The sequence below is a fragment of the Pristiophorus japonicus genome, chromosome 12 (genome assembly GCF_044704955.1).
Source record: "Pristiophorus japonicus isolate sPriJap1 chromosome 12, sPriJap1.hap1, whole genome shotgun sequence".
NCBI lineage: Eukaryota > Metazoa > Chordata > Chondrichthyes > Pristiophoridae > Pristiophorus > Pristiophorus japonicus.
Window position 1 is genome coordinate 18,431,225 of NC_091988.1, and position 72,089 is coordinate 18,503,313.

Below are 72,089 nucleotides of genomic sequence, written 5' to 3' on the forward strand. Positions count from 1 at the left end.
TTTCTGTGTCTTCCACTGTGAAGACCGAAGCAAAATAATTGTTTAAGGTATCAGCCATTTCCACATTTCCCATTATTAAATCCCCCTTCTCATCTTCTAAAGGACCAACATTTACTTTAGTCACTCTTTTCCATTTTATATATCTGTAAAAGCTTTTACGATCCGTTTTTATGTTTTGCGCAAGTTTCCCTTCGTATTCTATCTTTCCATTCTTTATTGCTTTCTTAGTCATTCTTTGTTGTCGTTTAAAATTTTCCCAATCGTCTATTTTCCCACTAACCTTGGCCACCTTATACGCATTGGTTTTTAATTTGATACTCTCCTTTATTTCCTTGGTTATTCACGGCTGGTTATCCCTTCTCTTATCGCCCTTCTTTTTCACTGGAATATATTTTTGTTGAGCACTGTGAAAGAGCTCCTTAAAAGTCCTCCACTGTTCCTCAATTGTACCACCGTTTAGTCTGTGTTTCCAGTCTACTTTAGTCAACTCTGCCCTCATCCCACTGTAGTCCCCTTTGTTTAAGCAGAGTACGCTCATTTGAGACACTACTTCCTTACCCTCAATCTGTATTACAAATTCAACCATACTGTGATCACTCATTCCGAGAGGATCTTTTACTCGGAGATCGTTTATTATTCCTGTCACATTACACAGGACCAGATCTAAGATAGCTTGCTCCCTTGTAGGTTCTGTAACATACTGTTCTAAGAAACAATCCCGTATGCATTCTATGAATTCCTCCTTCAGGCTACCCCGTGCAATTTGATTTGACCAATCGATATGTAGGTTAAAATCCCCCATGATTACTGCCATTCCTTTTTCACATGCCTCCATTATTCCCTTGATTATTGCCCGCCTCACCGTGAAGTTATTATTTGGGGGCCTATAAACTACGCCCATCAGTAACATTTTCCCCTTACTATCTCTAATCTCCACCCACAATGATTCAACATTTTGTTCAATAGAGCCAATGTCGTCTCTCACAACTGCCCTGTTATCATCCTTTATTAACAGAGCTACCCCACCTCCTTTCCCTTCTTGTCTGTCTTTCCAAATCGTCAGATACCCCTGTATGTTTAATTCCCAGTCTTGGCCACCCTGCAACCAAGTTTCTGTAATGCCCACCAAATCATACCCATTTGTAATGATTTGTGCCGTCAACTCATTTACTTTATTTCGAATGCTGCGTGCGTTCAGGTAGAGTGTTTTAATACTAGTTTTTAAACCATGATTTTTAGTTTTGACCCCTCCTGCAGCCCCTTTACATTCAGTGGCCCTTTTTGTTCTTTGCCTTGGGTTTCTCTGCCCTCCACTTTTCCTCATCTCCTTTCTGTCTTTTGCTTTTGTCTCCTTTTTGTTTCCCTCTGTCTCCCTGCATTGGTTCCCATCCCCCTGCCATATTAGTTTAACTCCTCCCCAACAGCACGAGCAAACACTCCCCCTAGGACATTGGTTCCGGTCCTGCCTAGGTGCAGACCGTCCGGTTTGTACTGGCCCCACCTCCCCCAGAACCGGTTCCAATGCCCCAGGAATTTGAATCCCTCCCTGCTGCACCAGTGCTCAAGCCACGTATTCATCTGTGCTATCCTGCGATTTCTACTCTGACTAGCACGTGGCACTGGTAGCAATCCCGAGATTACTACTTTTGAGGTCCTACGTTTTAATTTAGCTCCTAGCTCCTTAAATTCGTCTCGTAGGACCTCATCCCTTTTTTACCTATATCGTTGGTACCAATGTGCACCACGACAACTGGCTGTTCACCCTCCCTTTTCAGAATGTCCTGCACCCGCTCCGAGACATCCTTGACCCTTGCACTAGGGAGGCAACATACCATCCCGGAGTCTCGGTTGCGGCCACAGAAATGCCTATCTATTCCCCTTACAATCGAATCCCCAATCACAATCGCTCTCCCACTCTTTTTCCTGCCCTCCTGTGCAGCAGAGCCAGCCACGGTGCCATGAACTTGTCTGCTGCTGCCCTTCCCTGATGAGTGATCCCCCTCAACAGTACTCAAAACGGTGTATCTGTTTTGCAGGGGGATGACCGCAGGGGACCCCTGCACTACCTTCCTTGCACTGCTCTTCCTGCTGGTCTTCCATTCCCTAGCTGGCTGTGGACCCTTCACCTGCGGTAAGACCAACTCACTAAACGTGCTATTCACGTCATTCTCAGCATCGTGGATGCTCCAGAGTGAATCCACCCTCAGCTCCAATTCCGCAACGCGGTCTGTCAGGAGCTGGAGGCGGATACACTTCCCGCACACGTAGTCGTCAGGGACACCGGAAGTGTCCCTGAGTTCCCACATGGTACAGGAGGAGCATATCACATGACCGAGCTCTCCTGCCATGACTTAACCATTAGTTACACTTAAATTGGCAACAACAATGCTCAAGTTTACTCACTGTTTTCGAAGAGAAAAAAGAAAAACTACTCACCAATCACCAGCCAATCACTTACCCCCTTGGCTGTGACGTCACCTTTCTGTTTCTTTCTACTTCTTTTTTGCCTTTTCCCTGTAGCTGCACAAGCACTCCTCTCGCCGACCCCGGACTCGCGCTGCTCCGAGCTCCCACCTCCTCGAACTGCCTGACTCCCACTGGCCTTTATAGGCCTCTCGCCGACCCCGGACTCGCGCTACTCCGAGCTCCCGCTTCCTCGACTGACTGCTCGAACTGCCTGACTCCCGTTGGCCTTAATAGGCCTCTCACCGACCCCGGACTCGTGCTGCTCCGAGCTCCCACCTCCTCGAACTGCCTGACTCCCGCTGGCCTTTATAGGCCTCTCGCCGACCCCGGACTCGCGCTGCTCCGAGCTCCCACCTCCTCGAACTGCCTGACTCCCGCTGGCCTTTATAGGCCCCTCGCCGACCCCGGACTTGCGCTGCTCCGAGCTCCCGCTTCCTCGACTGACTGCTCGAACTGCCTGACTCCCGTTGGCCTTTATAGGCCTCTCACCGACCCCGGACTCGCGCTGCTCCGAGCTCCCGCTTCCTCGACTGACTGCTCATGATCATGTCTGATCATGACCACCAAATCATACCCATTTGTAATGATTTGTGCCATCAACTCATTTACTTTATTTCGAATGGTGCATGCATTTCGGTAGAGTGTTTTAATACTAGTTTTTAAACCATGATTTTTAGTTTTGACCCCTTCTGCAGCCCCTTTATATTCATACATATTGTCCCTTCCTATCACCTTGTAGTTTCGACTAACCCCAGTGCTACTCTGCTTTGTTGCCTCCTACCTTTTGCATTCTTTCTTGGGGTCCTGTTCATCTGAGCTCTCACCAACTCTAACTAGCTCAGTGCCCTCTCCTGGGTTCCGAATACTCCTCGCATTGAGGCACAGAGCTTTCATGCTTGCCTTTTTATTACACTTTGACCCTTTAGAATTTTGCCGTACAGTGGCCCTTTTTGTTTTTTGCCTTGGGTTTTTCTGCCCTCCACTTTTACTCATCTCCTTTCTGTCTTTTGCTTCTGTCTCCATTTTGTTTCCCTCTGTCTCCCTACATTGGTTCCCATCCCCCTGCCATATTAGTTTAACTCCTCCCCAACAGCACTAGCAAATACTCCCCCTAGGACATTGGTTCCGGTCCTGCCCAGGTGCAGACCGTCCGGTTTGTACTGATCCTACCGGTTCCAATGCCCCAGGAATTTGAATCCCTCCCTGCTGCACCAATGCTCAAGCCACGTATTCATTTGAGCTATCCTGTGATTCCTACTCTGACTAGCACGTGGCACTGGTAGCAATCCCGAGGTTACTACTTTTGAGATCCTACATTTTAATTTAGCTCCTAGCTCCTTAAATTCGTCTCGTAGGACCTCATCCCTTTTTTTACCTATATCGTTGGTACCAATGTGCACCACGACAACTGGCTGTTCACCCTCCCTTTTCAGAATGTCTTGCACCCGCTCCGAGACATCCTTGATCCTTGCACCAGGGAGGCAACATACCATCCTGGAGTCTCGGTTGCGGCCGCAGAAACGCCTATCTATTCCCCTTACAATAGAATCCCCTATCACTATAGCTCTACCACTCTTTTTCCTGCCCTCCTGTGCAGCAGAGCCAGCCACGGTGCCATGAACTTGGCTGCTGCTGCCCTCCCCTGATGAGTCATACCCCTCAACAGTACTCAAAGCGGTGTATCTGTTTTGCAGGGGGATGACTGCATGGGACCCCTGCACTACCTTCCCTGCACTGCTCTTCCTGCTGGTCTTCCATTCCCTATCTGGCTGTGGACCCTTCACCTGTGGTAAGACCAACTCACTACACGTGCTACTCACGTTATTCTCAGCATCGTGGATGCTCCAGAGTGAATCCACCCTCAGCTCCAATTCCGCAACGTGGACCGTCAGGAGCTGGAGGTGGATATACTTCCCCCACACTTGCAGATACATCTCTCCCTCTTTCCAACTCTTCCAGCAAGACCTCTATTGCAGTGTCTGAAAACCTTGGTGCTTGCTCTCTTGCATGTTTAGCCATTGCTCAAAGTATCAGAGCACAGAACCAATTTTCAAATGACTCCCACCACTTCTTGTAGCCACAATGCATCTCTCCTTTAAGAAGTGCAGGCTGCCTTTAAGTCATGCTCGTCACTTGCGATATCGAGCACCATGCTAATGTGTGCAGCCAATGAACAGTGCTGGTTGCATGCAACTATCATGTAAAACAGCAGGCAGTGCAAATTTACCGTGCTGCCAACAACTCAATGAACGGTTGCGAATTAATGGCATACTGCGATCCTGTCGCCCGTTTTCAGGGGTTAGCCAATTTCTCCCCCAATATATTTCATTAAACAATGATCCCTCATATTCACATCTGAGTTCATTTTCTAGTTTTTCTGCCTTACTTCACTAAAACATGGGAGAATGTATGCATCATTAATCATCAGAACACCTCCAATGGGAGTAACAATTACTGTAAAACCCTACTTATACATGGAGTCAAAAATCAGATTAATTCAATCTACTTCACATGCTGCATGGAGCCACCTAAGGGGAGGTTTGTAGGTCAAGCTGATGTCATCACCCTGGGTTGTCATGTAAATAGAGTATATTAAATTTCCTTTTCAATTGCTTCAGTTTAATCTGAGTGAAATCACCTCAGGTCATTTCTCATCCTACTACCAAATCAACTCTAGCTATATTTTCCAATCCATATTCAACTATGGTCACTTTTTTCAAATAAATGGCACAAGTTCTAATTCAGGTAGAATAAATATAAGATTCTCTAAAATCTGCTATTTGTTATTTGAGAAATAGCAAATGATAAGAATGACTAATCAATCGTTTTCATAAAATATATCGAAGTCCTCTGGAATATGAAGTTTATTCCATTATTAAGAAAACATAACCTTTGACTTTAGGATTAAAGTCACATATGGGTTATGGAAGGTGTTCCCTATCAATGAAATAAACACTGTGCGGTATGTGGAAGTTTGTGGACAGCGAGACTGTCCCGAGTGAACACGTCTGCAGGAGATGTGTGGAAATGTATTTTTATCTAAGCTGCATCACACTGTATTTTGTACCCTTTTTGATATAAAAACACAAAATGGAGTCCTGGTCCTTCCAGAAATTTCTGCAACAGGCAGTCTGTTTGCATTAACAGCTAAGCCTGGCTTGAAACGGCTGATAGCTGATTACTAGCCACCAGATAGCGTTGAGACTGTCCTGCTGAGACAAGTACCACCCATCATGGGCCCAAATAACTGACCAGGAAACTGGACCATCCTGACACAATATAGGGCCGGCAATAGCACATTATCACATACTAATCGAGAAATGGCTGACTGGCCCACTAATAACCCTGACAAAGGAGACATTTGGAAACGATGTCAAGACAAGGATGTGGTAATTAACTCTATCTGTATTCACTCACTGCAAAGGCATACACAGGATGGGACCATAGCTTGTTTCTTTACTGTATAAATACTTTGTGAAACTGTATCATTTGGGAGGTCTTCACTTAGCCTTTGACTGAGTGAGACTCTTCCCTTACTGCAAGTAAAAATTTTAAAAACATCTGCCGGAGCTGAAGGTGTCAGAGTCGTATATTGTGAGTCGAGATTTCGACAGATGTCTCCAGCTCGAATCTCTCCGGCTCAGAGTCATTGAGCTGGAGTGCGAGTTGGAGACACTCTGACACATATGGGAGGGGGAGGAATTTCTAGACAGTTTTACCCAGAATACAGTCACACCCCAGAGGAAAGCACAGCTTCAGGAAAGGGAGGGTGCAACTGTTAGGGAGCCGGGTAGCGGGGCTTTAAGAGAGGTTGAGCAGGAGGTCCCGCAAACATTGATCCTGTCCAACAGATACGATATACTCGATCCTGTGAGGACAAGGAGAAAGACTGCAGAGAGGACAGCCACAATGCACACCAAGGCACCGTGGCTCAGAAGGCTGTACAAGGCGGGGAGGAGTAAAATAGAAATGTGTTAGTGATAGGGGTCTCTATAATTAGAGTGTTAGATAGCGTCCTCTGAAGGGAAGAATGAATATTTCAAAGGGTGTGTTGCCTACCTGGTGTCAGGGTAAGGGATATCCCACAGTAGCTGGAGAGGAACTTGGAAAGGGAAGGGGGTAATCCAGTTGTCGTGGTCCATGTTGGAACAAATGGCATAGGTAGGAACAGGGAGGAGGTCCTGCTGAAAGAATCTCAGTAATTAGGCTCTAAATTACAAAGCAAGACCTCGAGCATTATTGCCCGAGTCACGTGCAAATTGGCATAAAAGCAGACAGATCAGGAGAATTAACACGTGGCTAAAGGGATGGTGTGGGAAAGAGGGGTTCCATTCCTGGCACCAGTTCTGGGAATGGAAGGAGCTGCACCGATGGGACGGGCTGCACCTGAACTGGGATGGTACCTGTGTCCTAGCAGAAAGGGTAAATAGGGAGATGGCAAAGGCTTTAAACTAGTAAGCTGGGGGGAGGGTTTCTACAAGAAATGTAACTAGCCTAAATATAAACAAAACAGGAAAAGAGAGCATAGGAAAGAATACAGTAATAAAGGGAATAAATAAGTTAAAGAACAAGGGGCCGATTTTGATCAAGGCCCCCGCCCGCCCAAGTGCCGCCCAAGGTGCCGCCGATGGCCACCGAGGTACCAGACGGTACTTTGGGCGGGATATTCATCGCCGAGGTCCCTCAAAGGTCGGCAGGCAGCAAATAGACGACGTACGCCACCAATCTGGGCAACAGCGGGCGGGAGGTCTCATTCTCGGCTGCAGAGGAGCTTGCTGCCCAAGTGCCGCTGAGGATGGAGTCGGGCCCACGGAGGGTCGAAGACCTGAAAAAAAAAAATCATCAGTAAAAAATAAAAAAAGCTATCGGAAGACCTTCAGGGGGTCCCATCCAGGTAAGTCGCTGTGGGAAAAAAAACCATAAAATGTTCACTAACCTTTGTTTCAGGTTCTTCGTACTTACCGTCGGGGACAGACCAGCCTCCTCGCAGCAGTCCACCACCGTTCTGCCGCCGACTCCCGCCCGCATCAATATGGGAACTCGGCGGGCGAGGGGTCTGTTGCGCCACTCAGCCGTCTGCTGACGTCCCGGCGGCTCACCCTCCCACCCGCTCCAGGCCACATCGAAAATGCACAGGGCGGATCTTCACGAGGAATTTCGGCGGCAGTGGGCGATGAGTTGATGAATTTCGGCCCCCAAATGTCTAAAAAGATGGTTAAACATAAAGCGAGAGGAAATCCTATTAAAAATGAGTTAAACTGTCTGTACGCAATGCACACAGTGTCTGTAATAAAACTGGGGAGCTGGAGGCAATCATGCATTGCGAGGAACCAGACACAGTAGGGACTACGGAGACATGGCTACAGAAAAATCAGTACTGTGAATTAAACTTTGCAGGGTATAACATATTTAGAAAAAATAGAGAGGGAAAAGGGGAGTTGGAGTAGCTGTACTTATTAGAGATAAAATAATGACTGTAGAAAAAAGTGACGCAGTTATCAGCAAGACAAAAATAGAATCCATATGGATATAGATAAAAGATAATAAAGGATCAATCGCATGAATGGGTATAGTCTATAGGCCACCTAATAGTGGAAGAAATATGCAGAGAAATTAGGGAAATGAGTAAAAAACATAGAATAATAATCATGGGGGATTTCAACTACCCCGATATTAATTGGACAGAAGAGGTAGGTAATGGGGAATGGAGTTCCTACAATGTATACAGGACTCCTTTCTAACCCAATACATAAAAAGCTCAACAAGGCGGGAATCACTATTGGATATAGTAATGGGGAATGAACCAGAGCACATAAGAGAAGTAACATAAGGGAACATCTAGGCAATAGTGACCATAATATAACACACTTTAAGATGATAATTCAAGAGGACATAAGTATAACGAAAACCAGGGTAATAGATTGGAGAAAAGATGATTTTGAAGGACTAAGAATAGAACTTGGGAATATAAAATGGGCAACAATATTGACAAACAATGATGTAGAACACCAATGGAAAACATTTAACAGAGTGCAGTAACAATATAGTCCACTAAAAGTAAAGAACAAGCTTAACACTAATGTGACTCCAGGGATAAATAATGCCATAAGGGAACAATTGAGGGGAAGGAAAGAAGCATACATTAAGTACATAGAAGCAGGGGAGTGCATGATAAGGGAGACTACAAAGAGATTAGGAGAGAAATTAAAAAAAACAATTAGGAAGGCAAAGAGGAACTATGAAATTAAATGATCAAGGAGCATAAAACAAAATAGTAAAATATTTTATAGGCACATCAATGAAAAGAGGATGGATGGGGTGGGATAATACCACAGGTAACGATAGAGAGATGGCAGAAATATTAAATCATTATTTTGCTTCAGTTTTTACCATGAAAATAGAACAGGTGAACATGACATTGGATGATGAGCAGTACATTTAAAATACATAGAGGGGATATATGAACTAATCAAACTCAAATAGGATAAAATCCCTGGTCTGGAAGGATTGAATTAACACAGTTTAAATGAATCTAGGGAAGAGATAGCAGAGGCATTAGTACACATATTTAATAATTTGTTAGAAAAAGATATAGTGCCAGAGGATTGGCAGATAGCTAATGTAATAGCTATATTTAAGAAGGGGGGCAGAACATGTCCAGGGAATTATAGACCAGTCAGCTTAACATCAGTGGTAGGAAACATAATGGAATCCCTACTAAAGAAGAAAATGGAAGAACATCTAGAAGCCAAAAATATAGCAATGAATAGTCAGCATGGATTTCAAAAGGGAAAGTCACTTAACCTGCCTCATTGAATTTTTTGAAGAGGTAACAGAGAGAGTAGACAATGGTAATGCAGTAGATGTAATTATCTAGATTTTCAAAAGATCTTCGATAAGGTATCCATAATAGACTGATGAACACAGTTAGAGAATACGGAGTCAGGGGACAAGTAGCAGAATGGATAGCTAGCTGGCGTCAAGACAGAAAGCAGAGAGCAAGGGTAAAGGGAGCTATTCACAGTGGCAGAAGGTGGGCAGTGGTGTTCCACAAGGCTTAATGCTGGGACCACTGTTGTTCACAATTTATATAACAGATTTGGCCAGGAGGTGCTAACGGGGCACAATTGTCTTTTCCTCCGGGGGCGGGTGACGGTTGCGCCTGGGCCAAAATTGCCCCCGAGATTTTGGGGGTGATTTGATGTTAGCGCCTTAGCCCGCGATTTGTGCCCCGAGCCAGCGCGCACCCAGTGATGACGTCATCGCCGTGCCCACCAACACCTCACCGCCCCGTGTCAACCCCCTTTGCGCCTTGCTGGAGAAATTGCCCCGTGGATACGAGACTGGCGTGGGCCGTTGGCCGCGTCACGGGGCACTAACATCCACCCAGAGCGCTCCTTAAAGGGGAGGCTGTGTGCGCCCTGGGCCACTATTTTTTTCTTGCCGGACAACTCTTCCGTTGGCCTGGCAACAGCGGCCTCTGGATCGGTTGAGATTGTCCCTGGTGGCCCAGTGGTGGGCACCAAAGGGTCTGCAGAGTCTGCAGCGGCCCTCCGCTTTAACTGAAGGGGAGTGGTGTTGTGGCACGTCAGCGCTACACAGACCTTCTGCGTAGCACTGACCTTTTCAATGGGGCGCTGCACTCAGAACCTCGCTGACACCTCGACAATGCCCCTCCAACGAGGTGGAACACCTGAGACAGTGCTCTACCTCATTTGAGGGGCACAAAGGCCGATTCCATGTCAGGGGCGGGACTTCTGGCCTGGGCGATAAGTGACCCGGGTCCGGGAGGTTACCGCCGTTGGACGGGGCGTGGGGCAATTTCGGCCCTACAATTTCTAAATTTGTGGATGACACCAAATTGGGGGCACAGTCATAACTGAGGAGGCCTTATAGGGCGGTCACTTGCTATTTGGAGGGTGCGGGTCCGAAATTGCCCCCTCCATTACTGCCTCTAAGAGGCGGGAATGGAGCGGAGAGGCCTTACCAACCAGGGGCAGACGGATAGGCCTACCCGTCCGAAATTGTCCCCGGGCTGGGAGTGGCAAGAATGGGTTTCCGCTCTGCCCATGTTCCCGCCACGTCGGGCATGCGCCAACCCTTTACCGGGAAGCTGTTTGTGGTTGGGCGGCACATCCGTCCTTAAAGGGGAGGTCGCATTGCTGGCGACTCCATCTTATCTTTTATTGTCGGCCGACTGCCAGTTCATGCCGACAATTATGCCCACGGGTTCGACCGGCAGGCAGCCTGGCACCAGCCGAAAACCCTCCCTGGTGGGCTGGTGTTTGCCACTAACGTGGCTGCAGAGATTGCAGCAGCCCTCCCCTTTAACTGCTATTGTGACGCGTTAGCGACGTGCTGAAGTCATCAGCGCAGCACTGATGACTTGGAGCGACAGCCGTTCCGACCCACCCCCACTTCCGCCCCGCTGGCGATGGCCACTCCAACCCGTCCGCACTTCTGCCCCTCTCCCGACACCAACACTGCTCCAGCCAGAAACAAGGAACAAAGTGCTGAAAATCGCCGGAGTGGCCGCCCCATGCATTGGGGCAGACGGAACACTTAAAAGTCGGTAGGTGTACCCCGTTTCGGGCGGAGGGCAATTTCAGCCCCTTCATATCTAGGGGTATAGGAACAGAGGGATCTCGGAGCACAAATAGACAAATCACGAAAAGTCGCGACACAGGTTAGCAAGGCCATAAAAAAGCAAACCTAGCTCCAGGGTTTAGTTCTAGAGGTATAGAATTGAAAAGTAGTGAAGTTATGCTAAACCTGTATCGAACTTTGGTTAGACTAGACTTAGAGTACAGTATACAGTTTTGGTCACCATATTATAAAAAGGATAAAGAGGCACTGGAGAGGGTGCAGAGAAGATTTACAAGGATGATACCAGCGATGCGAAGGTATAAATATCAGGAAAGGGTGAACAGGCTGAGTCTCTTTTCTCTTGACAAAAAATGGCTGAGGTGTGACCAAATAGAGGTCTTTAAAATAATGAACGGTTTTGATAGAGTGGATACAGAGAGGGGCCAAAATTGCCCCCCGTGCGAAATGGGGTGCACGCACCCTGTTTCAATGGTTTTTACCGCAACTGTGGTTGAGATCACCTGAACAAACTTCCACTCTTTGTTGTGTTTTTTTTATTCGGATCTGGAAGTTGCTCTTAACGAGGGCGGTGACTGCACGAGAGGGGCGGATATGGGGCGGTGACTACACGAGAGGGGCGGATATGGGGCGGTAACTACACGAGAGGGGCGGATACAAGGCGATGGCAACACCTAAGGGGCGGAAGTTGAGTGTGGTGCAGATTGACCACACTTAAAGGGGAGAGCCTTCGCCATTTTAAAACTTTGGCCCACTGGGCCACCAGGGAGGGTTCGAGCCGGACCAAGAGGGGGTGCCAGGCTGCCTGTTGGCGGCCTGGCCAAACCCGGGAAGCCATACCACCGCTACAGAAGGCCACAGCCTCACTGGACCACTGGGAAAAAGCTTGTTTTGGCACCGCCGGGCGGACCGAAGATTTTCAGAGGGAAATGTTGCCGTCAGGGAGGTAGATTGGCGGTGCGCACGGTGATGATGTGCTTATCACGGATTGGCAGCAGCGGAGCGGTCCGGGGGGGGTGGGGGGGGGGTGGGATCGGGGCACCACTGGGAAACCTCAGGAGGGCAATTGGGCTATCAGCGGCCATGCCACGAAAAGTCAGCGGCCACTCCACTCCGCAGCATGGCCTCCAATTTGCGGTGGTTACAGGCCTTAAGGAGAGGGGCAATTTCAGCCTCAGAATGTTTCCACTTGTGGGGAAGAACATAGCTAGAGGCCATCAATATAAGATAGTCACCAAGAAATTCAATAGGGGTTTCAGAAGAAACTTCTTTACCCAAAGAGTGGTGAGAATGTGGAACATCAGCACAAAGCTGGAGTGATGCGTGCGAGACCCTAGGTGCCCCTTCTCTGGCTTGCTGAGCCATGTGTGCTAGTGCTGAAGCACTTTTGCCTGTTTTGTAGGTGCGGAAGGGAGTTCAGCTTTCAGAGCTGAAGACTCCCATTTTGGAATTATTTTTAACGTTTTTTTTCAGAAGGCAGTTGAGCAGTCAGGGCTAAAAACTCCCCATTTTTACATGATTTTAATTTTTTTCATTTCAGAAAGCAGTTCCCCTTTAAGAGACTGCACTGCTTTGTTAAATGACAGCCTCACTTTCAGAGAAGGCTATTCTTGCTGCAGTGATGCTACAGCCACACTACACTGGGGCCTCCTGCTGGGTCAAATGCCACCAGTACGGCATTGCACAGTGAGTTTAGCGCTGGGCTGATGTTAATTAGACCCCAGCGCCAATTTATCAGTCCTGCCAGCACTACCATTTTCACCACCCGCAGTGGCACCAGCAGCTTTTGTGGTGTTCACGAATTTCTCGGCCAATATCCTGCTGCCAATCAGTATTTGGTTCATACCAAAGATAAAAGTGTACATTCATAAATTAGTACAGTATTACATTTATTACATTTGTTTCAGGCATGCCTGGTCTTACTCATGGCATACTTTGCTGTACTCTTTGGACCAGAGTTGGTCATCTGGCTTGATGGTAATGGTGGAGCGAGGTATATGCTGGGCCATGAGGTTACAGATTGTGATGACCCATGGTGCCTCAGGATGCCCAGTTTTGAGCTGCTAGAACTGTTCTGAATCTATTCCATTTAGCACAGATTCTGTTCCCCAGGGGTCGGTAGTGGGACCACTGCTTTTCTTGATATATAGTAATCACTTGGACTTGGGTGTACAGAGAGCACAGTTTCGAAATTTGCAGATGACACAAAACTTGGAAGTATAGTGAAGAGCGAGGAGGATCGTGATAGACTTCGAGGACATAGACAGGCTCGTGGAATGGGCGGACATGACAGATGAAATTTAGCGCAGAAAAGTGCGAAATGATACATTTTGGTAGGAAGAACGAGGAGACACAATATAAACTAATGGGTACAATTCTAAAGGGGTGCAGGAACAGAGAGACCTGGGGGTATATGTGCATAAATCATTGAAGGTGGCAGGGCAGGTTAAGAAAGTGATTAAAAATAGCATACGGGATACTGGGCTTTATAAATAGAGGCATGCAGTACGAAAACAAGGAAGTTATGATGAACCTTTATGAAACACTGGTCCGGCTTCAACTGGAGTATTGTGTCCAGTTCTGGGCACCGCACTTTAGGAAGGATGTGAAGGCCTTAGAGAGGGTGCAGAAAGGATTTATCAGAATGGTTCCAGGGATGAGGGACTTCCAGTTATGTGGATAGACTGGAGAAGCTGGGGTTGTTCTCCTCAGAGCAGAGAAGGTTGAGAGGAGATTTGATAGAGGTGTTCAAAATCATGAGGGATCTAGACAGAGTAGACAGAGAGAAACTGTTCCCATTTGGCAGAAGGGTTGAGAACCAGAGGACACAGACTGAAGGTGATTGGCAGAAGAACCAAAGGCGACATAAGAAAAAACTTTTGACGCAGTGAGTGGTTAGGATCTGGAATGCACTGCCTGAAAGGGTGGTGGAGGCAGATTCAATCATGGCTTTCAAAAGGTAATTGAATAATTACCTGAAAGAAAAATGTTTCAGGGCTACAGGGAAAGGGCAGGGGAGTGGGACTAGCTGAAATGCTCTTGTAGAGAGCCAGCATGGGCTCGATGGGTCGAATGGCCTCCTTCTGTATTGTAACCATTCTACAATTGTCGTGCCATGCAACAAGATAGATGGTGTCCTCAGTGTGAAGATGGGATCTTGTCTGCACAAGGACTGTGCTGTGGTTGCTCGTACCAATAGTGTCATGGAGAGTTGCATCTGCAACAGGGAGATTTGTGAGTGCGAGTTGGTTCTCTCACCATCTGTCTCAAGCGCAGTCTGGCAGCTGTGTCCTTCAGGACTCAGCCAGCTCGGTCAGTATTGGTGCTACCAAGCCACTCTTGGTGATGGACATTGAAGTCCCCCATCCAGAGTACATTCTGTGCCCTTGCTGCCTTCAGTGCTTCTTCCGAGTGCTGTTCAACATGGCTGACTACTGATTCATCAGCTTTGGAAGGGAGATGGCAGGTGGTAATCATCAGGAGATTTCTTTGCCCATGTTTGATGCCATGAAACTTCATGGGGTCCAGAGTCAATGTTGAAGATTCCCAGGGCCACTCTCACCTGCCTGTGTATCACTGTGTCCCCACCTCTGGTCAGGACATAGCCAGGGTTGGTGATTGATATGATTCTGTGAGTATGATTATGTCGGGTTGTTGCTTAACTTGTAGGACAGCTCTCCCAAATTCGGCACAAGTCCAGAGATTTTAGTGAGGAGGACTTTTCAGGGTTGACTGTGCCGGGTGTGCCTTTCGCATGTCGTAATCCGATGCCTAGATCCGTCCAGTTTTCCGTCCAGTTTTATTCTTATTGTACTTTTCTGTAGCTGTTTGATGCATCTGAGTAGCTCACTAGGCTACTTCAGAGGCACTTAAGAATCAACCACATTGCTGTGGTTCTGGAGTCACATATAGGCCGGACCGGGTAAGGGTGGCAGATTTCCTTCTCTAAAGGACATTAATGAACCAATTCGGTTTTTACGACAATCTCCATAGCTTTTTATTCCAGATTTTTTAATTTCATTAACTGAATTCAAATTCACAATCTACCATGGTGGGATTTGAACTCCGGATTTTTAATCCAGGCCTTTGGGTTGCAAGTCTAGTAACTTAACCCACAATGCTACTCTACCCGTAATTCCTTTTTATTGCAGCTCACACAAGGACAATGCATTGCAACGAATGAATGATGCACAGCTAGAAACTGCACAGTGCTAAGCATGGGGCCAGCTGTTAAGATACAAGGTAGTCGGATGACCTTGTACCTTGTAACACCAACACGTCACGCCAAACAGTGAAAGAGAGATGTGATGTGGGTTAGGACCCACAGTCCCCACACTGAGCTCCTGATATGAACCATCTCCCTGTGGGGATGCACTGAGCAGAGGCCACGCCCTATCCCATTGAGTGTCTTTACACAATTATAACTGGGATTTGACTCCAGTTTAGACTAATGGGTCATAATATTTCTCTTTCTGTTGTTTCCAAAGGTCCTTTGTGAAATAAGTTTTGGAGTATCTCTGTTGAGTTCTCAAATGGAACATGTTCACAATTCAGGTCTAATGGGCACTACTAAATTGACAGCTAAGCCACAGTGCCGAAAAAGTGGGAAAAATCTGGTATGCTCTTGGAGTGCTGCACTGTTGGGGCAGCATACAGGTAGTACTGCTGTTAAAGAGGATCAGACAATAATCAAATTAAATATATACACCTAAGATTAGGGGCAAGATGGAATTTCTTTGAGTAGAGAGCTAATAATTCAGTTCATAATTGTGCATTGTTATAATCCACAAAAGAAAAGGATTTCAATGGAATTATTCAATAATGAGGAGAGCATTGAATAAAGGATGAGCAGGTAAGGAGAATGATAGTGGGATTATTTCCAATGAGGCAGCTGTGTCTTATAAAGGACTACTTTTTGATGTGACATATTCAGAAAGTATTAGGAGTGTCAGCTTTTAGTTCTCCCAACTTTCCCTCTTACCAAACCAACTATAATTCCAGTTCAGCATGTGTAGAGAATGTAAAAAACGGAATCTACCTTGCATCTAATTCCCAGCGATGGAGTCTGGTTTCCTACTGTTGGTATGATCAAACTTACTCTATTAAATGAATATTCCTTGCATGCATGTAACAGCTGTTCCAAAGGATCGCAACCATGTTTACACTTAATTCATCTGGAGCACAAGTGACTGAGGATTGTAGCTAATGAGTTTACAGATAACAGGGAGGCCTTAACATGCTGGATTTTTAACAGTATTACTGGGCATCACAGCTCTGCCACTTGACCATCTGCTGTTGAGAACCACCAGATTGCCACTAATTCTCCCTGGAGACTCCCCGAAGCCAACTACTGCAACTGGCATTCTTTTTCTTCACAGATTTCACTCAAACCGTTCCCCAAGACTACATCTCACCAGTTTGTTCAGTTTACATTAGAGATTTGGGATCCAGGACAAATATTGCAACATCCTTTGGGACATTGCTAATTCTCTCTGGCAAGCCATGTTGCCCCCCTGACAATGTTATCTCTCAGTTTGGCATGCTAGGAGCAGTCAGAGAAACAGACCTCCCAAGAGACTTCTCTTCTGAATCTTTTCAGTAGCTGACACCTCCGACGGGATAAGCCAGAGCAACTTCTGCCATTATTTTGTTCTAGATTAATCATTAAACGCCCATCCCCTCTCTTTAGCTTAAGCTCCTTTGAATTACTAAGTGCCAAAACAGCTTTGATTTGGAGCTCCACCATATCTTTATTAACAGCTTAAAAGTTATTTATCGTGGTAATTCAGGTCATATGGGCTCGATACTTGGAGATGAGAAGTGAGAAGTTGGCTTACTCCATCATAGACTGCTTCAATGGGGAATTGTGCTAACCCACTGACGTTACCTACAGGCTGGTGAAATTGACTTGAGAAGCTTTTACACTTTTGTAAGTTTTGCTCCCCTCTCCTGAAAGTGCTCACTCACTCTGGAATATGATACCGTAGGGGCAGGCCATCCTTCAGTACCTCAGGAAGCAAAGAGTGGGAATAAACGGGTCCTTTTCAGAATGGCAGGCAGTGACCAGTGGGGTACCGCAGGGTTCAGTGCTGGGACCCCAGCTATTTACAATATACATTAATGATTTAGACGAAGGAATTGAATGTAATATCTCCAAGTTTGCAGATGACACTAAGCCAGGTGGTGGTGTGAGCTGTGAGGAGGATGCTAAGAGGCTGCAGGGTGACTTGGACAGGTTAGGTGAGTGGGCAAATGCATGGCAGATGCAGTATAATGTGAATAAGTGTGAGGTTATTCACTTTGGTGGCAAAAATAGGAAGGCAGAATATTATCTGAATGGTGACAGATTAGGAAAAGGGGAGGTGCAATGAGACCTGGGTGTCATGGTACATCAGTCATTGAAAGTTGGCATGCAGGTACAGCAGGCGGTGAAGAAGGCAAATGGCATGCTGGCCTTCATAGCGAGAAGAATTGAGTATAGGAGCTGAAAAGTCTTACTGCAGTTGTACAGGGTCTTGGTGAGGCCACACCTTGAATATTGTGTACAGTTTCTTTCTCCTAATCTGAAGAAGGACATTCTTGCTATTGAGTGAGTGCAGCGAAGGTTCACCAGACTGATTCCCAGGATGGCAGGACTGACATATGAAGAAAGACTGGTTCAACTAGGCTTATATTCACTGGAATTTAGAAGAATGAGAGGGGATCTCATAGAAACATATAAAATTCTGACAGGATTGGACAGGTTAGATGCAGGAAGAATGTTCCCAATGTTGGGGAAGTCCAGAACCAGGGGTCATAGTCTAAGGATAAGGGGTAAGCCATTTAGGACCAGGATGAGGAGAAACTGTGAATGAGAGAATTGTGAACCTGTGAAATTCTCTACCACAGAAAGTTGTTGAGGCCAGTTCGTTAGATATATTCAAAAGGGAGTTAGATGTGGTCCTTACGGCTAAAGGGATCAAGGGGTATGGAGAGAAAGCAGAAATGGGGTACTGAAGTTGCATGATCAGCCATGATCATATTGAATGGTGATGCAGGCTTGATGGGCCGAATGGCCTACTCCTGCAGCTATTTCCTATGTTTCTATCCATGTGGCAATGCTTTACATGTGAGCGTAAAAACTGGGGGCTTGAATTTCCTGGCTATTCCACCAGATTCCTGCTATAACTCTGGTGACAGTTCAGTGAAACGGTTTGGAAAAAAGGCTAGGATTCAGATACGCCAGTTCCTGATTGGACAAGGACAGATCCCACTGTAAGGGGTGGAGCTTCTTCCCATCCCTTACAAGGCCAGCTAAGTCCTGGGTGTGTGGCCGGGGGCAGGGACTCTCTATGCTGAGAATTGACATTTCCAACAACAACAACAACTTGTATTTATATAGCGCCTTTAACATAGTAAAACCTCCCAAGGCGCTTCACAGGAGTATTATAAGACAAAAAATTTGTCACCGAGAAATTAGGGCAGATGACCAAAAGCTTGGTCAAAGTGGTAGGTTTTAAGGAGCGTCTTAAAGGAGGAAAGTGAGGTAGAGAGGTGTAGAGGTTTAGGGAGGGAGTTCCAGAGCTTAGGGACGAGGCAACAGAAGGCACAGCCACCAATGGTTGAGCAATTATAATCTGGGATGCCCAAGAGGGCAGATTGAGAGGAGCGTAAATTTCTCAGGGGGGTTGTGGGGCTGGAGGAGATTACAGAGATTGGGAGGAGCGAGGCCATGGTGGGATTTGAAAACAAGGATGAGAATTTTGAAATTGAGACATTGCTTAGCCGGGAGCCAATGTAGGTCAGCGAGCACAAGGGTGATGGATCAATAGGATTTGGTACGAGTTAGGACATGGGCAGACGGGTTTTGGATGATCTCAAGTTTACGTAGGGTGGAATGTGGAAGCCAGCCAGGAGTGTGTTGGAATAGTCAAGTCTAGAGGTAATAAAGACATGGATGACTATTTCAACGGCTGCTGAGCTGAGACAAACATGGAGATAGGTGATGTTACAGTTATGGAAATAGGCGGTCTTAGTTATGCTATGGATATATGGTTGGAAGCTCATTTCAGGGTGACAAATATGACATAAAGGTTGCGAATAGCGTGGTTTGGCCTCAGACAGATGTTAGGGAGGGGGGTGGAGTCAGTGGCTAGGGAACGGAGATTGTGACGGGGGCCAAAAACAATGGCCTCAGTCTTCCCAATTTTCAATTGGAGAACATTTCTGCTCACCCAGAACTGGATGTCAGACAAGCAGTCTGAAAATTTAGAGACCATGGAGGAATCGAGAGGAGTGGTGGTAAAGTAGAGCTGGGTGTCATCAGCGTGCATGTGGAAACTGACGCTGTGTTTTTATGGATGACGTCGCCAAGGGACAACATATAGATGAGAAATAGGAGGATCCTTGGGGCACACCAGAGGCAACGATGTGGGAGCAGGAAGAGAGATCGTTGCAGAAGATTCTCTGGCTACGAATAGCGAGATAAGAATGGAACTAGGTGGGTGCAGTCCTACCCAGCTGGACGATGGAGGAGGATGGAGTGGTCAACCGTGTCAAAGACTACAGACGAGTCAAGAAGGACGAGGAGCGATAGTTTACCTTTGTCACAGTCACATTTGTGACTTTGATGAAAGCCATTTCGGTACTGTGGCAGAGGCGGAAACCTGATTGGAGGGATTCAAACATAGAGTTGCGGGAAAGATGGGCACGGATTTGGGAGGCGTAAACACATTCAAGAACTTTGGAGAGGAAAAGGAGGTTTGAGACGGGGTGGTAGTTTTTAAGGACAGAGGGGGGGTCACGTGTTGTTTTTTTGAGGTGAGGAGTGATGACGGCAGATTTGATGGAGAGGGCGACAGAATCTGAGGAAGGAGAACTGTTAACAATGTCGGCTAACATGGGAGCCAGAAAAGGAAGTTGGGTGGTCAGCAGTTTGGTGGGAATAAGGTCAAGGGCGCAGGAAGTGGGTCTCGTGGACAGGATGAGCGCAGAGAGGTTATGAGGGGAGATTGGAGAGAAACTGGGGAAAGATATGAGGATAGAGCTAGGGCAGGTAGGAACCTTAGAAGAAGTTTGGCCCAGTGGGCTAGGGGAAGGAAGGGAAGTGGTAGAGGCAGCTGAACGGATGCTCTGAATTTTAGAGACAAAGAAGTCCATGAGCTCCCCACACTTGTTGGAGGTGAGGGTGAAGAAGACATCTTGGAGAAGAGGGTGGATTTAAGAAGACGGTTAGCAGTCGAGAATAGAAGCTGGGGTTTTCTTTGCATTCCACAATGATTCTGGAATTGTCAGCAATGTTGGCAGATGAGAACAGGGCCCGATAATGCTTTATGTGGTCTAGCCAGATCGGGCAGTGAATGGCTAATCCCGTTGTGTGCCATATCTGTTCAAGTCTGCATCCCTTGGGCTTAAGGGAGCGAAGATCAGGGCCGTAACAAGGGGGAATGGCCAGGGTAAGAGAGAGTATTTGTTTTAATAGGGATTGGGGCATCAAATGTGGTGGTGAGGGTGTGGTTGAGAAGATCGGTTGCTCCAGAAATGTCATGGTGAATGGAGGGCCAAAGGCTGGACAGTTGGGAGTTCATAATACAGTTGTAAGAGAGTTGGGAAAGAGTTTTTTCCAGGGGCCGACACAGAAGGAGGTAGGGCTTGGCGGAGGGGAGAGGGTGGGGGATGTTGGAAAGGGGATGTGGGTGGAGAGCGACACGAGGAAATGATCAGAGATGGCCTTACCTGCGATTGACACGATGGGAGTAGCGAGGCCACGAGAGATGGCAAGGTCGAGCGGGTGGTTGTGAATATGGGTTGGGGAGTTTACATGGAGGGAGAGATTAAGGGAGGATAGGAGGCTAGTGAACTCAGAGGGGAGAGACCATGATAAATTGAGATCGAGCTGAAATCACCTCTATGAGGATGAGAAGTCGCTCGGCGGAGAGGCTGAGGGAGGAAAGCAGTGAAGATATCTCGGTAATAACATTTTTATGATACTTAGGTGGACGATAAAGAACAAGAATTTTAAGCGAGAGGTGAGGAGGTGGAATAAGGTGAGATGCTCAAAGGAGGAGAAAGTGCCGGAAGAGTTGGGAGACAGACCAAGGTATGATTTGGTGATGAGAGTCACACCGCCACCACGGCAGTCTGGGCGGAGCAAGTGGTGGAAGATACAGCCAGGCTGGGAGGCTTTATTTAAGAGTAAGGTGCCATCACCCTTCAGCTAAGCTTCCGTCAGGACTATGATGTCGATGGAATCATCCATGATAAGCTCAGGGATGTCAAGGGCCTAGTTCACAATTTCCCTGCCCCATAAGAGAACCAGTTTACTCTTGGAGTCTGGCACACTAAGTCAGTTGTCGTGTACTGGCCTCCAGAAGGGCACCAGTGGGTTGGGGTCGTTGCCTGGATCCCCAAAGAAGGCCATTTTATTTTCAAAAGAAACTTACTCAGGGGACTGATTGGGGCAGAAAGCTGGGTCTCCGTGAGGGTCTGGGCACCCCTTCGCCGGATACCAACATAAGCAAGTGGCACCCCTGATATGCCCATAGTGGAGTAGGTGCCAGCTGACCCCATGCAACTGAGGGCCCTTCCCACTGATTCTACGCACTGCCATGGAAGGCAGTAGGTGCAAACCTGTCAGATTTACAGCTCCTGAATGTCCACAAGCTGTTTGATCATGGAAGCATCGATGCTGTTCGTATTAGATGCCCTCACATGGGTACTTTCCAATTGAGTCACTGGACAGTGAAAACCTTGGGTGATTTTTTTTTTTTCCTTTTCTGCGTTTCAGGACATTGAGGCCAATAGTTTTATCCTGTCTGCTCCCTCGACTAAGATCACCTAACTCAGTACAACGCTGCAATTGAACCTACGGCCTTCTTTATCTATGTGAGTTAACAAACAGTGCCGTTGCTGAATGTGCTCTTGTTTTTGGGCTTGAAATTACCTCTACGATATTAATGCATTAATGTATGCACATGATGTTCCTCTCTCCTCTAGTTTAATGAAGACAGTGAGCTGTTTATTTTAAGTGCCGGTTTGGCTCACTGATAGCATTCTCACCTCAGAGTCAGAATATAACAGGTAATTCAGTACAGTACTGTGGGAATGCAGTCTATTGGATGCGATGTTAAAACGAGGCCCCGTCTGCCTGTTCAAATGGACATAAAAGATCCCTTGATACTTTTCGGAGAAGAGCATAGCTTTCTCTCAATATCCTAGCAAACATTAATATTACACTGCATAATTTCAAGGCCTATGTATTTTTTCCTGGCTCACCCTTACAGAGCTTCAGAGCTGAAGTTCTCACTATGATTCATCCAGTGATTCGAATTATAGTTCCTCATGATCACACTTTATGGCCAGATTTCCCTTGCAACAATCCAATTACATTAATAAATGTATATTGGCACCATTTGTGTTGCTTATAGTGTATAGATCACTTCCTTAGAGAGCCAAAGATCAACTCCCATCAATATTTGGTCCTGCTTTTTAGGAGACTGTCATAATATACTAAGTCTGACATGGATATCTTCTATTACAGGGGTTCTCAACCCCCTAGCTCTGCAGCCCCCTAGACATCTACAAGAAGGTTTCAAGGGGTCTGACAAATCCCTGAACTCCAGAGCAAAACGCATCTGACCTGAGCGTCCCAGAGGTGCCGACTGGTGAACTGAATGTCAATCACCCAAGGCAAGGTTGACTGGTGCACCGGGAGATCTCCACGGCTTTAACAGGTCCACCTCAATCGGTTTCTGGGACTGCCACCCGGCTTCGCCTTGGCCGACGGGGTTAGTTCTGGTATCATTGGGTGCCCCTTCACTCTGGCTAGCCCAAATGATGCATCCAAGACGGTGGGCCCATGGGATTTGTCAGCCGGAAAGCGGTCATCCGCTTTACTGCTGTCACTCCATCCGGCAAAGCCACACAGGCTCGACGCTGCCCTCCCCAGCTCAGCTGGCACCCTTCACCTGCCGTTGACATGAAGGAGATGTGATGTTCCGACCCGAAGTTATTACCGGAACACCTGGTCGCCACACCTGGCCCAACAGTGGAGTTGCCGGTTCATCCCCAATCAGGCCCGGTACAGCCAAACAGCACACGACAGCACCAGCGCTTTCCAATGAGCCACTCCCGGAGGAAATTGGACTTGGAACTCCAGAGCAAAACACATCCGACCGCAAGCCTACGAATCAGGGAAAATGCACAATGGGAAATTATTAACCCAGGTAATTCCAGGACCCTACCCACAGAGGGCAGCACACTTTTTAAGGCAGGCACTTAGCTAATCATTTCCTACTTTGGACTTTGGGAGCTAAATTTGATAGCACCCAAAACGGGTGCAGGGATCACGATGCACGATTAACCTGCACCCATTGCACCCGAATGCAATCTTCGCACTGCCTGATAATTTGAATGATTGGAGCATTCAGCCAGCTCTAAAAGCACGGTTGAGTAGCTGAGTGCCTCACCAGGTGGCTCAAGTTCGTGCGAGGCGAGCATCACTTCAAGCTAGCTTGCATCAATAAAGCCAGGCTGCACCTCTTAAAGGGGGGGGTGCGTTCTGGCTGGAGCCAGTGCTGGAGCTCTTTGTGGAAGAGAACCTGTGCAGGAAGACTGAATAATAAGCACAACAGGGCAGAGAGCAGCTCCAAGGTTCTCTGACGTTGCACCGCAGGCCTTGGTGGAGGAGGTGGAGAGGAGGAGAGAAGCCTTCTCTCCACAGAGGGCCAGGAGGCCCTTCAGACAAACCCTGCAAAGGTAATGAGAGCAGATAGCCGTAGTGGTCAATACTGGAGTCAGGCCTCCGAAGCCAGGCCTTCTAGGCCGTGAGCTGCTCGAGGTCGCCCTCCAAGGCCATCGGCAGCCTTCCACCAGCCATTCTGCAGCCACTGGGGTAGCACTTTGTCAGAGAAATAGGACAGGCAATGCACACGGAAAACAGGCACTAAGGGAATCCACAAGGGTTGACGTTTGTATGCAATGTAGCATGATTTGATTTATAAATTTAGTTTCAAAATTTTTTTAAATGTTGGCTTTTATTGTAGTATTGCGGGCAAGAGGATGCTGTGATGATCAGTAACAGAGGAAAGGTAAGGTGTGGGACTGTTGGTGAATGGGGAATTGGGGTTGTGTTTACTGGTATCGGTCACGGACAGCCTGGCCAGAGAGGGAGTGTGTAGGTTGCCTCCTCCTTTTCTCTTCCTCCTCATCCTCCTCCTCATGCTCATCAGCTGATCGCTAGTGGCAGCAACTCTGCCCTCATGAAGGCAAGTTGTGCAGCATGCAGCAGACCGCTGCGAATCTTGTCACCCAAACTATTGAGTGCAGCAGGGCTCCTCTTGAGCGGTCTAGACAGCGGGAGCATTGCTTCAGCATGCCAATGGTCTGCTCGATGTTATTTTGTTTTCGTTGTATGCATGGGTTGTGCACTGGAGTCACGAGCCATGTTGCTAACAGATAGCTCTTGTCATCCAGTAGCCACCCTCTGGATTGTCGTGGTGGCTCGAATGCTGATGCCACAGCGGACTGCCGCAGAGTGAAGGCATCATAACTACTGCCAGGATACCGGGCATTCACCTGCATGATTCACTGAGTATGGTCGCACACCAGCTAGACATTGAGGGAGTGCAATCCTTTTCGGTTGCGGCACATCTCAGAGTTTACCTGCGGCACCTGCAAAGCGACGTGCGTGCAGTCAGTGGCACCCTGCACCATGGGGAAGCCTGCAATCCTCGCAAAGCCGTGTGTTCGCTCTGCCTGCTGCTCTCTGGCCAGAGAGAATGCGCTGTATTCAGCTCTCTTGGAATACAGAGCCTCAGTTACCTCCCTATGCAACAGTGCATGACAAACATGGAAGTGCTGCAAATATCTCTTGTTCCAGGCTGGAAGGAGCCCGCACATAAAAGTTCAGGGCCACCGTGACCTTCACAGCCACTGGGAAATTGCCCCGTGGGCCGCGAGGCTGGAGCGGGCAGATGCCAACACCAGCATCGTGGGGTGCAAAGCCACTTTAGTCTGTCGGCCGAATTTTCGGTCGGCCCAATAACACGACCCTCGCGTCGACCAAGCCGCCATCATGCAGCCCGGCGCTCCCTTTTAGTTGCTGAGCCACTGGCCCAATCGAGTGTGTCCCTGGTGGCCCAGTGGCGGTCACCAAAGGGCCTGCATAGTGAGCAGCGGCCCTCCCCTTTAACTGCAAGGGAGGGGTGGTCTAGTGCGTTAGCGCTACGTAGCGCCGGCCTCTTCAGCGCGGCGCCGAACTCAGTGTGTGCTGCTAACCCAGGAATGCCTCTCCAACAAGGTGGAGCATCTCAGACGGCACTCCGCCTCATTTCAGGGTTGCAGTGCCCAATTCCACGCTGGGGGTGGGACTTCCAGGCTGGGCGATAAAAGTCCCGCCCCTGGAAGGTTACCAATCCCAATCGGGACCCGGGACAATTTCGGCCCCGAAATTTTGTAGCTTCTGGTTTACTGTTTCCCTGCTTTTCAGTTAATCATTTCCCTTTCGGACTTAGTCTCTGAACATTATTTTCGACTTTTTGGTTAATCACTTCCCACTTTTTACTCATTTTTGGCGAAGTTACCTCCGCTTCTTGACAGAATTGGTGCTCAGCACTAGCAAGAGCTTTCGCATTACGTGAAGCAAAGATAATAATAAATGTATATGTTTAATTGTACAACTATTTTTATATAGACAATACAATACCTGTGTTGTTTTAAAGGGGGTATGTGGAATCTTTATAACATGGGAGGGGGGCCTTTGAAGCAAAATGCTTGAGAACCCTGGTTCTATAAGGCCTGATGAACTCATGGATTTCTTTAAAACTCTGTGATCCAACCATTCCTCTCAGTGCCCACTCACCAGACTCAGAGGTGACCTGACAGAGGTCTTTAAAATTATGAATTGTTTGTACAAGGTAGATGTGGAGAGAATGGGGCCGAAACTCAGGCCCGCCAGAAACCTGCCGCACTTACCGTTTTTAAAGTGTGTTCACCACTGGGTAGGATGAGGTCGACTCTTGATCGATATTCAGATCTTGGTCCTTTTTTTGAAGCGGCCAAGAATTCGGTCATAATGGGAGCGGAAGTGCGGCGGTAAGTGCTGGTGAGGTGCGGAAGTGGAGGCGGGATGAATTCTCCACCGCCGACACTCAGCAGCAGAAAGGTGATGATGTCATTGCGCGTCTGCATCATCACGCTCTCCCCTTAACTTCGAGGGGAGAGAAGCAGCGATTATTTAGGATTGGCCACCGGGCCACCAGGGAGGGTTTTGACCGGGCCAGCGGCCTGGCACCCAAGACGGGCTATCAGAATGCCTGTTGGCCGTCCGGCCAACATGGAAGATGGCTGGCAAAAAAAAAAAAAAATGGCGGCCGCGGCAGTGGGCTCTCGCCTTTAATGGCTCACAGACAGAATACAAGGTGCACCGACAGAAAAAGCTGTCGGGGGCACCGCTCGGCAGGCATTAGATTTTTGGGCCTGAATTTTGCTGGAGGTGGGGGGGGGGGATCCTGGTGGTGCGTGCACTGATGACACATTTAAAGCCGTTCGGCAGCGGCGGGGCAGAAGTAGGGACTGCCAGAAACCCCCCCCCCCCGTGCTGAATTTTTCTGGCGGCAGCCATTCCACCACAAATCGGCGGCCATTCGATTCCGCCGCCTGGTTGCCGCATTCCGGCGGTAACAGGCCTTATAGGAAGGATGAATTTCGGCCCCAATGTGTCCACTTGTGGGTGAATCTGAAACTAGGGCCATAAATACAGGATAGTTACCAATAAATCCAATAGGGAAATAGGGAGCAATTTATTTACTCAGAGAGTTGTTAGAATGTGGAACTTGCTACCACAGGAAATGGTAGAGGCAAATAGCTTAAATACTTTCAAAAGGAAACTATACAAGTACTAGCAGAGGCTATCGGGTGCAGAATGGCAGATTTACACAGCACGCGAGAGCCGGCAGCAGCGGTGGGTGTCAGGAGAAGCAGAAGAGTAGATTTAACTGGCACGCAAGAGCTCGCAAAAGCAGAAGCTATAAGGAGAAGCAGAGAGGCAGGCACCAGACAAACAGAGAGAAAATGCAAGAAGTGATGTCATAGTCAGCACAGTGTGTGGAGCAGCATGGGTAAGTTACAGGTAAGTATTTAGTTTATTGTTTAGTATTTTGGTGATTAGTGTAAGTAGTTAGTTTGTGGGTTCGTGTTCTTAGTGGTTACTATTTTCTTTAGTGGTTAGAGTTTGTGTTTTAGTGTTCGCTAAACAGTTAAATAGCTTTAAAACTAAAAAGAATCTGTATGTAAATGTTATCTATAATAAACATAGGCTCAGATATGGCAGAGCAGGCTGTGTGTCTGGACTGCAGTATGTGGGAGTTTGTGGACAGCGAGACTGTCCTGAGTGAACACGTCTGCAGGAGATGTCTCCACCTCAAAACCTCCGTCTCAGAGTCATTGAGCTGGAGAGCGAGTTGAAAGCATTCCGACACATAAAGGAGGGGAAGGAGTATCTGGACAGTTTGCTCTAGACTTTAATAAGAACATAAGAACATAAGAATTAGGAACAGGAGTAGGCCATCTAGCCCCTCGAGCCTGCTCCGCCATTCAATAAGATCATGGCTGATCTGGTCGTGGACTCAGCTCCACTTACCCGCCCTCTCCCCGTAACCCTTAATTCCCTTATTGCTTAAAAACCTATCTATCTTTGACTTGAAAACATTCAATGAGCCAGCCTGAACTGCTTCCTTGGGCAGAGAATTCCACAGATTCACAACCCTCTGGGAGAAGAAATTCTTTCTCAACTCGGTTTTAAATTGGCTCCTCCGTATTTTGAGGCTGTGCCCCCTAGTTCTAGTCTCCCCGACCAGTGGAAACAACCTCTCTGCCTCTAGGTTGTCTATCCCTTTCATGATTTTAAATGTTTCTATAAGATCACCCCTCATCCTTCTGAACTCCAAGGAGTAAAGACCCAGTCTACTCAATCTATCATCATAAGGTAACCCCCTCATTTCTCGAATCAGCCGAGTGAATCGTCTCTGTACCTCTTCCAAAGCTAGTATATCCTTCCTTAAGTAAGGTGACCAAAACTGCACGCAGTACTCCAGGTGTGGCCTTACCAATACCTTATACAGTTGCAGCAACATCTCCCTGCTTTTGTACTCCATCCCTTTCGCAATGAAGGCCAACATTCCATTTGCCTTCCTGATTACCTGCTGCACCTACAAACTAACCTTTTGGGATTCATGCACAAGGACCCCCAGGTCCCTCTGCACCACAGCATGTTGTAATTTCTTCCCATTCAAATAATATTCCCTTTTACTGTTTTATTTCCCAAGGTGGATGACCTCACACTTTCCGACATTGTATTCCATCTGCCAAACCTTAGCCCATTCGCTTAACCTATCCAAATCTCCTTGCAGTCTCTCTGAGTCCTCTACACAACCCGCTTTCCCACTAATCTTAGTGTCATCTGCAAATTTTGTTGCACTACACTCTGTCCCCTCCTCTAGGTCATCTATGTATATTGTAAACAGTTGTGGTCCCAGCACTGATCCCTGTGGCACACCACTAACCACTGATTTCCAACCGGAAAAGGACCCATTTATCCCGACTCTCTGCTTTCTGTTCGCCAGCCAATTCTCTATCCATGCTAATAAATTTCCTCTGACTCCGCGTACCTTTATCTTCTGCAGTAACCTTTTGTGTGGCACCTTATCGAATGCCTTTTGGAAATCTAAATACACCACATCCATAGGTACACCTCTATCCACCATGCTCGTTATATCCTCAAAGAATTCCAGTAAGTTAGTTATACATGATTTCCCTTTCATGAATCCATGCTGCGTCTGCTTGATTGCACTATTCCTATCTAGATGTCCCGCTATATCTTCCTTAATGATAGTTTGAAGCATTTTCCCCACTACAGATGTTAAACTAACCGGCCTATAGTTACCTGCTTTTTGCCTGCCTCCTTTTTTAAACAGAGGCGTTACATTAGCTGCTCTCCAATCCGCTGGTACCTCCCCAGAGTCCAGAGAATTTTAGTAGATTATAACAAATGCATCTGCTATAACTTCCGCCATCTCTTTTAATACCCTGGGATGCGTTTCATCAGGACCAGGGGACTTGTCTACCTTCAATCCCATTAGTCTGTCCAGCACTACCTCCCTAGTGATAGTGATCATCTCAAGGTCCTCCCTTCCCACATTCCTATGACCAGCAATTTTTGGCATGGTTTTTGTGTCTTCCACTGTGAAGACGGAAGCAAAATAATTGTTTAAGGTCTCAGCCATTTCCACATTTCCCATTATTAAATCCCCCTTCTCATCTTCCAAGGGACCAACATTTACTTTAGTCACTCTTTTCCGTTTTATATATCTGTAAAAGCTTTTACTATCTGTTTTTATGTTTTGCGCAAGTTTACCTTTGTAATCTATCTTCTCTTTCTTTATTGCTTTTTTAGTCATTCTTTGCTGTTGCTTAAAATCTTCCCAATCCTCTAGTTTCCCACTAACCTTGGCCACCTTATACGCATTGGTTTTTAATTTGATACTCTCCTTTATTTCCTTGGTTATCCACGGCTGGTTATCTCTTCTTTTGCCGCCCTTCTTTTTCACTGGAATATATTTTTGTTGCGCATTATGAAAGAGCTCCTTAAAAGTCCTCCACTGTTCCTCAATTGTGCCACCGTTTAGTCCTTGTTTCCAGTCTACTTTAGCCAACTCTGCCCTCATCCCACTGTAGTCCCCTTTGTTTAAGCATAGTACGCTTGTTTCTGACACAACTTCCTCATCCTCAATCTGTATTACAAATTCAACCATATTGTGATCACTCATTCCGAGAGGATCTTTTACGAGGAGATCGTTTATTTTTCCTGTCTCGTTACACAGGACCAGATCCAAAATGGCTTTCTCCCTTGTAGGCTCTGTAACATACTGTTCTAAGAAACAATCCTGTATGAATTCTATGAATTCCTCCTCCAGGCTACCCCCTGCGATTTGATTTGACCAATCAATATGTAGGTTAAAATCCCCCATAACTACTGCCGTTCCTTTTTCACATGCCTCCATTATTCCCTTGATTATTGCCCGCCCCACCATGAAGTTATTATTTGGGGGCCTATAAACTACGCCGACCAGTGACTTTTTCCCCTTACTATCTCTAATCTCCACCCACAATGATTCAACATTTTGTTCATTGGAGCTAATATCATCTCTCACAACTGCCCTGATATCATCCCTTATTAACAGAGCTACCCCACCTCCCTTCCCTTCCTGCCTATCTTTCCGAATCGTCAGATACCCCTGTACATTTAATTCCCAGTCCTGGCCACCTTGCAACCATGTCTTTGTAATGGCCACCAAATCATACCCATTTGTAATGATTTGTGCCGTCAACTCATTTACTTTATTTCTAATGCTGCGTGCATTTAGGTAGAGTGTTTTCATCCTAGTTTTTAAACCATGATTTTTAGTTTTTACCCCTCCTGCAGCCCTTTTATATTCAGTGGCCCTTTTTGTTTCTTGCCTTTGGTTTCTCTGCCCTCCACTTTTACTCATCTCTTTTCTGTCTTTTGTTTTTGTCTCCTTTTTGTTTCCCTCTGTCTCCCTGTATTGGTTCCCATCCCCCTGCCATATTAGTTTAACTCCTCACCAACAGCACTAGCAAAAAAGGAGAGTATCCTAAAAAGAAGGAGAGTATCCTCGATCTCTCCAAGTACATAGACAAAACAATCCGTGTAAAATTTCAAGGTGGACGAGAAGCCAGTGGGATTTTGAAAGGGTTTGACCCACTCCTTAATCTTGTTTTGGATGGAACTATAGAGTATGTGAGAGATCCAGATGACCAATACAAATTGACTGAAGACACACGCCAGCTTGGCTTGGTTGTATGCAGAGGGACCTCGGTTGTTCTAATCTGCCCACAAGATGGGATGGAGGCCATTCCAAATCCTTTCATCCAACAGCAAGATGGTTAGCCTGAAAATGTCTCATCACTATTTCTCAGGATTCCAATTTAGTTGGTTTTATCCATTAGCCAAAGCTGATGTGTATGATGGGGACTTGTAATATCACCAGCACTGGGATGTTTCTAAATGTAGTTATAGGCTGATTGTTTTGGGTGGCGAGCAGAAGCTTGCACTCATTTCTTTATCTTGTGCAGATCAGTTGTGAACTTGTTGCTATACTATCCAGCAGTTGCATATTGCAGTGCTGGCTGTACTATCCTGTAATCCAGGAGTGGTGCATTTAGACATGGCAGCAGTCTGTGTAACAATGGAACCAGATCCAAGGAATGAAGCTGAGCCAGTGAGCATGCTGAGCTCTCTGTGGCACTGGAATCATTGTGCAGTGGAAACAATCACTCAATTCAAGCTGCAGCTGAATTTCCCCAGCAATGATCACTAGTGGAAGATATTTTTGTTTTAAAAACCAGCTGATTTAGATACCTGCAATTTTATACTTTTCATTGATATTGTTTATTTAAGATTGTGTTAAATTGATCAGATATTTCTGAAGTCGCCTTTTATTTTCTCAGGCAACTTTTACTCTATCTGTTTTTTTTAAGTACCAGTGTTGAATAGTTGTTCCATATGTTTGTGAATAACATTTCCAAAACTTATGTTGGAGTCTTACATAGAAACGTGTTTAATGTAAGTCTCTTCAGAGATTTGATTTGTTTCTTTTTTGAAGCTGGATGTGGACGACGAACATTGTCCTCCTTGACTTTGGTCACACATCGTAGAGAGGTACAGGATCAAAACAGCGTTGGTGTGATTGGTGTGACTGAGCAAGGGAACTCAGGGGAGATAGAGAAGAAGGATCCACAGAAACTGATCCTATCCAACAGGTACAATGTACTTGCTATCTGTGAGGATAAAGAGGAAGACTGTTGGAAGGACCACCACAATGCTGAGCATGGCACATTAGAGCGGGAGGCTGTCCAAAAGGAAGCATTGGGGATTGAATAATTAGGGAAACAAATAGCATCTTTGCAAGCAAGATCAGAAGTACCACATGGTATTGTCTACCTTGTGCCAGGGTGAGGGACATCTCGAACCGGCTTGGAAGAATATTGGAGAGGGAGGGGGAGGATCCAGTCATTGTGATCCATGTTGGGACCAATGACATCTAGTTCTAGATTCCCCTTACAAGTGGAAACATCCTCTCTGCATCTACCTTATTGAGCCCTTTCAGTATCTTATAAGTTTCAATAAGATCACCTCTCATTCTTCTAAACTCCAGTGAGTATTGGCCCAACCTGCTCAACCTTTCTTCATAAGTCAACCCCTTCATCTCAGGAATCAACCAAGTGAACCTTCTCTGAACTGCCTCCAATGTAAGTATATCCCTCCTTAAATAAGGAGAACAAAACTGCTTGCAGTACTCTAGGTGTGGTCTCACCAATATTCTGTACAGTTGTAGCAGGACTTCATTGCTTTTATACTCCATCCCCCTTGCAATAAACATTCCATTTGCCTTTCCGATTAATTGTTGTACCTGCATACTAACTTTTTGGGGCCAAAATTCATCAACTCACCGCCGACTGCCGCCGACTGCCGCCGACATTCCTCCTGATGATCCACCCAGTGCCACTTTGGAGGTGGCCTGGAACGGGCATGAGGGGAGAGCCCCGTGGGGAACTGCCCACTGACGCCAGCAGACGGCCGAGTGGCACAACTGAGCTCGCACCCGCCGAGCTCCCATATTGATGCGGGCGGGAGTCGGCGCCAGAATGGGGGTGGGCCACTGCGAGGAGACTGGTCTGTCCCCGACGATAAGTATGAAGATCCTGAAAAAACGGTTAGTGAACATTTTTTTTTACATTTCCACAGCAACTTCCCTGGATGCGTTCCCTGAAGGTCTTCCGATAGTTTTTTTATTTTTTACTGATGATTTTTATTTTCAGGTCTTCGACCCTCCGTGGACCCGACTCCATCCTCGGCAGCACTTGGGCGGCAAGCGCCTCTGCCGCCGAGAATAAGTCCTCCCGCCCGCTGCCACCCAGATTGGCGACGTACGTCGTCCATTTGTCGCCCGTCGACCTTCGAGTGACCTCGGTGATGAATATCCCGCCCAAAGTACCTTCCGGTACCCCAGCGGCCATCGGCGGCACTTTGGGTGGTGCTTGGGCGGGCGGAAGCCTTGATCAAAATCGACCCCTTTGTGTTTCATGCACAAGGACCAACAGGTTGCTCTTCAGTGCAGCATTTTATAACCTCTCTCCTAATTAGCTTTTTTATTTTTCCTGCCAAAGTGGATAACCTCGCACTTTCCAACATTTATACTCCATCTGCCAAATGTTTGCCCACTGTCTATAACCCTTTGCAGATACTTTGTGTCTTCCTCACAACTTGCTTTCCCACCCATTTTTGTATCATCAGCAAACTTGGCTACATTACACTTGGTCCCTTCATCCAAGACATTAATATAGCTTATAAATAGTTGAGGCCCCAGCACCGATCCTGTGGCACCCCACTAGTTACCGTTTGCCAACTGGAAAATGACCCATTTATCCTGATTCTCTGTTTTCTGCTAGTTAGCCAATTCTCTACCATGCTAATATATTACCCCCAACCCTGTGAGCTCTTATCTTGTGCAGTAACCTTTTATGTGGCACCTTATTGAATGCATTCTGGAAATCCAAGTATACCGCATCCACTGGTTCCCCCTTATCCACCCTGCTCATTACATCCTCAAAGAGCTCTAGCAAATTTATCAAACATGATTTCCCTTTCATAAAACCATGCTGACTCTGCCTGATTGAATTATGCTTTCCCAAATGTCCCGCTACTGCTTACTTAATAATGGACTTCAGCATTCTCCCAATGACAGATGTTAGACTCACTGGTCTATAGTTTCTTGCTTTCTGTCTCCCTCCTTTTATAAATAGGGGCGTTACATTTGCGGTTTTCCAATCCGCTGGAACCTCTCCAGAATCCAGGGAATTTTGGTAGATTGCAACCAATGCATCCACTTCTTTTAAGACCCCAGGATGCAGACCATCAGGTCCAGGGGACTTGTCCACCTTTAGTCCCTTTATTTTACCGAGTACTACTTCCTTCATGATAGTGATTGGTATTGAGTTCCTCCCTCCCGATAGCCCCTTGATTATCCACTATTGGGATGTTTTTAGGGCTAGGCTTTTCCTAAAGGCCCTCAACGTCCGATTGCCTGCGTAGAAGACCTGCTAACGCTCGGCGAGAAAAGCTGGCGAAAATTTCCATTTTTATGTTTAAAGTAAGTAAAACGAATCGCCCGTCGAGAAAATGGGCGTTGCACCTTCATTGTCGGCGGTTTTCTTGGCGGGTAAGTGGAAAGTTAGCAACATGGGCGGTCGTTACCGGAATAGACAGTAAGTACTAAAATTTAGTCCGAGGCTGCAGTTGGGCCTAGGGAGGGAGGAAAACTTTTTTAAAAATTTCAATTTCATTAAAAAAAAACGTACAAAGCATTCCCAAGATAGTTTTAAACCTAATTGCTGTTTTAAAATTATTTTAAAAAAAATAAAGAACCTTTAACTTACCTTTCTTTGCAGGGTACCCCTTTACCACCCTGTTTAAGCAGGTTCTCTCGGCGATCTGGACTTCGGTGTTTGAGGCCAAACTTACGCCCTGGCTGTTGTTCTCGGTGTTGCACGTGGGCGGTTTGGTCCCGGTGGGCGGCTTCAGATGTGGGCGATACCATGAAGAAACTTAAGTGGAAACCTTCGCCAGGCGGAAAAACAGCTGTACCGCCGAGAAAATCGCCGACAATGAAACCGAAAGTCTAGCCCTATGTGTCTTCTACTGTGAAGACCGATACAAAATATTAATTCAAAGTCTCTGCCATGTCCCTGTTTCCATTAGTAATTCCCCAGTCTCATCCTCTAAGGGACCAAAAATGGACTTAGCTACTCTCTTCCTTTTTATATACCTGTAGCAGCTCTTACTGTCTGTTTTTATATATCTGGTTAGTTTACTCTCATAATCCATCTTCTCTCTCCTTATTATTTTTTAAGTCATCCTTTGCTGGTTTAAAAAATTTCCCAGTCCTCTGGCCTCCCACTAATCTTGGCAACTTTGTATGCCATTGTTTTCAATTTGATATCATCCTTTTCTTCCTTCGTTAGCTTAGGATGGTTCATCCTTCTCTTAGAGTCTTTCCTTCTCACTGGAATATATTTTTGTTGAGAATTATGAAATATCTTCTTAAATGTCTGCCACTACTTATCAACCATCTTATACTTTAATCTATTTTCCCAGTCCACTTTAGCCAGCTCTGCCTTCATACCTTTGTAATTTCCTTTATTTAAGATAGGGACATGGTTTGAGATCTAACTTTCTCACCCTTAAACTGAATTTGAAATTCAACCATGCTATGATCACTCTAACTTTGAGGATCCTTTACGAGGAGATCATTTATTAATCCTGTCTCATTATACAATACAAGATCTAAGATAGCCTGCTCCCTAATTGGTTCCACAACGTACTGTTCAAGGAAACCATCCCGTATACACTCTATGAACTCTTCCTCAAGGCTACCCTGGCCAATTTGATTTGTCCAATCAATATGAAGATTAAAATCACCCAAGATTATTGCCGTACCTTTCTTACAACTTGCTGTGTATGAAGAAAGAGTCAGACTGAACACTGTGAGCTCAAAATAAAGTGTGACCTTCGTCTTTTATTGCAGGTCTCCAGAGTGTCTCTCCAACCTGTGAAGCCTCCTTAAACACCTGTGCTCCCAAGAGGTTATGGGATCCCTTGGGACTCTAGGGGATGAGCCCTCTGGTGGCTGTATGGAGTAAATACAAGTATACATATATAACACAACTATTTTAAGTTGATCTGTAAATCAAGTGCCCCCTGATTAAAAGGGGGCACTAAAACCGACAGATTAAACAAATTAAACTTTGGACAGTAACTTAAATCAAATTAAAATTTGGTTGCCAGGGGTGATGATGCACTCCAGCCCCTCCGGCGCCCACCTCTCTCGGAAGGCTGCGAGCATACCAGTGGACACCACATACTCCATCTCCAGGGACACCCTGGCTCGGATGTAACCGCGTAAGAGAGGCAGGCAGTCGGGCTGAACGACCCCCTCGACCACCCGCTGCCTGGACCGGTTGATGGCCACCTTGGCCGTGCCCAAGAGCAGTCCTATGGGGCCCTCCGACCTGCCCGCTCCCCTCCGCACAGGGTGCCCAAGGATCAGGAGCATGGGACTGAAATGCAACCAGAATGTGAGGAGCAGCCCCTTCAAATAATGGAAGAGGGGTTGCAACCTCGCACAATGTACATAAACATGGAACACAGACTCCTCCAGACCTCAGAAATTGCAGGCGACCCGGGAGTCTGTGAACGTACCTTTCTTACAAGGCTCCATTATTTCTTGATTTATACTCTGTCCAACAGTATAGCTACTGTTAGGGGGCCTATAGACTACACCCACCAGTGGCTTCTTCCCCTCATTATTTCTTATCTCCACTGAGATAAACTGATTCTACATCTTGATCTTGTGAGCCAATATCGTTTCTCACTACTGCACTGATCTCATCCTAGGTCACTGAGGTCATGCTTGATAAACCTGAATGAATTTTTTGAAGAGGTGACTAAAGTAGTGTACAGGGGAATGTTTACGAATGTTATTTATGTGGATTTCCAGCAGGCATTTGATAAAGTACCTTATTAGAGACTGTTAGCTAATGTTGAAGCTCATGGAATTGAGGGCAAATTATTGACCTGGAGATTAGCTGAGTGGCAGGAGAGAGAGAGTAGGGATAATGGGCAGGTTCTCTAATTGGCAGGATGTGACTGGTGGTGTCCCACAGGGATCTGTGTTGGGGCCTCAGCTATTCACTGTATTTATTAATGACTTAGATGGCGGGATCGAGAGCCACACATCCAAGTTTACCGATGACACAAAGATATGCGGCATTGTAAGCAGTTAAGGCAGAAGCATAAAATTACAAAGAGATATTAATAGATTAAGGGAATGGCAAAATTGTGGCAAATGGATTTCAATATAGGAAAGCGTGAGGTCATCCACTTTGGACCTAAGAAGGATAGATCGGGGTCATTTCTAAATGGTGAAAAGCTAGAAGTAGTGGTGGTCCACAGAGACTTAGTACATAGATCATTCAAATGTCATGGATAGGTATAAAAAAATTATTCAAAAAGGCTAATGGGATGATGACCTTTATATCTAGAGGACTTGAGTACAAGGGGGTTGAAGTTATGCTACAGCTACACAAAGCCCTGGTTTTGTGTTCAGTTCCAGGCACCACACCTTAGGAAGGATATAATGGTCTTGGATTGCAGTGTAGATTTACTAGAATTGTACCTGGACTCCAAGGGTTAAATTATGCAGAGAGATTACACAAACTAGGACTGTATTCCATGAAATTTAGCTAATTAAGGGGTGATTTGATCAAAGTTTTCAAGATATTAAGGGGAACAGATAGGGTGGATAGAGAGAAACTATTTCTAGGACTAGGGGGCATAGTCTGAAAATTAAAGCCATGCCTTTCCGGGTCGAAGTTAGGAAACACTTCTACATGCAAAGGGTGGTAAACGTTTGTGACTCTCTTCTGAAAATGGCAGTAGATGCTGGGTCAATTGTTCATTTTAAATCTGAGATTGATAGATTTCTGTTAACCAAAGGTATTAAGGAATATGGGCAAAGGCACATATATGGAGTTAGGCCACAAATCAGCCACGATCGCATCGAGTGGCTGAACAGGCTTGAGGGGCTCAATGGCCTACTCCTGTTCCTATGTCTTCCATGAGAGAAAAAGGAATAGAAAGATATGCTGAAAGGCTGAGATGAGGTAGATAGAATGGGAGGCGCATCGTTGGAGTATACACACCAGCACAGACTAGTTGTACTGAATGGCCTGTTTTTTGTGCTGTATATTCTATGTAATGATCAGGCTGGTTTTGTAACAAGTGTGGCATCCTCGTTGTCCAATGTTCTTTTCTACACTTCACCCAGGCAATTCTTATCCTTAAAATTTATCCCATTGTGACCAAGTGTTCCAGAATACGTTCTGGAGGTCAGACATAAGTGTATACCTGGAATATACAGTAAACAAAGCATACTTTAGCTTTCAGTCTTGTAACACAGACATGAAATACCTGGTGTGGTTCAAATACATTCTTAAATATTGTGCCTGACTCTGATCATTGAATGAGAATTCAATAGAATAGGTGTGTGCTTTTATTTTTTTGTTTAAGTGAATTTTCTCCTGAACATCTGACAATAACCATTTTTCCCACAATAAACACTTGCACTCAATGCCACGGACAGCTTCAAATTTTCTTGGATTAGATAAGGTATAATTCAGATGCCAGACTGAATTCCTATTGTCCTGACAACGTACCACAATTTAGATATATATTTACTACGGCACCAAGTAGCCGTTTCTTGGCCTGCACCAGTTATCCTTCCGAACTCTCGAGTGAGTTCTTCAACTCAATTATAATGAAGATATTCAGGGTGAAGTTATCCAGCATTATAAATCTGAGAGCAAATAGCACTGAGTTATACAGCCCATTTGCATTGTTCTGAAATTGGGAAAAAGCTCTGTATGCGCTTTAAGAGCAAGCACACAGAGCTCCAGCTCCCAATGTCCAAATGGCTGAGACATTTTTAATGTCAGAAAAGAGCTGATTGAACTTTCAGCTTTTTAAAACTGGTGGACTACACGTGTAATTTTGTAAATTTTAATTTTAAAATTTCGAAAGTTGGCTCTGTGCCAGCTGTAGTTATACTGCAGCTAGTGAGGAATGTGAGTGATGTAATACTACCTCCTCCAGGCCATCTCATGCCTGGAACCAAATCGCTAACTAACTCTTTCAGCTGGAGCTTTCCTCCATACTTTGCTTCACTGCGAAGCGAAAATATCCGCAAAGTAAATAGTAGAGTAAGCGGTGTATGACAATCGTACTTTTATCTGTGAAGGGCTCAAATCGAAATAGTAATGGAAACTTTCAAAATTTTGACTAATGAATTCATTATTAACATGATAATGTTCAGCAGTTTATTACGCTGAGCATATACTTTCAAATGTTAAATTACACCATCCAGTTTCAATGGATTGTTTCACTAATAATGTCACAGGTTGAATCTCAGCTATGGTCATTACATTATCTTGTCAACTCCAGACATAATTCAGTGGAGCTTTTCATGCAGAAAGAGGAAATCAACACGGCCTAGAAATTTAAACACGCCGATTTTTGAGCGGCAGGGAATGCAAAGGGCATTCACTGAGCCTGAATGGAGAGACCCTCGTATTCACCGAGCCGGCGAGCTACGGACAGTAACAGGCAGCTCACCAACAAAGCGGAATTTACGATCAGGTAAGTGATGAAGGAGGGGCAACCAGGAAAGTAGCAACTGGGAAGAAGAGGTCAATCATGTTGGGAAGGAAATGGTGGCCGGGAGGGAGATGGCACTGTCTGGTAGAAGGGGGCGGGGGTAGCGACAGTGATGGGGGGGGCAGTGGGTGGAGTGAATGGTGGCTGGCAGCAGCCCGCGTTCTTTGACTGTGGGGTGGGGAGGAATACCCGTGCTCCTCCTAGCTCCACATTCAGATAATTATATTTTAAAACCTTACTTTGCTGACTGCAGCCTACAGGCAGTCCCTTTAAGATCCGCCCATTAGGCCACATGTAGACCTGGCTTTCCTGAGTGTAGCCAGTACTGACTGCCTCATTCATAACAAACCAATCTTACATCGGGGGCTTTAAAAAATTGTAAGGTCCCTTATTTGCAAAAGGCCTAATGAAGTGTGGGCACCTCACGCCGATTTTTTGGCCCTTACCAATATGGCGGCCATGCACTTCCGGCTCGTAATGAGAGCGGCTTCCTGTTCACCTTTACTGGCCGAAAAATCATTTCTAGACCCATAATTTTGGCATTACAATTTGAGGTATGCATTCAACATTTCTCACTCCAGGCTTTTAATAAGAGATCCAATACCTTCTCAAATTTAGGAAGGATGCTATTTTTCTCTCTTATAAATTCAGCTAATTCAGCACAGACTGGGATTGTACATGGGACCTTCTCTTCTGTATGGCGCACTGCTATCAAGAAACTAATTGTATATAATATATATATATATATTTTTAAATAGTTTCCTTTTCTTCATTGTTTCCTATTTCTTCCCATTCTGCTCATCACCAGGGTCTGTGATTCTCATCATCATAGGCAGTCCCTCGAAACAAGGATGATTTGCTTCCACGCCAAAAAAGGATGAGTCCACAGGTGTTTCAATGAAGGACCTAATATTCCAGGTCCTGAACTACATCCTGAAGGGTGGAAGATGCCTGTGTGTGGATTTTTTCAACGTGTGGTGGCCGTTGCACACCAGCCACCACACGGGCTTGACAGAGCTAGGTCTCGGTCCAGAGGCAAGTGTTATCCAAGACGACTGGAGACCTGCTCTGCTGCACGGACCCAGCGCGCACACATATCGCAGTGTGGGCTGGGCCCGTGCTGCCTCTGGGCCCCGATCACATCCCTCCACAGTCTCTCGCTGCATCTGCCCACGCTCCAATCACCGACCTGGACCTTGATGAGGTCACTCTTCGCTGTCATCACCCTCCTGCACCAGCTCACGCTGCTCTCTGATGTGGCCTGCCTCACGCTGCTCCCGGGCTGTGATTCTATGCATCCTCTGAATGCTGGTCAGGCACAAGAACAGAACACAAAATCCTCAGTTTCATCTGCTGACAATACTGCCACACATAACCAATAGGATTCACATTTATTGCATGACAAATCAATACTGCTTGTATTTCCTTCTTATTTAATGGAAAAAGGATAAATTGGATATTATGGCTCACTAGTTGCTGTGACAGGCCAACGAATAGCGCCGCTATTAGTTAGACTTGCCCTTGCCCGTTTAATGCTCCCGATATATTGTTCTGCAGGTTGCTGGAAGATGGAAACAGTGTGGCATCCTCTACAGGGCATCTGGGATCTGAGTGAACAGGGTAAGCGACTGTGTATCGCCTAAACCAATCAGATTGAACGATTGTGAAATCAACAGCACAAGGACTGAACAAGGAAGTGTATGTTAGGATGTGAATTTAATGTCAAATCAGGTACAGAAAAAGAAATAATGGGAGGGAAGGAAAGATTGGATTAAGAGAAAGAGGGCCCTAAATTCAGTACCACTGGAAAGCTGGTGCTCCCCCCCACCTTTCTGTGGCCTTTAGCGACAAAAATTTTTCGTGGCTGGGCCACCCCATATTCAGTTCCAAAAGTGAACAAATGGGTTCCAGCACTAATGAACCCTTCCAAAGTGGATTTTTCAGTGATGTGGCTGTCTTAATTTGAGCGTTATCACCAATGAGAAATTCAGCATGCAGGTAAGGGTTTCTAATGAGTCAGCTGCTAAAAAGGCCAGGGTTTGCAGCAAGGCCCTGAGGGGGAAAGGAGTTTGGAAGGATGGCTGGTGTAAGAGGTGCAAGGAGAGCCAACAGGTTCACTGATATGGAGCTGGAGACACTGATGGACGGTGTGGAGGACAGAAGAAGAATACTGTTTCCTGATGTGGGGAGACCTGGCAGACCGCCAGTACATAATGCATAGAGGGAGATTGTTGGGGAGGTGTCAGGCACCTCCATATATGTGAGGACGTACCCTCACAGGAGGATTCTGGTCAGTCTGCACCCGGCCCTTCCAGGGTGGTGATGGGTCGACGCCTCCTAGCTCCAAGACAACAGGGGTCGTCCTCGTCGTCCTCCTCCTCCTCCTCCTCCTCCTCCTATCCCCTCATGATGGCCAGGTTGTGCAGCATGCAGTAGATCACGACGATTATGGAGACGCTTTGGGGAAAGTACTGCAAGGTGCCACCAGAGCAGTCCAGGCACCGGAACCTCTGCTTAAGGATGCCTATGCACTGCTCGATGATGCACCTGGTGGCACAATGAGCGTCATTGTATGCATGCTCTGGCGCTGCCCTGGGGTTCCGCAGAGGAGTGAGTAGCCAAGTGGACAGGGGGTATCCCTTGTCCCCAAGCAGCCAATCGCAATCCTGATTCGGGCCGGTGAATACAGCGGGCATGCTGGTCTGGCGCAGAATGAACAAATCATGGCTGCTGCCTCCCTTGCCCGCTGCCTCTCTGCACAGTGCTGACGGCGATGCCTTCTCCTGCGTGCTGCCCTGATTCTGAGCAGGTGTACCAGGTGTCGCCCTCCCAACACTCCTCCCATCCTCAGGGTGAACCCTGCCCAGCAGGTCTCTGCAGTCCACAGGCCTCCACTAAAGAGTCAGACCTGAAAGTTGTACAAAAGTGCAGGGGTATGTGCAAACCTCTGAGCAGCATTCAGCAGGTTTAATGGAGCCAAAACAATTAATAGAACTATATCAAGAGATCAACATTGCGGATCATGGAAAATGAAATAAAAACACTAATAATTAATGCAACTTTTTCAAACGATAAATACTGCGGATGCTGAAAAATGAAATAAAAACAATAATAAGTAACAAAACTTTTTATCAACCAAAGGGCCCCAGTGGTGTTGCGTTTGAGCACTGCATCGAAAACATTGCAGGGGCAGTGCCGGGAAAAGTCCTACCTTTTCCTCGGTGAATTTTGCTGTGGTAGTCCCTTCCCAGCGGCCCGCATGCTGCAGAGCTCACCGCTGGAAACTCCTTTACAGCAGCTTCACCGTGCCGTTTGCGGCGGAAGTGAACACTGCTGAAATCCTCCCCGAGCTGAATATGGCTCGGGGAGGGAAAAGTACCCGACCGCGGCGGCCCATCGATTTTATCCATCGAGCGCCCAAACTCCGCGGTTGCCGTCCCTTCGGGGACCGAGAATTTCGGCCCCAAAAAGAGACAGAAAGAAAAAGTTTTAAAAGTTTCTAAAATCTCAAACAACAATTAAAAGCTGAAGTAATGAGATGCCACACATGCAATAGTGCCAGATAGTTTGTTTGGTAGTCATTAACACTTATCACTTAAAAGGGTGCTTAGACTGAAATGGACAAGCCCTAATTTTCTGTGACGAGGTTAGTTCATGTCTACCGCGCAAATACAGCAATTCCACACCAGTCCATTCGATATGTCAGCCGGGTCTTAGTTGGTAGCACCCTCACCTCTGAGTCAAAATGTTGTGGGTTTAAGTCTCACTCCTGAGACTCGAGTACAAAAATCTAGGCTGACACTCCAGTGCAGTGCTGAGGGAGTGCTGCTCTGTTGGAGGTGCCATCTTTCGGATGAGACGATAATCCGAGGTCCCGACTGCTCTCTCAGGTGGGCATAAAAGATCCCGTGGCACTATTTCGAAGAAGAGCAGGGTGTTATCTCCGGTGTCCTGGCCAATATTTTTGCCTCAATCAACATCACTAAAACAGATTATCTGGTTCTTATCACATTGCTGTTTGTTGGAGCTTGCTGTGTGCAAATTGACTGTCGCGTTTCCTACATTACAACAGTGACTACACTTCAAAAAAGTACTTCATTGGCTGTAAAACACTTTGAGACGATCAGTGGTCCTGAAGGGCGCTATATAAATGCAAGATTTTCTTTCTTTTCTTTCAATGGTGAGCCAGACAGCAAGATGCCGTTTTCATAAAGCTAACAGCAGAGCAGTGTATCGCAGACAGCCACTCTTGCATTTTTGCGTTTAACTGTACATCTGCCCTTGTCTGAAGGTGGTGTGCAATTTGCGCATAAGTAGCGGTGAACCCATTAACATCACCTTTATTTTGACAGCAAATTCTGGGCCTATCTATTTATGTTCCCTCTGTAAAGAAAAATGCTGTTGTAGTCTTCAAATGGTTATACTGACACATAAAACAAAAGGTTACAAATATGCATTCAATGTATCTTCAGTCTTTCACTTAATAATGAATGTCCTGTCCCACCCTTACTATAGTGCTGCCTTTGGGTGTTTATGTCACAGTCCCTGATGATCTAGTGCTGGGATAAGTGTCTGATCCTTTACAATTTAGTTGCAAACTATGCATTCTGGGCCCAAATATAAGAAATAGTTTTGACAGGTAACTCCGCCTGTTACATCTTCAGTACAACTCAAACACACACACAAGCCTTAAGATGGCAGAACACGCCAGAACTCTAGTCAGGTGACCTGTTACCTCTCTTTATTTGTACCCAGCACTGGCTGCAGTGCCACAGTAGTCCACAGGTGGAGCTATATATACTGCACTGTGGCTTGACAGGCACAAGCAAATTTTTCAGGGTTTCATATACTTTGGGCCCGGCTTCAGTTAAGAAAATAGCCTGCTATCTTTCTAACATCACCCGGTTATGGTTTTCATCATGGGGACTTCGATTATATTATTTGCGATGAAAAACATTTCTAGCCGCTCCACATACGCTCCAAAACTTTCACGGTCACGTTGAAACTCCTCCAAATGCCCTATTATTCCCATAGGCATGGCCATCTGGACTCTGGCAGTTCAAACAAGTATGCTTGTAATTCACCTCAGATTTGTAGCTGTTAATCAAAACAGAGAAGCTCCCAAAGCCTCTCTTTCGGTTGGCTGAATCCTCCACCAACAAAAATTGCAGCCTTTTTGTTCCCGATTTATCCCAGTTTCATTGCCATTGTTATATCTTCAGTACAACTCAAACACACACGCAAACCTTAAGATGGCAGAACACTCCAGAAGTCTAATCAGGTGAGTTGTTCCCTCTCTTTATTTGTACATAGCACTGGCTGTAGTGCCACAGTAGTCCACAGATGGCGCTATATATATTGCACCACCTGAAATGGGTCTAATGCATTGCATTCAGTGTCCTTTACCACTGAGATGAATGGGGTGGTGTTAAGAGGGAAATTCTGCTTTCTCGGGCCCAATACGGAGTGGAGTGGCAATGACTATTGTAATGGACTGGTTTCAGCAGTGTGGCAGCAGAGTGGCGTTTGGGCAGCGAAATTCCGCTCCTAACCATCATGCTAACAATTCAGGTGCTCGTAAAGTGCTTCGTAAAGGGCAGGTTTTGCAGCTGTGTCTTGACTGCGTTCTGACCTGCAGCCGAGGAGATGGCTGCAAGGGGAGGTTTGAGGAGGGCCAGCCGCTTCAGCGACATAGAGCTGGAATCTCTAATGGAAGCCATGGATGGAAGGAGACGGCTACTCTTCCCTAAAAGTGGTGGGAGACCGAGTTGGAGCACCTTCTCAGATGCCTGGAGGGAGATTGCGGAGGAGGTTTCGGGGCCCTCCATTCACCAGCGGACCGCGAGCCAATGCAGGGAGAGGCTAACTGATCTTATTCGAGTGATGAAAGTGAGTACGTGTTCCCCTAACTCCTCACATTACATCTGCCACATTCTCCTTCACTTTAACTTGTTTCCCACCAACACTACAGAGGAGCTGAAGTGCCTGTTGATTGCGAGGTCTGTATGTGTGCACACCCACAATGGAGGATGCCTTGCATCTGACATTCACAGCTGCATGTAATGGATCCAGACTGGGACTCATGGCCGATGCCTCCGGGAACTGCCACTTACCAACCCTTTGTTGCTTTGCAGGCCAAGGTGGCACAATATCTTGTGCAGAGGGTGCAGCGGCTAACGGGTGCACATGTTGGTCTCCCTGTGGCTGCTGGTTGCTCCGATGGCACTGGGGGCAGTATGGGTAAGTGAAGGCTTTGTACAATGCCATCTCTCCCTCACAGTGCAATGGCCTACCTGACTATTGATTATGCTTGTGTGCAAGCCGCTTACTGCATGGTGCAATGTGGCTCCGCACCCTCACCTCATGGCACCCCTGCTCCCATTTATGATTCCAGATGATACCCTGAGTGTCATGTATTCAACCAGCATTGTAACCCATGTATAATCTGACCTAAGTTGTACACTGTGAGAACACTGACTACGAGGTGGTGAACTTGTGGGAGACACTCCTAACCTAGACCTTCAGATATAAAAGGGGAAGCTCCACCCACTTCCATCACTTGAGTGCTATGAAATAAAGGACAGCTCACAGACTGACCTTCTCTCAAGCATGGGCCTCGTGTGCATGTATACTGTGTAGTAAGGACGTATTAATGGCGACAAGAAACTGAGATTTAAACCACGCGAGCATGGCCACTAGCAGAACAGACGAGAGGTACTGTGTTAAGGAATGGTTGGGACAGAGATTCAACATTGTTAAAGCAGCACACAGTTCTCCAGGCAGACAAGCGCAATCGGGCAAGGCACAACATGTAGTCGAACCCAGAGGGGGAGTTCGACAGAGACAATGGCAAGCTGAATGGCGATTCACGCCATTGCAAGGGACAATGCGGCCAGTAATGGGGCCATCAACGCCTGTTAATGGCGCACTCAAGGACAATAACAGATACAATCAGGGACGATTGACTGGCAAGGGACCTTTTGTTTCAAACAGCAGCTCATGCTGGAGGCGTGGAGGCACACACTCAGCTGGAGTTTGCAGAGATGAGCAAAATACCTGCAGAAATTGCAGAAATGAACGCTGGGGGAAATCATTGGAAGCTGAAGTTCAGCGAGTTCATGTGGAGCACGTATACAGTTCATACACCAGGACGCCACCGATAATGATGAAAGTGCTCCTCAATGGCATCCCAGTATCAATGGAGGTAGACACGGGGGCCAGCCAATCCCTGATGGGTATCAAACGGTTTAAAAAGTTGTGGGCGTCCAAGGCCAGGAGGCCAAAATTATCGGCGATTGACACACAGCTATGAACTTACACAAAGCAGATCATTCCGGTGCTAGGCAGCGCCACGGTAGTCGTGACCCACAAAGATTCAGAGAACAGGTTGCCACTCTAGGTTGTCCCGGGGGACAGTCCCGCACTACTGGGGAGGAGTTGGCTTGCTGTCATGAACTGAAAATGGGCGATGTCAATACAATTTCCTCTGTGGAGCGAGTATCATGCTCACAGATCCTGGACAAATTTGACTCATTATTTCAACCCGGCATTGGCACTTTCATGAGGGTCAAGGTAGTGATTCACATAAACCCGGACGCCAGGCCAGTACACCACAAGGCCAGAGTGGTGCCGTACATGATGCGGGAAAAGATAGAAGGCGAATTGGACCGCCTGCTGAGGGAAGGCATCATCTCGCCAGTCGAATTCAATGACTGGGCGAGCCCGATTGTGCCGGTGCTCAAGGCGGATGGGTCAGTCAGGATATGTGGCGATTACAAGGCCACCATCAATCGGGTGTCACTCCAAGACCAGTACCCGCCACCGAGAGCGGAGGACCTCTTTGCGACACTATCCGGTGGCAAACTTTTTTCAAAATTGGACCTGACCTCAGCTTACATGACCCAGGAGCTGGCAAGTGAGTCGAAGAAGCTGACCACTATCATGACACACAAGAGGTTGTTTGAGTACAACAGATGTCCATTCGGGATTCGCTCGGCCGCCGCAATCTTCCAATGAAATATGGAAAGCCTCCTCAAGTCGATTCCAGGGACAGTGGTTTTTCAGGACGACATCCTCATCACGGGTTATGATACGGAAGAACACCTCCACAACCTGGAGGAGGTGCTATGTAGACTGGACCAGGTAGGGCTGTGACTGAAAAGGGCGAAGTGCGTCTTCCTAGCTCCAGAGGTAGAATTCCTGGGGATGAGGGTCGCAGCAGACGGGATCAGCCCTACTGCGTCCAAGATGGAAGCGATCCAGAGAACACCCAGATCCCGTAACACGACGGAGCTGCGTTCATTTCTGGGGCTCCTGAACTATTTTGGTAACTTTCTTCCCAAGTTGAGCATGCTGTTAGAGCCGCTGACACGTGCTCCTACGCAAAGGTCGCGAATGGGTCTGGGGGGGACAGCCAGGAAAGGGCTTTTAATAGAGCACGCAATTTGTTATGTTCCAACAATCTGTTAACGCTATATGACCCATGTAAGAAACTTGTGTTAATGTGCGATGCATCGTCCTATGGTGTCAAGTGTGTGTTGCAGCATGTCAATGCCAAGGGTCAGTTACAGCTGGTAGCTTATGCCTCCAGAAGTCTGTCCCAGGCAGAAAGGGACTACGGGATGGTAGAAAAGGAGGCACTCGCATGTGTATATGCGGTAAAGAAAATGCACCAGTACCTGTTTGGCAGGAAATTTGAGCTGGAGACAGATCATAAACCCCTAACGTCCCTTTTGGCCGACAACAAGGCCATAAATGGAAACGCATTGGCCCGCATACAGAGGTGGGCACTCAGGTTAGCCGCCTGTGACTACACAATTCAGCACAGACCGGGCACCGAAAACTGCGCCGATGCACTCAGCAGGCTCCCACTAGCCACCACTGAGGGGACTACCGAGCATGCTGCTGAGATGGTCATGGCTGTTGAAGCTTTCGGAAGCGAAGGCTCACCAGTGACAGCCTGTCAGATTAAAGTCTGGACAAATAGAGACCCGCTATTGTCTCTAGTCAAGAAATGTGTCCTGAATGGGGACTGGGCAGATACGTACAGGGCATGCCCTGAGAAATTTAAACCATTTCACAGGCGCAAGGATGAACTCTTGATTCAGGCCGATTGCCTACTGTGGGGAAACCGCGTAGTCATGCCCCAGATGGGCAGAGAGGTGTTCATCAGAGAACTCCACAATGAGCACCCGGGCATTGTCATGATGAAGGCAATTGCCAGGTCACACATTTGGTGGCCAGGGATAGACGCAGATCTGGAACTTTGTGTTCGCAGGTGCAACACGTGTACCCAGCTGGGCAATGCGCCCAGGGAAGCCCCCCTTAGCCCTTGGCCATGGCCCGCCAAGCCTTGGTCACGCATCCATGTGGACTACGCAGGTCCTTTCATGGGAAAAATGTTTTTGGTTGTAGTAGACGCCTGCTCCAAATGGATCGAGTGTGACATTTTAAAGTCAAGCACATCCTCTGCCACGGTAGAAAGTCTACGGGCAATGTTCGCCACCCACGGTATTGATGTCAGCGACAATGGCCTGTGCTTCACAAGCACTGAATTCCAGGACTTCATGGCAGGCAATGGAATTAACCATGTCAGAACGGCACCGTTCAAGCCGGCCTCAAACGGCCAGGCAGAACGAGCAGTGCAGATAATCAAACAGGGGATGCTCAGAATCCAAGGGGGTTCCCTACAAAGCCGCTTATCATACCTCCTGTTGGCCAATAGATCCCGACCACACTCGCTCACAGGGGTTCCACCCGCAGAGCTGCTAATGAAAAGGATGCTCAAAACCCGGTTATCCCTTATACACCCCACCATGAAAGAAATTGTCGAGAGCAGACGCCAGTCACAATATGACTACCATGACAGGAATGCGAGGGCGCGATGTATTGATGTAAATTACCCTGTCTTTGTCCTCAACTATGCTGCAGGGCCCAAATGGCTCGCAGGCACTGTGGTTGTCAAAGAGGGAAATAGGATTCTGGTGGTTAAACTTACCAATGGACAAATCTGCCGCAAACATGTGGATCAAACAAAAAGGAGGTTCAGCAACCCCATCGAAGAAGCAGAGGAAGAACACGATGTAGAGTTCACTCCACCACAGGTGACCGAACACAGGAACCAAAGGGAGGAGAGCCCAGTCACGGTGGGCAGTCTGGACAGGCCTGAGGCACCGCAAACAGCAGACACTCAGGCCAGTGCCCAAAAACCGGAGCCCCAACTCAGGCGTTCTACAAGAGAGCGTAAACCACCAGAGAGACTCAACTTGTGATCCCAATAAGACTTTGGGGGGGTAGGTGATGTCATGTATTCAACCAGCATTGTAACCCATGTATAATCTGACCTAAGTTGTACACTGTGAGAACACTGACCACGAGGTGGTGAACTTGTGGGAGACACTCCTAACCTAGACCTTCAGATATAAAAGGGGAAGCTCCACCCACTTCCTGCACTTGAGTGCTATGAAATAAAGGACAGGTCACAGACTGACCTTCTCTCAAGCATGGGCCTCGTGTGCATTTATACTGTATAGTAAGGACGTATTAATGTCATCATGAGTGACACAGAGACCCTTGGCGCAACTGGCAGCCACAGTCAGGAGGAGACACTTGACGCCCTGAATGATCTTGGCAGCATGTCGGATGAGGGAGATGGAGAGGCGGAGAGCTCTGCCAGCAACAGTGCGTCACTGCTTCATACAGTCCCACGCACCAGCTCAGATACTGGGAGTGTGCGGTCGGGTAACATAGATTTAGGAGACAGGTCTGCACTGGGTGAAGCACCGGGGCCTAGCGGGCTGCAGCATGGTGCAGGGCAAAGGGAATCTCGGGTGCCATCTCTCCGGGGTGCGAGTGCACAGCCGAACCCTGCTGAGGAGGATTCAGATGAGCCCATCGATGTTGGAGCTTATGAACAAAGGGTGGAGGCCATGCAATACGAGCTCTTGGCGGCAATGCAAGAGTGGTGAGGAGTGTGGAGGAGTCCGCCTCCCGCACTGTCGACAGCTCTGTGCACACCATAGAGCTCATCCTTGCCAGTGTGCAGACCATGGTGCAATCCCAGAGTGACCGCGCGGATCCAGCTGCGATGGCGCATCTCTTGGCGGAGGTGACAGCTGCCATTGCAGCACATGTGCGAGGGAACGAGCGTCGCTGTGCTTCTTTGGACAGTATGGCCGCTGCCCTGGAACTCAGAATGCTCTCATGCACTCTGGGTAACGTCGCGTGGAGAGTCTGACTGCTGTCGTCTCTGACTGCTTCCAGAGTGTGGCTGCTGTCATGCTGTCTCAGCTGGAGGCTGCGCGAAATCAGACTACTGCCATTGTGGCTGGGTCCACCACCGTCGACCGGGGGTGTAACGATGTCACCCCACTCCTTCGACCTGTGCTCCAGCAGCTTGGCGGGGGAGGTGGGGTGCTGCCTCGGCGGAGTGGCCCTGGCTCCTCGGACCTGGATACTGATGTGGGCTCTCCGGTTTTATCGCAACCCTGAGCCAAGACCTGTCACTCCGCAATTGCTGCCAACCATGGCTTCGCCCCAGCCACTACCGACTGAAGGTGCACAGGAGGACATGGCCCAGTCTGCAGCCGGTCCTTCCAGGGACAGGGTTGCTTGAGGGCGTCCAAGAAGGACATTTGTAGCTCCCTCTACAGACACACAGCAGCCTTCCCATAGCCATGAGGCAGCCACAGGGGAGACACTGCGGCGTAGTGTAAGGATAGAACGTAAGAAATAGAAGCAGGAGTAGGCCACTTGGCCCCTCGAGCCTGCTCCACCCTTCAATAACATCATGGCTGATCTGATCCAGGCCACAACTCCACTTCCCCGCCCGCTGCCCATAACCCTTGATTCCCTTATCATTCTCCTCCTTAAATATATTCAAAGACCGAGCTTCCACAGCTCTCTGAGGTAGAGAATTCCAAAGATTCACGACCTCTGAGGGAAGAAATTCCTCCTCATTTCCGTTTTAAATGGGCGACCCCTTATTCTGCAACTATGCCCCCCCTAGTTCTAGATTCCCCCATGAGGGGAAACATCCTCTCTGTATCTATCCTGTCAAGCCCCCTCAAAATCTTATGTTTCAACAAGATCATCTGTTATTCTTCTAAACTCCAATGAGTATAGGCCCAACCCCTTCATCTCAAGAATCTAGCTTGTGAATCTTCTCTGGACTGCCTCCTTCCTTAAAGACGGAGACCGAAACTGTATGCATTACTCCAGGTGTGGTCTGACCAACGCCCTGTACCATTGTAGCAGGACTTCTCTGCTTTTATACTCCATCCCCCTTGCAATAAAGGCCAACATTCCATTTGCCTTTCTGATTACTTGCTGTACCTGCACACTAACTTTTTGTGTTTCACCTACAAGAACCCCCAGATCCCTCTGTACGACAGCATTTTGTAATCGCTCACCATTTTAATAATAATTTGCTTTTTTATTTTTTCTAGCAAAATGGATAACCTCACATTTTCCCACATTATACTCCATTTGCCAAATTCCTGCCCATTCACTGAGACGGCGTTGTGCTTCCCTTGCAGGTTCACGATGCCCGTCGTCGTCGTCGTCGTCGTCGTCATCCTCCTCCTCCTCCACCTCCTCCTCCTCCACCTCCTCCTCCTCCTCCTCCACCACAGGTACCACTGCTGCCTCGTCCTCCAATGGCTGTGCCCTCATGATGGCCAGGTTGTGGAGCTCAGGCGAATAATGCAGCACAGCCCCTGAGTGGTCCAGGCAACAGAACCTCTGTTTGAGAATACCAATTGTGTGTTCGATGATTGTCCTGGTGGCCGTCAGACTCTTATTGTGCCCATCAGTTCTACGGTTGCGCAGAGGAGTCATGAGCCAAGTGCTCAGCGTGTAACCCTTGTCACAGAGGAGCCAGCCATAATCTTCATTGGGACCAGTAAAGGGGTGTGGCACACCACTCCGCCGCAGTATGAAAGAGTCGTGGTTACTGCCAGGGTACCGGGCATCCACTTCCATAATCTTGCGCTTGTGGTCGCAAACGAGTTGAACATTAAAGGAGAGGAAGCCCTTGCTCGGGGGTTTGTTGGGGTGCCCTGGGAGCAACATGGGTGCAGTCAATGACCCCCTGGACCCTGGGGAAGCCCGCAATGCGCAGGAATCCAGTCTGCCACTCCAATTGCTTGTGCCTGGTCATGGGGAAGGAGATGTAGTCGGCCCTCCTCCTATACAGAGCATCTGTGACTTCCCGTATCGATGTGAAGACTGCAAACTGCGAGATGTTGCACAGTGGAAGGACCCAGTGGCATAAAAGTTCAGGGCGATGGTCACCTTGGATGCCACGCTCAGGGCTGTCCTCACCCATGTTTGTGGATCCAATTCTGCCTGCAGAAGACTACAGAGCTCAGTCACGACTTTCTCACGGAATCGTACTCTGCGCAGGCACTGAACGTCATTCATATCCCTGTATGAGAATTGCTGGCGGAACACCCTTTCTCGATATGGCCTGTCGCCCCCACGTCTGTGTCTTGCTCTGTGAGGTGCCTCATTGGCTTCTCCCTGCTGCCCTGCTGCCTCCTCCACCTCTGCAGACTCCTGCTGCTGCCCAGCATCTGCCTCCGCTGCAGGCTGCCCCCTGGCCTGCTGGCCCAGTATCTGTTGTGGGGGATCCGCGTACCTCACTCTCCTCCTTAGGGGATGCCTTTGCAGAGGGCCTTCCTGTGGCACCTCTCTTGCTCCCCACTCTGTCACCATCTCCGTGGCCCTCTCCATGGTGGGCTGCAATGATACCTGCAGTCCTTGCCCGCTGCCTCTGCAGCCGTTGCCCCCGGCGCCGCCTTCTTCTCCGTGCCTCAGCGGCAGGCACAATGTGCAGGAGGCATTGGCCTGCCAGCACTGCCCCCATTTCAAAGCCCTCCCCAAGCCCAGCCTCCTCGACATAAGAACATAAGAAATAGGTGCAGGAGTAGGCCATACGGCCCCTCGAGCCTGCTCCTCCATTCAATAAGATCATGGCTGATCTGATCATGGACTCAGCTCCACTTCCCCACCCGCTCCCCATAACACCTTATCACTCAAGAAACTGTCTATTCCTGTCATAAATTTATTCAATGTCCCAGCTTCCACAGCTCTCCGAGGCAGCAAATTCTACACATTTACAACCCCCTGAAAGAAGAATTCCTCCTCATCTCTGTTTTAAATGGACGGCCCCTTATTCTAAGATCATGCCCTCTAGTTCTAGTCTCTCCCATCATCCTCTCTGCATCCACCTTGTCAAGCTCCCTCATAATCTTATATGTTTCGATAAGATCACCTCTCATTCTTCTGAAATCCAATGAGTAGAGGCCCAACCTACTCAACCTTTCCTCATAAGTCAACCCCCTCATCTCAGGAATCAACCTAGTGAACCTTCTCTGAACTGCCTCCAAAGCAAATATATCCTTTCGTAAATATGGAAACCAAAACTGCACGCAGTACTCCAGGTGTGGCCTCACCAATACCCTGTATAGCTGTAGCAAGACTTCCCTGCTTTTATACTCCATTCCCTTTGCAATAAAGGCCAAGATACCATCGAAGTGGCTCCCTGTTGTGCAGCTGGAGGCCACTCGCAAAGCAGCGCACACTGTATCCTTGCACTGCTTGATAAACAACAGGAAAAAGTTGCCGACATAAAATCAACACAAAGCAACAAAGGCACTCCGGTGGTGTGCATCAGGAACTATACACCACCCGGAAAAAACAGCTCTTGGCACCGCCGAGCGGTCGGACGACTTTTATCGCGGAATGTCGCTTCCGGCCCGGGACCTCGGCGGTGCGCGCAGTGATGACGCACTCAGGAGTGCTGGTCAGCACCGCTGGAGAAGTGGGAGGGAAGCGGTGCGGTGATGCTCGCCGCTGGGAAACCACGGCGGGACAATTGGGCTATCGGCGGCCATTCCACAAAAAGTCATCGGCCACCCCACTCCACAGTGTGGCCACCAATTTCCTTAAGGGAAGGGGCAATTTCGGCCCCGGCTCTCAACCCAAACCCTTCTCGTTTCATACTAAATGTAGGATTTCAATTCCTATGCTACAAACACTTACTCATTCTTTGCCTGGATTTTAATAATGATCTTACTGAATTATGAATACAGCCTGCAAGTAATTCAGTTAAAATGATTCCAAGGAATTGGGTTAACTAATGAACCATTAAACACTGAGCATATAAAATGACACAAGATAAAGTTAATGTACCTTGTCTGACAGCTTTTAAATTTATTAGCAAGTGCTGCAGATTACATTTCTGAACACCAACCATGAAATGCACTATTGTCACGTGCAATTGTTTTCGTGATTCACAGCTTGGCAATATGCAGAATTGTAATTAAAATGCAATGATAACGTATGCTACATAGTTACAGTGGTAACAAAGCTCCCAAAGAAAAGGCTTGTAATATCATTGATGCTATCACACAAGACCCTGCTTCACATTCCACAGTAATGCCCTAAGACTTACGTAACAAAGTCTCATCCATGCAAATGACAACTCCACGCACTTACTTTATATTAGTACAAAATCGGAAGTGGTGTGCATTTACAAACTGACCGTAATTCCAGCTGGAGACTGGCGGAAGCCCCAGAGAAATGGCGGAGGGCCCAGTTGTGCCGAGTTTCTGCCAGTTCTGGGAGTTTCCAATTTGACTTTTAAGGAGAGGAATTTCCATCTGTTCCTGTAACATATATAGCTCCACCTGTGGACTACTGTGGCACTGCAGCCAGTGCTGTGTACAAATAAAGAGGGAACAGGTCACCTGACTAGAGTTCCGGAGTGTTCTGCCATCTTAAGGCTGTGTATGTGGTTGTGAGTTGTACTGAAGATATAACAGTTCCTTACAAGGCAAGTGACAAGGCATGGGGCTGGGGTGGGGACTCCTTAAGCTGGAAATTGCAGTGCCTTCTCCACAGTAGGACCTGGCGCGATGCACTCGGTGAGGTGAAATGTACTGGTCTCCACAAGGGTGCAGCTTGGCCTTACCGGTAGGTTTCAGGCTTGGCAGGAAGCCCGGACCACTGAAGAATTAAAACATTTCCATTAGATCGACTCCATTGCTCTGGCAGCTGACAGGACAATTTCTGCAGCTGGGGGAGGGGTTGCCAAGGTAAGGTCAGAGTTAGCAGGTGACAAGCGAGAGCAAGAGATGCGCCCAAATTGGCGCTTGTGCTAGCCTTTCCCATGCTAACGGAGTGCCCTTTCATTGATGCTGCAGTCTCCAGTGGAGTCAGTGCTAGAGGGCACTGCCGGGCACAATCCTGGCATTACTGTAATTTCAAGACCCATAACTCAGCCATGAGGCTGAGGATACATTCACAAAATACTGCAAATTTAAAATGCTAGTGACTTATAATGTCACCTGATTATTGAACCATACTCTTCTACATAGATGCCTGTTAAAAATGATATTTTGGGTTGAACTACAGTATAGTCCCATGAGTTCCAGGAGATTGTTTGTTCAGTAAAACAAGTGCTTTATTGACTTGGAAAAGTGTATGGCTGTGTAGCACTACCACTCTATGTTGCTATATTACAAATTAGATTAAAAGCATTGCCTGAAGAATTTGAAATACTGGACTAAAATATGTGCTCACATATTCTGCAAACTGCAAAATAAATCCGGCTAATTTGAAAAAAAGCAACTTAAAATCAAAACATCTTGTGAAAATTCATAAATATACTGCATTCTTACAATAGCACCAACCTTCAGCGTGTGTGAGCTTGTGGTGATCTACCAATGATTCTGAGAAACCTCATTGAGGTGTGTGTGTCTGATAACGGAAAGTCCAGTCTGCAGATATCCTAAACTGGGCCGTCCTAGTGGTCATGTACATCAGAGTTCCTGATAATCTGTAGCCATTACTATGACTGTGTCTTAATATTGAAACTTTGGATTTGGTGGAGACATATCTAAAATTCTTTAAGTCTGCAATCTAAATTTATTTGGAAATTTATTCCAATTTATTAATAATAATAATAACGTTTATTTATATAGCGCCTTTAACGAAGTAAAACGTCCCAAAGCGCTTCGCAACAGTGTTACAGACAAACAGATAAATTTGACACCGTGCCACAGAAGAAATTAAGGCAGATGACCAAAAGCTTGTTTAAAGAGGTAGGTTTTAAGGAGTGTCTTAAAGGAGGAGAGGTAGAGAGGTGGAGAGGTTTAGGGAGGGAGTTCCAGAGCTTGGGGCCCAAACAGCTGAAGGCACGGCCACCGATGGTTGAGCAGTTATAATGAGGGATGTTCAAAAGGCCAGAATTTGAGGAGTGCAGACATCTTGTGGGGTCGTGAGGCTGAAAAAGATTACAGAGATAGGGAGAGGCCAGGCCATGGAGTGATTTGTAAACAAGGATGAGAATTTTGAAATCGAGGCGTGGTTTAACCAGGAGCGAATGTAGGGCTAATGGTGATCGTGACTTGGTGCGAGTTAGTACATGGGCTGCTGTGTTTTGGATGACCTCAAGTTTACGTAGTGTAGAATGTGGGAGGACGGCCAGGAGTTAGTTGGAGTAGGTAACAAAGTCATGAATGAGGGTTTCAGCAGCAGAAGAGCTGAGGCAGGGGCATGAGGGAGTGAAAGAGTGCTGCATCATAGCCAGTCCCTCGACTTGTTTCCACTCTAAAAGTAGTTCTCAGGTAACTGAACAATCCAATACGGGAATTACAATCTCTGTCCCAGGTGGGACAGACAATCGTTGAAGGAAAGGGTGGGTGGGGAGTCTGGTTTGCTGCACGCTCCTTCCGCTGCCTGCGCTTGATTTCTGCATGCTCTCGGCGATGAGACTCGAGGTGCTCAGCACCCTCCCGGATGCTCTTCCTTCACTTAGGGCGGTCTTTGGCCAGGGACTCCAAAGTGTGGGTGGGGATGTTGCATTTTATGAAAGAAGTTTTGAGGGTGTCCTTGAAACGTTTTCTCTGCCCACCTAGGGCTTGCTTGCCATGTAGGAGTTCCGAGTGTAGCGTTTGCTTTGGGAGTCTTGTGTCAGGCCTGCGAACAATGTGGCCTGCCCAACGGAGCTGGTCGAGTGCGGTCAGTGCTTCGATGCTGGGGTAGTTGGCCTGATCGAGAACACTGACTTTGGTGCATCTGTCCTCCCAGGGGATTTGCAGGATCTTGCGAAGACATAGATGGTGGTATTTCTCCAGTGATTTGAGGTGTCTACTCCGTATGGCTACGTCTCTGAGCCATACAGGAGGACGGGTATCACTACAGCCCTGTAGATCATAAGCTCGGTGCCAGATTTGAGGGCCTGATCTTTGAACACTCTCTTCCTCAGGCGGCTGAAGGCTGCGCTGGTGCACTGGTTGAGGTGTTGAACCTTGTCGTCAATGTCTGCCCTTGTTGATAATAGGTTCCAAGGTATGGAAAGTGGTCCATGTTGTCCAGGGCCACGCCGTGGATCTTGAAGACTGGGGGGGCAGTGCTGTGTGGTGAGGTCAGGTTGGTGGAGGACCTTTGTCTTTCGAATGTTTAGTGTAAGGCCTATGCTTTCGTATGCCCAGTGAAGATGTTGATGATGACTTGGAGTTCAGCCTCCGAATGTGAGCAGACGCAAGCATCGTCCGCGTACTGTAGCTCGACGACAGAGGATGGGACGGTCTTGAATCTACCTTGGAGACGACATAGGTTGAACAGGTTCCCACAGGTTCTGTAGTTTAGTTCCATTCCAGCAGGGAGCTTGTTGAGTGCAAGTTGGAGTATTGCAGCGAGGAGGATTGAGAAGAGCATTGGCGCGATGACGCAGCCCTGCTTGACCCCGGTCCGGACGTGGATTGGGTCTGTGGTGGATCCATTGGTCAGGATCACGGCTTGCATGTCGTCGTGGAGCAGGCGGAGGTGGTGACAAACTTTTGGGGGTAGCCGAAATGGAGGAGGAATCGGTTAACAGTGTCAAAGGCCTTTGTGAGGTCAAAGAAGGCCAGGTACAAGGGTTGGTGCTGTTCCTTGCATTTCTCTTGCAGTTGTCACGCCAAAAAGATCATGTCCGTTGCACCCCATAGTGGATGGAATCCACACTGTGATTCCAGGAGGAGCTCCTCAGCCACAGGGAGAAGACGGTTAAGGAGGATTCTAGCAATGACCTTCCCAATGGCTGATAACAGGGAGATTCCTCTGTAGTTGCCGCAGTCGGACTTGTCCCCTTTGTTAAAGATGGGCACGATTACTGCATTTCTGAGATCTCCTGGCATGCTCTTCACCTTCCAGATGAGAGAGATGAGGTCATGCATTCATGCCAATAGTGTCTCTCTACCATACTTTAGTGCTTCAGCGGAGATTCCATCCGTTCCCAATGCCTTGTTGCTTTTGAGCTGGTGGACGGCCTTTATGACCTCGTGCAAGGCTGGGGTTTTGCTGAGATGGTCGCGGGTAGCATGCTGCGGGATGGAGTCGAGGACACTCATGTCAAAGGCAGAGTCTCTGTTAAAGAGATCTTTGAAGTGCTCCTTCCAGCGGGTCCTGACTGCCTCGGTATCCTTGATGAGTGTCTCCCCATTCTTTGCCAGCAGTGGGGTGGGGCCTTGGGTGCTTGGGCCATAGGTGGACTTGACTGCGGTGAAGAATCCTCGCACATCATGTCTGTCGGCCAGCTGCTGAATCTCCTGTGCTTTCTCCACCCACCATCTATTCTTTAGGTCGTGGGATTTTTGTTGGACCTCGGCCTTAAGCCATCTGTAAAGCTGCTTTGCTGCTCTCGAGTTGTTTTTGTTATGTATGCATGCTTGTATTGTTATATGATGTCTGTAACACTGAATGTACCTTACACTGTACACACCTTACCTGTACACCAGAGGGTGCTGCTGCTGTAGACCTAAGGGTTACCCAGTATAAAAGGGAGCTCACAGCTTGGTGTCCTCACTCGAGGAGCTTCAAATAAACGACTACAATCTGTACAGTTTAAGTAACATTCCTCTGCCTCATGGATTCTTTACCAAGGTGCCTACATACATAATAGTTTTAGTTTAGAAATGCCCTGCGCTTGCGATTTATTAGCTCTTGGATCTCCTGGCCATTCTCATCAAACCAGTCCTGGTGTTTCCTGGTTGAGTGACTCAGTGTCTCATCGCAGGCACTGGTTATGGAGGCCTGGAGGACAGACCAAGCGCTGTGGGCATTCTGCGTTTCAAGGTTGTCATGTTTGTAACCTTCATGTAACAACACTGTACACTGTCTACACCGAAGAAATGCACACCTTGACCACAGGGGGTGAACTTGTGGGAGACACTCCTCACCTGGTCACCCAGGTATATAAAGGGAGGTCCCACGCAGGGTCATCACTTCTTGGTCCTGTGAAAAAAGGTTCAGGTCACAGAGTGACGTTGTCTGCAGAATGTGCCTCATGTGAATTTATAGTAGTGTGTAAGGACATTACATTTGGCGATGAGAAACGGGAATCAACGACTCACGAGAATGGCCACCAGTAGCACAGAGGAACAGTACTGTGTTGGTGAGGACTGGGACGATTTCGTTGAGAGGCTCCAGCAGAGCTTTGTCACGAAGGACTGGCTGGGAGAGGCAGCGGCTGACAAGCGAAGGGCGCATCTATTGACCAGCTGTGGACCTAAGACGTACGCGCTGATGAAAGACCTGCTCGCACCCGAGAAGTCGGCGGACAAAACCTTTGAAGAGCTCAGCAAACTGATCGGTGAGCACCTCAAACCGGCGAGCAGTATACACATGGCTCGACACCGATTCTATATACACCGACGTCGAGAAGGACAGAGCATACTGGACTTCGTTGTGGACCTTCGGCGTTTGGCCAGCCTCTGTAAGTTCACAGACGCCTACAGGGGGGAGAGGTTAAGGGATTTCTTTATTGAGGGCATTGGTCATGCCGGGATTTTCAGAAAGCTAATTGAGACCAAGGACTTGACCTTGGAAGCGGCGGCGTTGATGGCTCAGACCTTCATGGCGGGGGAGGAAGAAACCAAGACAATATATGCGCACAACACTGCTTCCAACATGGCGATGGATCAGTGAGTTAACATCGTAAACGCGACTCAGAACCCCGCAGGCTGGCAAGGGCAATGCGACACCACCCAGACAGCAACAGACTCTAAAGTGGGTCCTCAACAGAGACAATAGCAGGTTGAACGGACATTTACACCATCACAAGGGATAATATGTCCCGGGATGGGGCCATTGACACCCACTAACAGAGTGCTCAAGAGTAATCAAAGAGATGATCAGAGAGGAATGCCTGGTAACAGCCCTTTTGTTCACAACAACTTCAGCTCCTGCTGGAGGTGCGGGGGCAAACATGCTGCAAAAACCTGTAGGTTTCAACAATTTATCTGTTGAAATTGTAACTTCAGTGGACATTTAGCCTGAATGTGCAGGAAGCCCTCAGCGAGGCTAATTTATGAGGCAGATGAACCACAAGAGGGGTCTGCAAGGCAGGTTGATGCTTGGGACAAAGCAATGGACGCTGAAGTTCAGTGGGTTCATGTGGCAAACATCCACAACTCATATACCAAAACGCCACTGATGATGATGAAAGTCCTATTAAACTGCATCCTGGTACTCATGGAGCTGGACACAGGGGCCAGCCAGTCATTTATGAGTGTCCAACAATTCGAGAAACTATGGCCACTCAGAGCTAGCAGACAGAAACTAGAGCGCATTGACATGCAATTACGGACATACACCAGTGCTAGGCAGTGCAATGTTGGTGGTCACACACAATGGATCAGAGAACCGGCTGCCACTCTGGATTGTCCCAGGAAATGGTCCCACGCTTTTGGGGAGGAGCTGGCTAGCCGAGATGAACTGGAAATGGGGGGATGTGCACGCCATTTCATCTGTGGAGCCAAGTTCATGCTCACAGGACCTACAGAAGTTTGAAACACTATTTCAACCTGGTGTCGGTACTTTCAAGAGTACCAAAGTAGTAATACGCATCACCCCGGACGCTAGACCAGTGCACCACAAAGCCAGAGCTGTGCCGTATGTGATGCGGGAGAAAATTGAGAGTGAGTTGGACCGGTTGCTAAGAGAGGGCATAATTTCGCCCGTTGAATTCAGCGACTGGGCACGCCCCATCGTCCCTGTCCTAAAAACGGATGGCATGGTCAGGATCTGTGGCGACTACAAAGCTACTATCAACCGAGTGTCACTACAAGACCAATACCCGCTTCTGAGAGCGGAGGATCTTTTTGCCACGCTGGCAGGTGGCAAGCTGTTCACCAAGTTGGACCTCACTTCAGCCTACATGACCCAGGAACTGGCTGAAGAATCCAAGCTACTGACCACCATCACCACGCACAAGGGGCTGTTTGTCTACAACAGGTGTCCGTTTGGCATTCGATCAGCGGCCGCTATCTTTCAAAGGAACATGGAAAGCCTGCTCAAATCCATCCCTGGAACAATCGTATTTCAGGAAGACATCCCTATCACGGGTCGAGACACCGAGGAACACCTCCACAACCTGGAGGAGGTGCTACGCCGACTGGACCGGATAGGCCTACGACTAAAGAAGTCCAAGCGTGTGTTTTTGGCCCCAGAGGTCGAGTTTTTGGGCAGGAGGGTTGCCGCAGACGGGATCCGGCCTACCGAATCCAAAACGGAGGCGATTCATCGTGCGCCCAGGTCCGGCAACACATCGGAGTTGCGTTCATTTCTGGGACTCTTGAACTATTTCGGGAACTTTCTGCCGAACTTGAGCACATTGTTGGAGCCGCTATACGTGCTCCTGCGTAAGGGTTGCAATTGGTTTTGGGGGGATTGTCAGGAACGGGCTTTCAATCCGGCGCGGAACCTGCTTTGTTCTAAAAAGCTGTTGACCCTGTACAACCCCTGTAAGATATTGGTTTTGACATGTGATGCATCATCCTATGGGGTTGGTGCGTGTTGCAGCAGAGTAATGATGAGGGCCAACTCCAACCTGTAGCTTATGCATCCAGGTCGCTCTCCCAAGCAGAACAGGGACATGGGATGGTTGAAAAGGAAGCACTCGCATGTGTCTACGGGGTGAAAAAGATGCATCAGTACCTTTTTGGCAGAAGGTTCGAGTTAGAAACGGACCACAAGCCATTAACATCCCTGTTGTCAGACAGCAAGGCTGTCAATGCTAATGCGTCAGCTCGCATACAGCGATGGGCTCTCGTGCTGGCTGCGTATGACTACATCATACGGCACCGGCCAGGCACCGAAAATTGCGCTGATGCGCTCAGCAGGCTTCCACTGGCCACCACTGAGGGGGCAGCGGAGCAAAGCGCTGAGATGGCCGTTGATGCCTTTGACAGTGCAGGCTCCCCCATCACAGCCCACCAGATCAAAATCTGGACCAACAGAGATCCCCTCCTATCCTTGATTAAGAAATGTGTCCTGACTGGGGATTGGGTGCCCGCACACGGAGCATGCCACGAGGAGGTCAGACCGTTTCACAGATGGATGGATGAACTCTCCATCCAAGCCGACTGCCTACTATGGGGCAGCCGGGTAGTCATGCCCCAGAGGGGCAGGGAAGCATTCATCAGGGAACTCCACAGCGAGCACCCAGGCATCGTGCTAATGAAGGCCATTGCCCGGTCACATGTATGGTGGCCGGGAATTGATTCAAACCTGGAACACTGTGTTCGCAGGTGCACGATGTGTGCCCAGCTAGGCAATGCCCCCTGGGAGGCCGCACTCAGCCCGTGGCCCTGGCCCACCAGGCCATGGTCACGTATTCACATAGACTACGCATAGACTTTCATGGGAAAAATGTTCCTCATTGTTGTTGATGCGTACTCGAAATGGATCGAGTGCATCATATTGAATTCATGCACGACATCCACCACTGTGGAGAGTCTGCATGCGGTCTTTGCGACCCACGGCTTGCCGGACATCCTGGTTAGCGACAATGGCCCATGTTTCACTAGCTATGAATTCTGCGAGTTCATGTCGGGTAATGGCATCAAACATGTCAGGATGGCACCATTCAAGCCGGCTTCCAATGGCCAGGCGGAACGTGCGGTCCAAATCATAAAACAAGGCATGCTCCGGATTCAAGGACCCTCCCTTCAATGCCGCCTATCGTGCCTCCTGCTGGCCTACAGGTCCCGACCGCATTCGCTCACGGGAGTCCCGCCAGCGGAGCTACTCATGAAACGTACACTTAAAACTCAGTTGTCCCTCATTTATACAGTCCTGTCAAACATTGTTAAGGGCAAGCGCCAGTCCCAAAATGAGTGCCATGACTGTAACTCAAAGGGGAAATGTACAGAAATCGATGACCCTGTATTTGTGCTTAATCACGCTTTGGGGCCCAAGTGGCTTGACTTAACAATGGATAGATATGCCGCAAGCATCTGGACCAAGTAAAAAAAAGGTTCAGCATGGACACTGAGGAACCTGAGGAAGATCATGAGATGTTGCCCACACCACCAGTGAACGAGCAACAAGAACATTCAGCAGCATGCACAGTCAATGCGGCCAGCCCGGATGAGCCGGAATCACCACAGGTGACAGAGACGCATGCCAAGGTTCAACAACCAGAGCCCCAACTGCGGCGCTCCACGAGAGAGCATCGACCGCCTGAAAGACTTAATCGTTGACCCCATAAGACATTGAGGGGGAGCTGATGTCATGTATGTAACCTTCATGTAAGTGTAACCTTCATGTAACAACACTGTGCACTGTATACACCTAAGAAATGCACACCTTGACCACAGGGGGTGAACTTGTGGGAGACACTCCTCACCTGGTCATCCAGGTATATAAAGGGAGGTCCCATGCAGGGTCATCACTTCTGGGTCCTGTGAATAAAGGTTCAGCTTACAGAGTGACCTTGTTTGCAGAATGTGCCTAGTGTGAATTTATAGTCGTGTGTAAGGACATTACAAAGGTCATCAAGGGTCGCCAGGTTAGAAGTGAGGCGCTGGCTGTATAGGGCTCTCTTAGTTCGGTCTTTCAGTGCCCCGACTTTGATTATTCTGCGGCACTGCTTCTGCTGCTGTCACCACTTTGGGGCTATAATGATGTTGATGACGGAACGGATTAGGCAGTGGCCCATCCAACAGTCGTCAGCTCCTGTCATGGGCACATCCTTGCGATCCCTGGCTCAAACGATTGCATAGTCGAGCATGTGCCAGTGTTTGAAGCGAGGATGTTGCCACGATGCCTTATACTTGTCCCTCTGGTGGAACAAGGTGTTAGTAATGACAAGGTCGTGTTCTAAGCATTTTGTCAGGAGCAGGGTACCACTGGATTTGGATTTCCCTACACCCTCTCTGCCGATCACACCTCTCCAGAAGTCTGTTTCCTTACCAACCCTGGCGTGAAGTCGCCGAGGAGAATCAGCTTGTCGTCCGTAGGGACTCGGGACAGGGATTGTTCGAGACTGGAGGAAAATCCCTCTTTGGCCTCATCTGTTGCATCGAGCATTGGGGCGTAAGCACTGATAGCTGTGGTGCACTCGTTCCGGAATAGGGTTAGTCAGAGAGTCATGAGATGTTCTCTAATCCCGCAAGGGGAGTCTCTGAGGCGGTCGACCACCTTGTTCGTGATGGCGAAATCGACTCTGTGGAGGCAGCATTCTTCCTCTGGTTTCCCTTTCCAGAAGAAGGTGTAACCTCCACCTTGTTCCTTGAGCTGGCCTTCCCCTGTCCACCAGATCTCGCTTAGGGCGGCGATGTCGCCATCGAAGCACCTAAGTTCCCGGGAGTAAGATTCCAAAATTCATGGAAATCCCCCCAGTGTTTGGACTCACTGAAAAGGAAATTCGATTTGGGACTATCAAACAGAAAGTTTGGGATATGCAAATGCATACATTAATATTGTAATTCTCTTTCTTGAATAAAATCAAAGTTTCTTGCACCAAAACCAGTTGTTTGCTGCACTTTGTCACGTCCATAAATAAATCCAAAGTCTAGAATCGAGGGAGTGGGAGCGATTCAAACCGCTCAGAAGATCAGAAGTGAACCTGACCCCCACACCACCTCCTGTATAATGACGACCACGGCAGGACTTTGGTATAAAGGATGTGATGCAGAGGATACTGCTTTGGAGGAAAAAACTAAGATGGAAGAGAGGATTTCCTCTTACGTGTACAAGCAGCTTGAGGAGGTACGTCGCTGAGGCGTGAGTTCCGGGGTCGGCGAGAGGCCTATAAAGGCCCAATGCGGTGGCAGTCGGGAGCAGCGTCGAGGAGGTGCGTCGCTGAGGCGTGCCAGTGCAGCTACAGGGAGAAGGCAAAAAAAAAGTAGAAAGTAACAGAAGGGTGACGTCACAGCCAAGGGGGTAAGTGATGGGCTGGTGATTGGTGAGTAGTTTTTCTTTTTTCTCTTCTATATCAGTGAGTAAACTTTAGCATTGTTGTTGCCAATTTAAGCCAATTTAAGTGCATCTAAGGGTTAAGTCATGGCAGGAGAGCTCGGTCACGTGATATGCCCCTCCTGTACCATGTGGGAACTCAGGAACACTTCCGGTGTCCCTGATGACAACGTGTGCGGGAAGTGCATCCACCTCCAGCTCCTGACAGACTGTGATGCGGAATTGGAGCTGAGGGTGGATTCACTCTGGAGCATCCACGATGCTGAGAATGACGTGAGTAGCACGTGTAGCGAGTTGGTCTTACCGCAGGTGAAGGGTCCACAGCCAGCTAGGGAATGGAAGACCAGCAGGAAGAGCAGTGCAAGAAAGGTAGTGAAGGGGTCCCCTGTGGTCATCCCCCTGCAAAACAGATACACCGTTTTGAGTACTGTTGAGGGGGATAACTCATCAGGGGAGGGCAGCAGCAGCCAAGTTCATGGCACCATCGCTGGCTCTGCTGCACAGGAGGGCAGGAAAAAGAGTGGGAGAGCGATAGTGATAGGGGATTTGATTGTAAGGGGAATAGATAGGCGTTTCTGCGGCCGCAACCGAGACTCCAGGATGGTATGTTGCCTCCCTGGTGCAAGGGCCAAGGATGTCTCGGAGCGGGTGCAGGACATTCTGAAAAGGGAGGGTGAACAGCCAGTTGTCGTGGTGCACATTGGTACCAACGATATAGGTAAAAAAAGGAATGAGATCCTACGAGATGAATTTAAGGAGCGAGGAGCTAAATTAAAACGTAGGACCTCAAAAGTAGTAATCTCAGGATTGCTACCACTGCCACATGCTAGTCAGAGTAGGAATCGCAGGATAGCTCAGATGAATATGTGGCTTGAGCAGTGGTGCAGCAGGGAGGGATTCAAATTCCTGGGGCATTGGAACCGGTTCTGGGGGAGGTGGGACCAGTACAAACCAGACGGTCTGCACCTAGGCAGGACCAGAACCAATGTCCTTGGGGGAGTGTTTGCTCGTGCTGTTGGGGAGGAGTTAAACTAATACGGCAGGGGGATGGGAACCAATGCAGGGAGACAGATGGAAACAAAAAGGAGACAAAAGCAAAAGACAGGAAGAGATGAGTAAAAGTGGAGGGCAGAGAAACCCAAGGCAAAAAATAAAAAGGGCCACTGAATATAAAGGGGCTGCAGGAGGGGTCAAAACTAAAAATCATGGTTTAAAAACTAGTATTAAAACACTCTACCTAAACGCACGCAGCATTCGAAATAAAGTAAATGAGTTGACGGCACAAATCATTACAAATGGGTATGATTTGGTGGCCATTACAGAAACGTGGTTGCAGGGTGGTCAAGACTGGGAATTAAACATACAGGAGCATCTGACGATTCGGAAAGATAGACAAGAAGGGAAAGGAGGTGGGGTAGCTCTGTTAATAAAGGATGATATCAGGGCAGTTGTGAGAGACGATATTGGCTCTAATGAACAAAATGTTGAATCATTGTGGGTGGAGATTAGAGATAGTAAGGGGAAAAAGTCACTGGTGGGCGTAGTTTATAGGCCCCCAAATAATAACTTCACAGTGGGGTGGGCAATAATCAAGGGAATAATGGAGGCATGTGATAAAGGAACGGCAGTAATCATGGGGGATTTTAACCGACATATCGATTGGTCAAATCAAATCGCACGGGGTAGCCTGGAGCAGGAATTCATAGAATGCATACGGGATTGTTTCTTAGAACAGTATGTTACAGAACCTACAAGGGAGCAAGCTATCTTAGATCTGGTCCTGTGTAATGAGACAGGAATAATAAACGATCTCCTAGTAAAAGATCCTCTCGGAATGAGTGATCACAGTATGGTTGAATTTGTAATACAGATTGAGTGTGAGGAAGTTGTGTCTCAAACGAGCGTACTATGCTTAAACAAAGGGGACTACAGTGGGATGAGGGCAGAGTTGGCTAAAGTAGACTGGGAACACAGACTAAACGGTGGCACAATTGAGGAACAGTGGAGGACTTTTAAGGAGCTCTTTCATAGTGCGCAACAAAAATATATTCCAGTGAAAAAGAAGGTCGGTAAGAGAAGGGATAACCAGCTGTGGATAACCAAGGAAATAAAGGAGAGTATCAAATTAAAAACCAATGCGTATAAGGTGGCCAAGATTAGTGGGAAAATAGAAGATTGGGAAAATTTTAAACGACAGCAAAGAATGACTAAGAAAGCAATAAAGAAAGGAAAGATAGATTAAGAAGGTAAACTTGCGCAAAACATAAAAACGGATAGTAAAAGCTTTTACAGATATATAAAACGGAAAAGACTGACTAAAGTAAATGTTGGTCCCTTAGAAGATGAGAAGAGGGATTTAATAATGGGAAATGTGGAAATGGCTGAGACCTTAAACAATTATTTTGCCTCGGTCTTCACAGTGGAAGACTCAAAAACCATGTCAGAAATTGCTGGTCACAGGAATGTGGGAAGGGAGGACCTGGAGACAATCACTATCACTAGGGGCGTAGTACTGGACAGGCAAATGGGACTCAAGGTAGACAAGTCCCCTGGTCCTGATGAAATGCATCCCAGGGTATTAGAAGAGATGGCGGAAGTTATAGCAGATGCATTCGTTATAATCTACCAAAATTCTCTGGACTCTGGGGAGGTACCAGCAGATTGGAAAGCAGCTAATGTAACGCCTCTGTTTAAAAAGGGGGGCAGACAAAAGGCAGGTAACTATAGACCGGTTAGTTTAACAACTGTAGTGGGGAAAATGCTTGAAGCTATCATTAAGGAAGAAATAGCGGGACATCTAGATAGGAATAGTGCAATCAAGCAGACGCAGCATGGATTCATGAAGGGAAAATCATGTTTAACTAATTTACTGGAATTCTTTGAGGATATAATGAGTATGGTGGATAGAGGTGTACCGATGGATGTGGTGTATTTAGATTTTCAAAAGGCATTCGATAAGGTGCCACACAAAAGGTTACTACAGAAGATAAAGGTACGCGGAGTCAGAGGAAATGTATTAGCATGGATAGAAAATTGGCTGGCTAACAGAAAGCAGAGAGTTGGGATAAATGGGTCCTTTTCGGGTTGGAAATCGGTGGTTAGTGGTGTGCCACAGGGATCGGTGCTGGGACCACAACTGTTTACAATATACATAGATGACCTGGAAGAGGGGACAGAGTGTAGTGTAACAAAATTTGCAGATGACACAAAGGTTAGTGGGAAAGCGGGTTGAGTAGAGGACAAAGAGAGGCTGCAAAGAGATTTAGATAGGTTAAGCGAATGGGCTAAGGTTTGGCAGATGGAATACAATGTCGGAAAGTGTGAGGTCATCCACCTTGGGAAAAAAAACAATAAAAGGGAATATTATTTGAATGGGGAGAAATTACAACATGCTGCGGTGCAGAGGGACCTGGGGGTCCTTGTGCATGAATCCCAAAAAGTTAGTTTGCAGGTGCAGCAGGTAATCAGGAAGGCGAATGGAATGTTGGCCTTCATTGCGAGAGGGATGGAGTACAAAATCAGGGAGGTCCTTCTGCAACTGTATGGGGTATTGGTGAGGCCGCACCTGGAGTACTGCGTGCAGTTTTGGTCACCTTACTTAAGGAAGGATATACTGGCTTTGGAGGGGGTACAGAGACGATTCACTCGGCTGATTCCGGAGATGAGGGGGTTACCTTATGATGATAGATTGAGTAGACTGGGTCTTTACTCGTTGGAGTTGAGAAGGATGAGGGGTGATCTTATAGAAACATTTAAAATAATGAAAGGGATAGACATGATAGAGGCGGAGAGGTTGTTTCCACTGGTCGGGGAAACTAGAACTAGGGGGCACAGCCTCAAAATATGGGGGAGCAAATTTAAAACCGAGTTGAGAAGGAATTTCTTCTCCCAGAGGATTGTGAATCTGTGGAATTCTCTGCCCAGGGAAAGAGCTGAGGCTAGCTCATTGAATGTATTCAAGTCACAGATAGATAGATTTTTAACCAATAAGGGAATTAAGGGTTATGGGGAGCGGGCGGGTAAGTGGAGCTGAGTCCACGGCCAGATCAGCCATGATCTTGTTGAATGGCGGAGCAGGCTCGAGAGGCTAGATGGCCTACTCCTGTTCCTAATTCTTATGTTCTTATGTTCTTATGAAAGTAAATGTCACTAAGAAATGGGTGCTCGGTCTGTTGCGTGCTGAGTGTCCGGGAGACGCTGCAGCCCAGTGGACTGTGAGTAAAGATCATAAGGAATCTGTGGAGAAGGTAATCTGGTTGGTCTGCTTGCAGCGACAGGTCCAGTTTTTAGATATAAGCGTCGAGGCCCTGCAAGCAGAGCTGAGGAAATGTGAGGAACAGTCTCGCGCGAGGGCTGTGGCAGGGGAAAGGTTATGGGTAGAACTAAACCAATTGAAACAAGGGAAAATGCAGCTGATGGAAAGATACAGGAACAGACAGGATTACTTTCAGTGCCAGGTCACTGAAGCCACGAATAACGAACTGGAATTGCGAGAAGAGAACGCCCGCCTTACCCTTCAAGTAAAAGAGCAGGAGGAGATGCTAAGAGACGTCCAGGCAGCCTACAAGATAGCCAGCACTAGTGGGTTTGAGTCAGGAGACCATGGTCCCTGCCAGCAACAAATCCAAAGTTTGAACCTTGCTCTGTCCAAGACTAAAGGCATGGTATGCCTAATAAGCCCAGGTGCGGCCCGGGTGGACCTGGAGGAGAAGGGGAAAACTGTTCAACCACTACCTGTGGCGCCGGGGTTGGACCCGGTTCGGCAGCAGGAGGGTGAACGAGTTGTGAGGTGGGCAGGGATTGCGGACCACCACTACCCGTGGCACCGGGTTTTAGCTCGGTTTGGCAGCAGGGAGAGGTGGGCGAGCCAAGGCAAGAATGGTCGGAACCGGGGTCAATGTGCCCGGTCCGGCAACAAAGGTTTGGCCCGCCCAACGGTGGTGGGGGTCAGGGGCCCCTCGAAAGTCACTTCCTGGTTCCCCAAACAGCTTAGGGATATGATAAGCCACCTGAGTAAGCTCACTCAAAAGGGGGACCCCCTCGGTCCACTTCGCAGAGGTGGAACAAGCGGGGGGCATTAACGGGTGCGATGATTCCGAGCTGGCAAAAATGCTCCTTCTCTCACTGGATAGCAGGCTGTACCAACCCTTCTCTGCGGAGAGCAAGAAGGGGCAGGGTACGTACGATGTTATCCGGAAGGAAATAATGGAGGCCATGGGCTGGAATGATGGAAGTCCCTTATCCCGGGTGGAGAAGACAGTGCAGCTCACAGGAGAAACCCCACAGGCTTTCGTAGGCAGACTGTGGCCTGTGTACCAGAGTGCCTGTAGTGGGGCTCTGGACCGGGATAACCTGACCGTGGACGAGAGGACCCACTGGCTCCGAAGCCTGGTGGCGATCAGCTTGCCGCGGATCAAAGCAAGAGCTGAGGCCTGGTTTGACCCGAAGGATTCCAACGCCACCGAGGAGACAGTGGTCAGACAGCTGACCCTGGCTTACCGGAACGGCAGAGGGACGGAAGAGTACTCACCTAAAGGAAAGGTCCACGAAATCAGACCTAGTCAGGAGAAGAAGGAGTGGCACCAGGAAGGGGGTAACCCTTCCGATAAAAGGCGCAGCTGTTTTGGGTGCGGGAAGAATGGGCACTGGAGGAAAGATTGCCGAAACCCCTGGAAGGACAGTGGGAAAAGGGATCCTCCAGTGCCTGTCCGAAAACCCAAACCCGTAGCGCAGAGCTCCCCCAACACCTTTCAGGAGTTCATGGCAGCGCTCCAGCCGGGGATGGTAGCCACTACAGCCGGCAGGGAGATTCCATCCGGCCGGCCTCTATACCCGTGTCCCCTAGAATACGATGCACACCAGAGAGATACACAGATAACCCAGCCGCCTCACCTCTATCTAACGGGGTCCCGCACAGTCTAGTGGGTTTCACAGGGAACGAACAGGCTGGGTCATTCTCCATCCCGCTACTATTGGGGGCAGTGAACCGTCCTCAGGACAGGGATCCTCAGCCAGCAGCCTCTGACTGTGAAAGGTCCACAGGGGACGTTGCAGTCTTAAAGTCCGTACCACTGGGGGCGGTGAACTGTACCACTGGAGGGACTATCCCCCCAATAGTTTGGGACGCGGAAGCATCCCCAGTAGCCGCAGCCCTAAGAAGGACTCCCCCTACACCACGACCAAAGACACCGTGGTCACCAGCACCCCAGTTTCAGTGGTTCAGCCCTGGGAGGGTTGCAACCCGTACAAGAATGCCCAGGGTCAAGGGTCATTCTAGGGATAGGGATCCCCAGCCGGCAGCCTCCGGCTGTGCAGAACCCACAGGAGAGGTAGCGGTGGGCCAAGAGAACGACAAGGGTGCCCAGCCTGCGGCCACAGGCTGTGCGGAACCCACAGGGCAGGACACAGACTCAGCAGCTACACAGAAGGGGCTAGTGTGCTG

General features: G+C 47.9%; 1 pseudogene; it reads left to right on the forward strand.

Annotated features, from left to right (window-relative positions):
- The first annotated feature begins 19,879 nt into the window (after nucleotides 1-19,879).
- On the forward strand, nucleotides 19,880-31,350 carry LOC139276745 (U6 snRNA-associated Sm-like protein LSm7 pseudogene; annotated as a pseudogene).
- Nucleotides 31,351-72,089: the final 40,739 nt, after the last annotated feature.